Consider the following 72,089-nt stretch of genomic DNA (forward strand, 5'->3'; position numbering starts at 1 on the left):
CAATAATTGAGCAATTTTTTTCTCCATTTGTAAATTTTTATATGAAGGTTTTATAAATTCAATGATGAAATATGCTCCATAGGAAAGATGCCTTCCAACTTTAATTTAGGTTTTACAAAAGTCATGACTTGAGACAGGTATTTCGAAAACAATAATTTGAATATAAAATATTCTACTTATGGAAAAAACTTGAAATTGAAAGATTTACTGAATTGCAATCGTCAAAGTGAAGTTTAATGCTATGTTTTCAGACATTTTAACTTTTGCAGTTGAAAAAAGGAGACTATTCTCTTCCACGGTAAGAAACACAAGTTTTCACATGTCCATAGTTTTGTTTTTCCCTTCTAATTCGCCAAAAATTGGTCTTGACATTGATCATTTTTTAGATTTCTTAAAATGAGCAAAACCCAAAATAAATCAGCGGGTGTTTTCATAAAAGGTGAAACAATTCTGACAAACTGGGCAGAATTTAATGAGTAGCCGAACCATTCAATTTTACTTGTGATCAGCTAAAATTATGCCTGCCACGTCAGATTGCTTTGTAATTAGCATGGTTGCTCTAGAAGAGGGACCGTACTTTGCCCAATGTGTGTTTTGCTTCTGTTATTATTTAATTCACACCTCTATGTCGGCAATAGTGTTGCTGTTGTGTCCAATTGCTCCAGCAGGGCACGTTACGGAAATGCGAACATCGCGTGTACCGTATACTCAATAAAATGCGATGTTACATTATAGAAATAACGGGCGACACGCTGACCATTAACGTTTATTTGTGGGCAAGGGCGAGAGGAAAGCCAAAAATTAACGGGCGAGGCTTGCCGAGCCCATTAATTTTGCTTTCCTCGAGCCCGCGCCCACAAATAAACGTTAATGGTCAGAGCGGAGTCTGTTATTTCCATTATATTATCAGCGAACACAAGAAAACCGTCAAAATTTCCGAAAATTTCGGGAGCGAACGACAACTGGGCCCCGAAACTGAGCAATACGCGACGCACTGTCACACGCGCTGTAAAAAATTGGCAAATCCGGAGATGTTTTCAGAAAAAAGTATCTCAACTTGACCTACAAGTGCTCCATTTTATTTTGTGATTGATTATGATTTACTTTTGAGCTGTAAAGTTACGATACTTTGAGTTGTTAATCTTATTATTCATATTCACGGGCCTGTAAACAAACCATTACTGTGTATTTGTGGTCAGTCACGTGGTTCAGCTCGACCAATCAAAATGCGACAGACAGGGCATGGTAATATAATGTTTAATACACAGAACGAAAAAGAATTCCCACTTTACAAAAAGTGGAGGTTAATTGAGTTTTTCATGGAATCCATATATTTATTTTCAAACTTTCATAAAAAGTGCTTAAAAATCGTGTTATAAATTAATGTTGTGTCATTTTGCTATGTTTCTTGGAAAAAAGAGAGTCCATCTTGATACAATTACGGTCACATAACATTTTCTAATAAACAATTATGACCTAAAAATTACTGCATATGAACACTGCATAAAAACCCTATAATACTTATTGTATTAACATGGATTATTGCCTGTATTTTAGCTGAAGAGTGCATATACAGATGAATACAGTCAAGAATCCATTTTTGTATTCAGCAAGCCTGTATTCATGTGGATTCATGTGAATTCACGTGTATTATACTATAATACAGGCAACTCATTAATGTGAATTTATCTGAATTATTGGGTTTTCATGCAGTGGAAATTCATTTTTTTTTTCTTAGCACATGTCCACACAACACATACGTGATCAGCAGTATTTGCCATGTCCTGTGGGCCTGGTAATGTATTACCTTGAATGGAAATGATTATTAGACCAGTTTAATATCATATTATATATTAAAAAAAATTAATTTTAGAGTAAGTTGATTCAGAACGTCAACCATTGTCGAAAAATTGCAACATTTCATTAAAGTGAACAGTGTGTTCCAACACGATTGGTTACACTCAGTTCAAAATCTCACCAATCGTTAAGAACACTTCAAAAAGTAAACTTATCTGTTTATAAACACTACAGATTATACTCAGTTCCAAATCTGGACAATAAACAAGGACACTTCACAAGGTGAGCTGGTCTGTTCTAATGTTATTGGCAAAACTCAGTTATAACTGTTTAGTCATTTCATATATGAATCCCCATCCCAAGAGGACAGTATTTGTAAATATAGAATGTTTTCTACAGATACAGATGATAAAGGCATGTGCAAAAATAAAAGTGACAGGCAAAAATAAAATTTAATAACAATTCGTTAACATTTACTGACAAATATAAAGAATTTAACAATTCAATGAGTTCATGAAATGGCGATATGTATTACAGAAATATATTCACAAATGCATTTAATATTGTGTAAAGAGACCATCTGATTTGAAACAAAAGTCAATGTGTATGTTACATAACGGACAAATATTTTCAAACAAAATATAGTTCAAAATTACAGAAAATAATTTGCCTCATGTACTTACTGTATACACTAGACTACGGATTGAATGTTTTCCTGCACTGATGCATTCGGCTGCATTGACAAATACCTCTGGAGGGAACAGGGGGGGGGGGGGGGAGATCACCCCAAAAAATCTCGGATTTTTTCAAATACCCCTTACAAATCACTGTGGGCAAAATGGCCTCTATATTGTTCACACAACATGTGACAATTGTTGCCGCACATATGCTATATGAGCGTAAAGAGAGCCAAATCAAGCTTCCGCGTAATGTTGAAAACTTCGCCGAATTTCCTAACCGCACAGCTAAATATTCAGGAAAGAGATGCAGATTCCATTTCCTCACATGTTCCTCTGTCCATTATGATAATTCGGCAATAATTTCATGAAGGAATTCTTAAAATACCGAAGCGAAAATACTCTATGCAAAAATAGGCGAAAACACGTCCAACAGCAAAAACGATCGTAAACTCGTCATTTCATAAAAATAAGAGGGAAATTGAAAAAAACTAAAACCATAGATTTTTAGTTAACCTTCATGAGATGCTTAATCTCAAATATTGTGAGAAATAACAGCAAAATAAAACTTTAAACCGGCGGGTTTTTTCAGATGTATTTTTCATTTTAAGATGTGCCGAAAAATCTCGATTCCCATAGAAAACAATGGCGTTTATGCGCGTCCGATCGACCGAACACATTGCAAACTTCTCGCCGGTACAAATTTTTCAATTCTGAACCAATGATAATGAAAATTGACACGGTGATCCTTTGACTTATAAGAAAAATCGTATTGTTTTAGATTTTTTAATTTCTTCGTAAAATTTGCTTTATTGCAATTGTATTTATTCTGATCACTGAAATATACTGTTGCCGTCAACAATATGGCGATCTGACGGCGTTTACATGTGCAGAACAAGGGTCTGAAATTGACGCAAATTAATAAGTAAGTGTCTCCTAAATTGTACAGATCAAATACCCGTCAGGTTGTTGTCTTTTATACAAAATTTGGGTAAATATGAACCATGAATATCGCAGTAAATCGGTAAAAATAATACGAAACGGCAGCGAACTGGTGTAGAGTCTCCACTGTGAACATGTAGTGAACGTTATCGATCGATATTCTTTTGTTGCGAATTGTTACAATGTTGTGTTGCATACCCGCGGATCGCATGGCGCCAAACTTGTCCAAAGAGCGCCAAAATATACTGAGACATAAAAGTATCACCAAAACTAAACATATTATCTTCGATTCAATTTGACTGGAAGAAAACAACCGATACGTTGATTTTATGGTACATAAGTCAATATATACGGGCTGTCATGGAAAAATTCATGGCGTAACCTGAAAATACGAGCGACAGGCGAGCAAATTGCGATCGATATTTTATTGAAATTAAATTGATACAATGTTCGCTGTCGTCACTAGCAACCAGCCCAAAGCGTTGTCCGGCGGGGGCACTGTACTGAACAATTTTGGGCCCTTTTGGCCAAAGTGAATCTTAAATTAAAAGCACAATTTGTTAAAGCCCCCCTCCCTTCTGACTCACTATTATTTTGATGTCACTCCCAAGGAATGCAAAATGTGGCCAATGAAATGCTTTGTCAAATATCAAATCATAGAACATGAGGGTTTATCGGGCAAATTATTAACGTTTTTCCCTCAAATAAAGCTATATTTTTACATTTATATGTGTTTGATAATTAATTTAAGTGTACTTTGCTTGAATTGCCAGGCAAAAGTTCATATGTGTACAAGAAATGTAATATGAAACCAGTTCTGAAATTGCAAAACATACGTTGGCAGACTAAAACCCACAAAAACTTGACTAATTGAAAAGTATGAAACTGTTCGCAATTGGTATTGCAGAACAAACTCCTGTATACGGGTACATTATTTTATACTGATGCAAAATACACATCGACATTTAACTACATGCAGGTGTTGGCAAAAGACACCCCTTAGAGTCCTCGTACCAATATTCAAAGCAACTGAACTAGCATATTGTCAGGAGAAATTTGGTTTCTTTGCCCATAATTTCGATCTTACATGTATCAAAATATGTTAAATTGAATCATGTACATTTTGCATGTATCAATTCTAAAACCGAATAGGAGGAAGGAAAAAGAAAACTATGTGACAATGTGCTGCAATCAATGAAGTTGAAAGATTCAAACATTACTTATAGGGTGATTAACATTTTTTAGTATGTGTCGAATCTACCTTAACTATAGTACTGTGATTTTTTTTTTGACATATGATGTAGCTTTTCCATCTAGGGTTTTACTACTTACTCCTCAGCATGGTTTTGAAGTATTTGCAAGTATTCTGGGTCCCATCCATTTTGTTCGCTCTTTTAACTCTACACACAACAAAGTACTGTTCATGTGTCCATGTAATTTTCAGCCTCTATTGTGCTGTTGGTGTACTTTTGATAGCACTACAATCAAAGAGAATAACATGCACATATTAGTTGAGCCATACAAACTAAACGACATACAAATATGTAATGAAAGACAAAACAAACTGTTTGCCGTGTCTAGTGCAGTAACTGTCGTAGCCTGTGACGTCATGACAGAGGTTTGTCACTCTGCAGCTTTCGCAAAAATTTTCAATGAGCTTGACTAATCAAATTTTATAATGCACAAGCTCTCTTAAAAAGAATAGACCTTAATCTACTATTCTCAACAGAGACTATTGCATCGCTGATAACATAAACCTAAGCAAATATTTTATCATAGTGAGCGTAAGCGTCCGGAACTGATGTATCTTTTTTACTAATTGCAATCTGCTCACCATCCTTTGTATTAATTACTCTTAGTCTATTCCCATGAAATTTTATATCTTTAAAACTACGCAGATCAATAAACAGACAGAATCGGTCCTCTAAATAATCGACTTCATCCAAATCAATTTCACACCAAACTTTATCTTCTGCAAAGTACCGTCATGTTTCTGTCCAAAAATGTCTTGGTATCATCTCCTGTGCGTAAATTTTATTTGCAATACCCTTGATTGTTACAGACACAGATTCAACAGATGGATTAAAGACAAGTTAGCCATTTAGTTCTGACTGTTTCTGATCTTCAATGAAGAGTACTAATATACCTCTCTTGCTACAGCATGGTACATTAAGATATTAATTTATAATGGTGTCCGATTCATTGAATTGCATTGTTCTAAAATGTTGTAGATGTTCGTAGAAATTACTCTTACCGTTGTTGTAATATCCATCTGCATCTCTTGCGAGGGTGTCACCCTTAATAGTTTCATAGTCCATCTGAATGTTTGCCAATTTGTAACTGGATATGTCACCGTTTTCACTGACAAATAGTTAAGAGGCAGTTGCTAACATAATTTTCCCATTCGATATGACTACCTTACGCCAATGGATTTGTAACACCATGGCGTGTGATGAAGGGATTGGTCAATTGAATGGCATATTTCATGGTATGTCTGTTAAGATGTAAATTATCGTCAGTGACAGCAGCATCTGCATCGTTCGCACCACTTCTTAATTTTCTCAGATTTTTATTCTAAATTCCTTAAAGTGTCATGTTTCTCCTCTCCTTTTTTATGTTTGTATAAATCACGATAACATTCAATAAAGTGGTAGTTACTTAAATTGAGAAATATCTGCCCCTCAAATTTGAGAATCATGCACTTGATTATATTTTTGCAACATTTTGAACTAATCGATTATTGTCATGATCCGTAATACGAGATCAAGGACCAGATCAAAAGTACCTGGATAAAAACTACTCTGCTTTTTAACTTTAGACATTGTATGTAAAGTGTCTTGCCTGGCTGTACCTGACTTGTATTATGAGTATCTACATGATGGGTCCTTACTGCCTTTGTTCCCTTCGGTTTTTGGCTGCTGAAAGTTGGTAACACTGATCTACCGTATGGTGTTTTGTTTTCGGGTATTGTATATAAAAACTGAGAAGAAAAAAAATTACAGTTTAAAGAAAAATCACATATAAACATAAATATTTCCATCTGACTGAAACATAAAGCGATTACCTGTGTTGTGATTATTCTTGCAAGTGTGAACCTCCTGGTCATCCTCAATATCCTGAAAGACATTTATAAATTCTAGATGCTTAAAGAAGTTAGCCTTTTGACATTCCTTGATGAAAGCTAATATGTTATGATATAGGTTATCATCTATGAGTCTTACACCTGGATTTGCTCGAAGGATATATAGATTACATGCCAAGATTCCAGAGCACTAACGCTGTAGGTTCTAAATCATTTTCATATGAAAGATACCTTACTTGAGGTGTGAACTGACTGTGAATCGGTGATTGCTCTACAAATATCAGGGGTGATGTCATATTCATAAACATTGTGATCTTTTGTTATACTTGATCGGTAGTTTATTTACTCTCTGGGGTGTCATAAGCCATTAATTCAGTAACAAGGAAATTTTCCGCATTCAGGAGATTAGCATACATACATGGTTTGTGCTGGCCGATCCCCTCATGTAACGGGTGGAGTTTAAACCATTAAAATTTGACAAAGAAACCAAAGAGTACTTTAATTTTAGTAAGAAACTTTGCAATACCCTCAATCATTACAGACACAGATTCAATGGATGGATTAAAGAAAAGTTCGCTATTCAGTTCTGACTGATTCTGATTTTTAGTGAAGAGTATCACGATACCTCTCATGCTACGTCGTGGTACATTTATATTTTCATTGATAACCGTGGTTGATTCTTTGAATGGGATTGTTCTAAAATAATGTAAATATTCGTAAAGATAACTTTTACCATTGTTGTAATAACCAGCAGTAGACATCGCGAGGGCAGGATTGGTTATTGTCTCATATTCCATTTGAATGTTTTTTAATTTATAATTGGGTGTAACAACGTGATAACTGACAAGTAATTGGATGCGGGTGCAAGCGTAATTTCCCATTCAATATGACTCCCTAATGCTGATGGATATGCAACCCCATGGCCTGGTATGAGGGGATGAGTCAGACGAATAGCATATTTTGTTTTATATGTGTCAAAAAGTAAAAGATCGTCCATGATATCATCGAAAAAAGATGTTTCAGCAGTAGCAGCATCATCATCATTATATTTGCATCATCGAAATCCTGGAGTTCAATATCTTCTCCTCCTGATGCCACATTGTCTCTCTATATTACTGCAATTATTTTTTATCATCCCTTACATATACAGTAAAAAAAAATGCATGTATCAGTTGTTGAAAGCATTGAACAATTGGCCTACTATATCTAAAGAACTAGCGCTGCATATCATCGCAGTTATAAATTAATGGGCTGAATTGATATTGCTCTTAATGTGACTAAGGGAATTCTCGTAAGTTCAGCTGTCATAGCAGCAATTCCGACAGTTCCAGTTCTTTTAGCTTTAACTCCCATACCAGGTGTTATTATTGATGTAATAAAAGGAAAAACAGGAGTATCAAAAAGGCGAGAGAAATATAAACATTATTACGTTCAATATAAACAATTGCTTACACAAATACAAGAAAAAGGTTCAACAACAGAAAACGCCTCAGAACTTATTCAGGACATATTTCATCAGGCACTAGAAATACAAAAACAAGAAGGATTTAGTCCACCGCTCGAACGTTACATGCGACATTTCGGACTAAATGGATATTGAAGTTAATTCCGTCCTATCGGACATGTTTCTGACAGCCATTCACCCGTGTCTGGGTGACAATCACTGCCGAATTTGTGCAGGTAAATAAGTCGGAACAAGGTATAGCTGTACTCAGTTTTCCAAACCATTGAGCGAATTTTTCAATGTATCAATCGAGAAAGACGAGCATGATGTGCATCCATCTAATTTTTGCAAAAACTGTAAGCGGACTCTTGACAGAGATATGAAGGCGGCGGCAAATAACACAAGGCACTGTGTGAGAGAGGTGGATGTTGAATGGAAAGGCATGGTAGAACATTTTGTCCAACATGCGAACATTTTAGCAAGAGGGGAAAAAAAGTCAGCCTTGCAAAGTATAGGAAGATAGAGACTTTCAGCACCAGTGATGTTCCAGCAGCTGATAAAATGGTAAATACCTCCGAAACAAGATCAGAGGCTAACAGTACAATTTTTGAGCTGATCACCAGAAAAGCAGGGCCGGTGTACAGAACTGCTGTTCCCCTCCACCCAGATAGATTTATTTCTCCTTGTGAAGAGTACATATGCCAGATATGTAAGGAGGTATTGAGTGAGTCAGTACAATTGCTGTGTGAGGGAAACTACTTGTTCTGCTCAGGTTGTTTGAAGGAATGGCTTAGGACATCAAAATCTTGTCCTCTCTGCAGAGTGGAAGTCACAGAAATGTCAGTCACAAAAGTTCCAGTAACCCTAAATAACATCATGGGTGAATTACAATTAACTAAAGGTACCTTTTCAAGTGCAGACTAACCATTTATCTTTATTTTTTAACAGGACAACTGAAACTGATTTCAAGTTTTTACATCCAGTTTTTATAGGAACATTGTTGCTCAACTCATGTTCCCTAATTGACTGGATATAACAGCTATATTTATTTCACAGATGGTTCAAAGAATGGAAAATCAGGCTGCAGAGTGAAGCCAAGGATAGAGAGAAAGCAAAGGGAAGGCAGTACAACTCGGTAGCACAGAATATACCATTTCATTTTGCAGTCAAGGGCCCTGATGGAAAACACTGTTTCAGAGATTAGGCTACTCCTTGTGTTGCTATTGATGATTGTTGCTGCTGTCCTAGATATAATCAACCATCTTGAAACAAGATCAAATACTGGTAAAATTTGGTGGGGATAAAGGGGGATGAACCATGAAGTCAGTATTTCAGGTGTGTAACGTGGCTCACCCCAACTCAGTGGATAACATTGTTGTGTGGAACATTTTCTGTGCTGGTGACTCTGAAACAAACACAAGATTAGCCTACAGAATCAATGGAGACCAGGTTAATGCACTAGATGGTTATGTGTGGAAGTAAGTTGACATAATTTCATTTCTGTTTGCAGATATGATGTACCCATGCAATGATGTTTACTACAAGCGTGTCTCTTAAGAATTGTTTGCATTTCTTTGAGTTGTCCTATAGGTTTCATGTAATAGGGCTTTGACCTTTTAGTCACCATAGATGAACTTTGGTTGATGGTGTGTCATATTGGCTACAAAGAACACTGAATGAAATACTGTTTCTTTATTTTTTATTTACAAATGCATTCATATTTTCACCTGTATTCTTCTTATCATGTTTATAGGGGCAAACAAATAGTGCTCAGTCTAGCTGGAGACTATGCCTATCTCACCATGATGTATGGTTTGTCAGGTGCATCTGGTAAGACATATGCATAATTACATTTCAAAACTTACCTAAGACACTGATTTCTTAACACAGTAATGTAACAAACATTACATTTCAGGAAATGACACAATTCACTAAAGCACCTTTACTTTTGTAGGAAAGTATTTCTGTTTATGGTGTTTGACCACCAAGAGTACAGCTTTATTGCCACCTGAAGAACAAGATGTACAACCAAGGACCTTAGACCAAATCAAGAAAGATCACAGTGACTATGTACAAGCTGGCAGCAAGAAATCTACAGCGTCACTGTACCATAATTGTATAGCCAAGCCATACTTTGACATCCCTTTAGAGAGGGTTAGAACACTTTCCATAATCTCTTGAAATTTGATATTTTTGATTTACTGATACTTATACCTAATTTGTCACTAATTCTCATGCTTTCAAACTTGATTTAAAAAATGTTTTCCCAAAAGGTAGCAGTTTGAGGGCTGCATCTCAGCCTGGGAATCTTTCATAGATTCTTTCAAATGATGGAAGCAGCATGCAGTGAGCTTGATGTGAAACTGTTTTGTCACCAACAGCAAGCAGGTGAAATAGATGAGCCTTTAATAAAGCCAGCTCACTTTGACACATACATTAAAATTCTCCAGGTAACTAATTGTTTCTATGAGTAGTTAATATGTCCTTACTTCTCTCCATAGGTAGCAATGCATCCCTCCTTAATATTACCTGTATACATGAGTTTGTGGGCACATTTGTCTCCTTTCACAGAAGCCAATAGACTCACACATTCACACAATGATATGTTTATTACATGGTTTGATATCCACATCTAGTAACTTTAACAAATAGTCCATATGATATAATGTTTTCTGGCCCACTACATTCCTTGGTATTACCCATTCAAACCAATGCACTAATTCTGCATTAACATCAAGACATGTAATAAATGGCATTCAGTGATTTTTTTCCATTTCCAGTAAACTATGTACACACTTTCCAAGTAGTTTTGTTTCTCTTTGATATCAATCATACTGGTGTCTTCTAAAGATTAATGTGAAATTAAACTATTTAACTTGATGATGTGTGGATGGATGGATGGGTGGATGGATGAATGTATGGATGGATGAGTGGGTGGATGGATGGATGGATGGATGGATACTTTTTGAAATTCCACTCTAAATACTGTTGGATTCTCAAAAGCTTGAAGCAGGGGCAGAAAGTATTGAAGAGAAAGCCAAAGTAAAAGAACAAGAGATACAGAGTGTATGCTCTGTTAGTGTTAACGACTTAGATGATTCAGATGATGATGATGTTCCTCTTTCCATGTTGCACTCTGATGATGTTCCTCTTTCCATGCTGCACTCTTTGGAGAAGTACACACAACAGCTACTGGAGCTTGCAGATTCCAAGGTTTCATAGCTATTTCTTAAATCATCAGTCTTTCTCAATATGTTTGCTTACATAAGTAATTAATAGAAACATTCCTTCACAGGCCATTTCAAAATACAGTGAAAACAGTCTAAAGTGTGGTGAACAGCAACAAGACAACATGTTTTATTTGTATTTGATTCTGGGAACTATTTTTAACAGTGTTTCAGGACTTTTGTTCAGAATACTTCAGCTAAGACCAATTTCACTGTATAAAATTTAATAATCTATCATATTTGTATCAAATACAGAAAGCAGAGGCTGTAAACCTGAGGAAGAATTTACCATAGAAGTTGGATACACTGTCAGAGAACTACACAAGACATTGAATAAAATTGAAGATTTTATAAAGCATGAAATGCCTGATATACAATCAGAATTATATGAAGGAGGACTTCGTGAGATATAACAGGTGTCTGGCCATTCTTCCTTAAATTACCAACTTTCAAAGATAGCCATGATTGAGATCGGCAGGTGGTCATTGATTGTGATGTGCACTTTGACCGCTGAGGATGTCAAAAAACATGGCTTAATAAACATAGAAACTAAAAGGCGTGGTCCTCCTGTCATTCAATGGTATCAGTTCAAGTTCCTTGACTGTTCCGGAATCATGTAAATTCAAGGTAAATACCAAGACCCACTCGGCAGTGGTATTACGTAAGCGGCATCTCCCTTGTCTTATATCTGTGCTCGTCACCATTACTCGTTGCCCATGAGTCAGTTGAGATTGGAAATTAAATCCACGTGTGAGGTAAATAAGTAACTACGAGACAAGTTGTAAGTTTCTCTGCTACTTTTAATCTACCGTTTGTTCGTTAAGAAAGTACATAACATGTTTGTAAAACGGGAAAGAGTCCAACCCCTCACCTCTTGGTATAGCGGGGCGGATACAATTGAAAAACTACGTATAATATTGTCCATGTACTTGAAACCGTTTGGGTTGCTTTTCCCAGATACGTTGATTTCTGTAAGAATAAAATGGTAATCTGTACGGATTAGTGGCATGGCTGCTGGAGTGAGATATAACAGTACAACAGGGCGGGTGGGTGGGACCTGTTATATCTCACTCCGTCCTCCTTCATATAATTCTGATTTTATATCAGGCATTTCATGCCTTTATAAAATCTTCAATTATATTTCAGAAGGACTTCGTGAGATATAACAGGTGTCGTTTAAAGCCCAAGTGCAGCCTTGCCGAATGTACTACTGGTAGTCTCAGTTTGTCTGTAGTAGAATTTGTTGAATGTGGTACTACGTGACCAGTCTGCAGTGTGTAGGATGTCATCCAGGGAAATACCCTGTCGTTTTGCAGCAGATGTTGCGGCTCCTCTTGTCGAATGAGCCTTAAATTTAGATACGTTTATACCTGCTTGTCCCAAAACAAGTTTTACCCATCTAGCCACTGTGCAAGGTTTTACTGCTTTGTGTGGTTTGATGAACGACCGGAGTAGAGGGTCTGGCTTAGATTTATCCTCAGTCGCTCGCCATGACAATGTCCTTTGTACATAAATAGTTATGCATTGTGTTACACATAATTTAGGAGTGTCTGGAAAAGTAGGAAAGAAAACTTCTTTCGGTTTCCCAGAGGCCCTGGTTTTTGTAAGGCCTGGTATTGTAAAAGTTACACCCTGTGGTGAAACTCTGCAGAATCTATTATCTATACTGGCTAGTTCTGATGAGCGTTTTGCCGCCGTGAGTGCCATGAGAATAGTTAATTTCAGAGTCAGCTTCTTTATTGAGAGTGACTGGTTGTCTGCTTGTGATATCAGATGGTTTGTCACCTTGGAAACATTCCAGGTGACTGTATAGCGGGGCTGAGGCGGGCAGTTTGTAAATATCCCTTTAAACAGTTGACAAATTAAGGGGTGTTGCCCACAGGAGTGTTTTCAATTTTCGCGTGGGCTGATGATATCGCTGATCGATATAGGTTCAGCGTACTGTATTCTTTGCCCGCTTCATATTGCTCTGTAATGAAACTCAAAATCTCGTTTATAGTTGTGTGAAAGGGATCAAGCGCTCAGCTATCACACCAGCTACTCCATTTCCGCCATGCACTGTCATATTGTTTATTTGTTGACTGTCTGACAGATCCAAGTAAGAGGTCGGTAGTGTCTTTTGAAATGCCTTTGTCAGCGAGGGATTTCCTGACACTTTCCATGCGGCTAAGTGCATCGTTTGGTTGGAGATTAACGGATGCTCGTCCCTTGAGGGTTGAGGAGGAGCCCCAGCCGTATTCTGATTGCTAACGGTTTGTCTATTAGGAGAGTCAGAAGTGTTGGGTACCAGGGTTGCGCCTGCCATATTGGCGCTATCAGTATGATTGTTGCTCCCTCCGTTCATATTTTCCGGAGGCATTTCCCTATGAGTGCGAAAGGGGGGAATGCGTAGCAAACTTTTCCTTTCCAGGGATGTACTAGTGCGTTTATCCCCAGCGCACCCGGATCCGTTTCCAACTGTAATAATGTTGCAGTTGGTGGTTTAGTCGATTTGCAAACAGGTCTACTGATATTGGACCCAGTTTAGAGTTTATCTGGCGGAATACTTGTTTGTCTAATTGCCAGTTGCTCGAGTCGAGGTCGACCCGGGACTGTCTGTCTGCCTCCACATTCAGTTTCCCTGGGATGTGGTCGGCAGAGAGTGTTATTCTTTTCGTTAGGCACCATTCCCACAGATCTTTTGCTAGGGTTACTAATGTGTGGGATCGTGTGCCCCCCATTTTGTTTATATATGATATTGCCGTCGTATTGTCCATTCTCAGTAGAATATGACAATGCTCGACTGACTTGGTGAATGACTTCACTGCCAGCACAGAAGCTAACAGTTCTAGGGTATTGATATGGAGCGACGTTTCTGTTTTGCTCCATGTACCTCCTGTTTCTGTTCCATTGTGTATGGCCCCCCACCCTTTGCGGGAGGCATCTGTCATTATAGTTAAATATGGCACCGGCGGCAATATTGTCCGGCCGTTGCATCTTTTCAAGTGGGTTACCCACCACATTAAGTCGTTTTTCGCATCTGTGTTGAGTGAGCACATTTTTGTGTAATTCGATGAACACCGCAATGTTTTGTCCCTCAAGTTCTGAAGGCCCCGATAATGTAGCGGTGCTTAGAAGACAGCCGGCATTGCCGCCGTCATCGTACCATTGACACGAGCAAGGTGTCGGACAGGAAAACTCCGTCATTTGATGAGAGCCCTGCAGTTTTTTATTAGACTCTTCTGTTTGTGTGATGGAAGAGAAATCATTATTGTGATTGAGTCGATTAAGAAACCAATAAACTCTATCTGTTGACTTGGTACTTCGTTGATGATAAACCCCAGATTTGTCAATATGTGTCTTACATAATGTATGTCTAATTGTAGACCTTTGCTTTCCCGATTGACAACAAGGATGTCATCCAGATATATAATAAGACGGATCCCTTGTTTGCGTAGGAGTGATATTATGGGTTTCATTATTTTTGTTGACACCCTTGGCGCTGAAGCAAGGCCGAAAGGAAGGCATGCAAACTCCATCATAGTTTCTTTCCAATTAAAACGGAGGTATTTCTGGTGTTTTTCCCATATGATAACTGTAAAATAGGCGTCTTTCAGATCTATTTTCGCCATGTAGCCCCCCGGTTGAAGGAGGTCCTTGATCATGTGCAACTCCTCCATTTTGAAATGGCGGTACTGTATAAATTGATTCAGTGGTCGTAAATTTATAACCGGTCGAGTTCCCCCGTCCTTCTTGGGGACAGTAAAAATGGTGCTGATGAAGCCATCGCGCAGTGAACCAGTTGCTACATGGATGGCTTGTTTGGTGAGCATCGCGTTCACCTCGTCGTTCCCCAGGGAAAGGTCCTCTGGTGGAAAGGGGATCGACCCGGTATTTTGTTCTGAGTTGGGGGAAGAGTGAATTCTAGTTTGTAGGCCTGGACTGCTTCAAGCACCCAGGGGTCCTGAGTGACAATTTCCCAATTTCAGGCGTAAAATTTGAGGCGTCCGCCAAGGGGATATTTTGAGCAGTGACAGGAAAAAAATGTGGGGTCAAAAATTGGTTCGTAAAACATGGAGGCGTACTTACTGTTTCTGTTGTGTCGCCATCTGTGTTCATCCGTCCCTTTTGGGGTTGTCGGATCGGTACTTCCCTTCCCCGGCCTCTCTGTTGTTTCCGAGAGGGGGCAGATGATCGAAAAAAATGATCACTTTGGGGTGCGTTGCTCGCCCTGTTGAAGTCGTTCAGCCTGGCCGGTCCCGGCTTGACTTGTTGTCGGTGACTACGTTTGGTGTCCGACTGTTGACGGTGGCGGGCATCCTGTGCCGCCCTGTGGACTTGCCTTGCCGCCTCATTCCTTTCCGTCAATTTCTTGCCGAAATCCTCGCTGAAGAGTTGATTTCCGGACGACGGAGGGCAGATAGCAAGATCTTTGAACTCAAAGAGTAAGTTCGAGGCTAACAAGAGTGTCTTGCGCCGTTCATGGTGAAAGAGTGCTGCAGCATGTCCACACAACCTGGATCTCCGTATTTGCGTGGTTCACTGCACTGGGATTGGTGTCCAGTTGTTTCAGTAATAAAAACAAGGGGCCCATCGAATCTACGAACGTGTTGTAGAATGGGGCAAAGGCGTCGATTGCCCGCATGGCAGTGTCGCCGGCTTGCTTGTCGTGTTTGTTCGTCATTGTCTATATCAAATATTTGTCCATCTCTGCCCATTGCATTGCTGATATGTCCGGCAACAGATTGGCTCTGGAAATCGCCAAGCGATGTTTCCGTTATAGCTGGTGGGGGAACGCTTGTTCGCCAAAGCGTTTTACGTTATCGCTTGCCTTCCAGTGTCGGTATTGAGTATTAAAGTCACTCTCCAGAATCTTGATATTCTTTATTTTCGATTTGGATATCTTGAAAACTGAGTAACCTTCGCATTCCTCGTCATCCAACTGATGTGGTGGGACGAGAAATCCACGTTCAGATGTTGAGGTTACTTCGCCAGGACTCGTCTTTGAGTCACCTGATGTATTAATAATGATAATAATAATAATAATGTTTGGTTCTTATATAGCGCACATATCCACAAGTAGATGTGATCAAGGCGCTTTACAATTATTATTACCCCTGGTCACTGGACCTAATATGATACCACTCAACTCCCTGGGGAGCAGACAACAGCTCACATGTGCAGCCAATAAGCGCAGCAGAGCTAAACGCACACATAACAACCTCTGTCCTACCAGGTACCCATCACTCCTGGGTGGGGAGAAGCAATGAGGAATAAAGTGCCTTGCTCAAGGACACAACACCACAGCCATGCCGGAGCTTGAACTCACCATCCATTGATCGTGAGTCCACTGCTCTAGCCACTGGCCCATGATGCCTCCAGTATTAGTGCTCGATTGGCGAGAAACTTGGGATAACGATTCCAAGAGTTCGTCGGCGTCATCTCTGAACTCAGAAGCGTTTGCTGCGAATACGCTGAGAGTGTCCACCGATGTCGAGTGCAAATTCGGTGGAGAAGCGCCCAAACTGCCCATGGCCTTCGCCTGTATGGGTTGTGGGGATTTCCTCGGCAGGTCTTCGAAAGTACCCGCCATTTGAGGTGAGTGCCCTTGTGCGGCATCAGTCCCTCCAGCCGAGGTTAGAGGGTTAAATCCAGCACTCCATTTCATCCGTTTACCACCGCTCTCGTATGCTGTGAGGTGCGGATTGAGCTGTTCATTCGTATCTCGGTCAGAGTGCGGATGAGCGAATGATGTAGGCGCCAAGCATCGTTTTATTGCGCCCTGATCGACGGTCAGACGTTCTCTGCGTGCCTGAAAACCGTTGTGACGGAGTGATAGTGTAATCAGGCAGTTATTCCCTTCAATACATGTGGAAGCATGGTTGCCGATGAGATCAGAAATTAATGGCACAGGAATAAGGCAACCAGACGCATCTTGGTAATACGGTGAAAGAGACCGTGGATCTTTATAGTTTACACGGCGGAACACCGGCCAGAGAAATTCTGGTATTTCCCAGCAGTTCTGTTTAATTGTGTCCCAAATATTGGCGCGGTCTGCCTCAAAATGTAGTCTAAGGTCGAGGTCGGGGGTTTCCGAATCACTTCGACGTTGTGCCTGAAGGGTGGATAAATCAGCAAGAAATTCGGGAATTTGTGGTTGACTCACCCGTGTGTTCTCCCCCGGAGTTGGTACCAGCCGATAGGGAGAGTGCGGTAAAACCGCATCGGCCGATTGTGCGTGACCAGCGGCCGGCAAAGACGAGTCTCTAGCCTTGTCGTGTCCAAGTGGGATGTCATTGCGCCGTGGACCAACCAAGGCCGATATAATACTTGAGTTTGTTTGATCAGTGTCTGTTGCGATGTCTCATCGTAGTCAAGCTCTTCATTCTCCAAGTCCATTATGCGATATAGCAGTGAAGTACTAGTTTAGTTGAGCTGTAGACGTGACAATTGCAACTTACGAAATGGCCAACGAGTAACGGCGACGAGCACCGATATAAGACAAGGGAGATGCCGCTTACGTAATACCACTGCCGAGTGGGTCTTGGTATTTACCTGAATTTACATGATTCCGGAACAGTCAAGGAACTTGAACTGATACCATTGAATGACAGGAGGACCACGCCTTTTAGTTTCTATGTTTATTAAGCCATGTCTTTTGACATCCTCAGCGGTCAAAGTGCACATCACAATCAATGACCACCTGCCGATCTCAATCATGGCTATCTTTGAAAGTTGGTAATTTAAGGAAGAATGGCCAGACACCTGTTATATCTCACGAAGTCCTTCTGAAATATAATTTATGTTTGCCGACAGCAATATAATGGAAAGTCTTTCGTAGGGAATTATGTTGACAAGTGTTGTCAGGTTCATACAAGTCAGCTTTCAATCAGTTGTTGTTGTTGCTTTTGTTGTTGTTGTTGTTGTTGATGTTAAAACTAAGTAATATTCCTTTTTGTTCATCAGTTTACAGGAAGTGTATTATTCTAATGGTTTGTTGATTATCATTATTCTGATGTCATGTTTGCTGAAGACATTGTCAGTAATTTTTTCACACTAACCTCAGTTACAATTAATTGTCTTTTTTTTTTTACTTAACCAGTATTCACTAAAAGTTACTCAGAATCAAGACTTCAGGGTTTATCAAAACAACATGATGTGCATGCATTTACCCAGCTGTATTGAGTAGCTAAGTATTGATAGTGATACAAAGCAAGCTAAACTATCGGCTTTTCAAACATTATTATTTCTCTAAATCATTTGCATGAGTTTTTTCTGTGAAACCAACAAAAAGAAATGTATGTTTGAGGTGTGTGTAAAGTGTGATGAAATTTACCACAATATGTTTCATAGATGAGAATCATTTCCTCTTTTTAATTTGAGCAAATTTTGTGGTACCTCCATAGCAAGATTAGACTTCTTGAACAGGCTATGCTTATGGTGTGTTTTATTATCAATACTGTACTGTAAAGCATTTGTGTTTCGCTGGGATCAAATTATCTATTTTCGCCAATGGATAAAATTGGCTAAATTAAAACTGTGAAACTATTAAATACAATAGAGCTCATTGTTTCACATCCAAATCAGTGAATGTAACATGCAGTGAATGTGTCCCAAACATCAGAATAGTGAAATGAAGTCCCAGTGAAAATTAATGCTTTTATAGTATTACAGCCTAGCATTCAGTTCTGTAAGTGAAATGCAGGTGAATGTTGTGTTAAAGTTAATATCATGTTTGATTACAGGAAAAGAATATACAGCTGTTATGCAATAGCGTAGTAAAGTGTACAGAGCACATATGTCCTGACTTGAAGAAAGATACAGAAGATGTGAGAGACCTGTATGGGCCTCTGCTGTCATTGTTTGCGAGTTGTCATAACCTATATTCAGTGTCACGGCAACTCACAGATGATGAGATTAAAATCCTGGTGATTATATATTAAAATAATTTATAGGCATGCGTTTTAAAAATAGTCTGCAACAAATTATCCCTTATGAAAGGCAAATTTTAAAATTGTATTTTACAAAAAGTATTTATGTATTTTTTAAAATGCCTGAATATGTTTGTATGGTTATTGACCTATTTTTCTATAGTGTATTTTTATATATTTTCATTAAGTAACATAACAGTAAAGCAGTCAAGACATACCGTGTCAAAAATAGACACTGACACATCATTCACATAATATTTGTTATTTTGTTGAACTAATACTTATTAAGTTTTTATTCAATGTGTTAGGAAGCATGCAGTTCCACTCTTGTTGAGAAAAGTAAGTTATTATATTTCCTCAGGTTTTCCTTTTTTTTGTTGTGCATGTATCAGTTCATAGGTGTACGTTAGACTCACTGGGTATACTATCTTCTCTTTCTTTTTCAGGGATAAAGATCAAAGCAGCAAATGTGTGTCTACAAAATCTTCATCAAGGAAACATATGAGGAAAGGGAATTGAAAAAAATTATACGGAGGGAGGGCCTGTATTTTTCAAAATACACTGCAGGTAAAATTGTAACATTAAAATGATCAATCAAAACTCTGTACATTAATTTTGCAGACCATATGGTAAGATCGCTTTATCGCTTTATTTCAAATATCTAGGTCTCAAGCTATGATAATATTAAGACGATTTTCACAATATTATTTTGAGAATTTATGATCTTTGACCTGCCCCTATCCCCATTTGCAACTAAGCTGTGGCTTCTCCTACATAAGAGTCAAAGACGGCTTGTGTCTGTTGAACTGTGACCAGTATGAAACAACGACATTTGGCCTTCAAATCATCCTGTACCTCACTAATTATATACATCTATAAATTAAAGACCAGGTAAGAGAGGTCGAGGTCTGAAGTTTAGTGGACGGAGATGATTATATTAACTAAGATTTCTGCTAAAATATCAAGCGACCAGGATGATATTCTACCTAGCCGATATGGCTATAGGCCTGATTTTTGCTGGAAGTCCAGCATGTAAGGAAAGTGTACAGCAAAATTATCAGGTAACAAGGATGACCTTTGACCTAAATTTAACTTATTTGCCAGTATATTAGTGCAACAGCCTTCATAATAATTAGGATGATGCGTCACATTATGATAAAGTAAATATTTGTCAAATAAAATATTATTGATGTTGACTATAGCACGCACACGGACAGCATAACAATTGGGGAGAGTCACTTTTCTCAACATCATTTTGAAAAATTCGTCCTCTCTTCCTATAATTATTTTCCAGTCCCTTACCGGCCAGTAAATGTTGAATTCGTAAACACACATATCACAGGTCACCACTTTATGCACATACAAGGCGTGTATTAAATGTGATTTAACAGTGAAGATCAATCAACAAAGTGAATAAGAGTGAAAATGCATCTATTTCTAGCTTAACATTTTAATCATTTATCGTGAACTTTGGCTCGCGACACACGGAGCGCGGTGCGTGGCTCGTAGCACGTGGCAATTGAATTATGCTTACCCCACCGCAGATCCAACCCCACTAGAATCATATATCGACTCCTCACCGGGCGCCGGCCCCTAGTAGAACTTCCAGTAGAATTACTTTTAAAATTAAGTACCTCCTCGAGAACGAGACCAGAACCTAAATTTCAATTGTTCCAAGCATATGGTCGTGGCGATCATTCAATAGTTGTTTCATATCCAATCATCTACCTCTTTTGTGTGTACATATTTAAATTTAGCATAAAATGTACGACTTTGCGGCATACTTCGTTCTTCTTCGGATCCACCAATTTGACTTCAATTTCTGTATAAACATTGTACATATCTTTCTTTCTTTTGCCATGCCTTCTATGTCGATCCTTGCCATGTCCTCGACTCGCTTGACTTTGGAAAATATTATTGTAATATATGTTAAGTCTCCTTGGAATAAAATCAGGTGCATCGGCGCCCGCCTCTTCATAATTCTTTATCAATTTATGTCTAATATAATTGAAATATGATATCTGCTTTATACCAAAGGGATCTTCTAAAACAAATCTATGCCCAAAAGAATATGTTATATCTGAATGATACATTGTAAATAAGTAGTTCTGAGTGTCTAGGTCCCTATTCAAATCAAATTTCAATATATCAGCTAATTTTCTTATGTTATATTCATTGACGACAATAGTCTCACAATCTTTATCATATACTATTCTGAAATTTTCTTTTAAAGAAAATATACTAAGATAAGTTATCAAAATCTACTATAATATCTTTTTCAGCACTTGTTTGTTTATATATCTCTCTTAATCTGTCTAAGTAGACTCCTTCTTCTTCCTTGTCTTGTCCTTGTGTTATGGCGCAGCACAAGAGAGTCTCTCTATGGTGAAAGAAAGATTAATCATAACTAAACGCTTAAATAAGCGCGGTTTAAATGTCAGCAATTTATCTTCCTACCTTTTCTAATATTAGGAGGTATAATAGCAGGATTTTCTCTGGCTGGCAATCTGGTTACTGTTTTTAACCCACTATCGATTTCTTTAGCTATGTCAATGCATGTACCGAAACAGGAAAAAGGAATGGTCTGTTTGAGTGTGTCTAAAGTGTGCTGAAATTTACAACAATATGTTTCATAGATAAGAATCATTTCTCTTTTTAATTTGAGCAAATTTTGTGGTACCTTTATAGCAAGAATAGACTTCTTGAACAGGTTATGCTTATGGTGTGTTTTATTATCAATTACTGTACTGTAAAAGCATTTGTGTTTCGCTGGGATCAAATTATCTATTTTCGCCAATGGATAAAATTGGCTAAATTAAAACTGTGAAACTATTAAATACATTAGAGCTCATTGTTTCACATCCAAATCCGTGAATGTAACATGTAGTGAATGTGTCCCAAACATCAGAATAGTGAAATGAAATCCAAGTGAAAATTAATGCTTTTATAGTATTACAGCCTAGCATTCAGTTCTGTAAGTGAAATGCAGGTGAATGTTGTGTTAAAGTTAATATCATGTTTGATTACAGGAAAAGAATATACAGCTGTTATGCAATAGCGTAGTAGAGTGTACAGAGCACATATGTCCTGACTTGAAGAAAGATACAGAAGATGTGAGAGACCTGTATGGGCCTCTGCTGTCATTGTTTGCGAGTTGTCATAACCTATATTCAGTGTCACGGCAACTCACAGATGATGAGATTAAAATCCTTGGTGATTATATATTAAAATAATTTATAGGCATGCGCTTTAAAAATAGTCTGCAACAAATTATCCCTTATGAAAGGCAAATTTTAAAATTGTATTTTACAAAAAGTATTTATGTATTTTTTAAAATGCCTGAATATGTTTGTATGGTTATTGACCTATTTTTGCTATAGTGTATTTTTATATATTTTCATTAAGTAACATAACAGTAAAGCAGTCAAGACATACCGTGTCAAAAATAGACACTGACACATCATTCACATAATATTTGTTATTTTGTTTGAACTAATACTTATTAAGTTTTTATTCAATGTGTTAGGAAGCATGCAGTTCCACTCTTGTTGAGAAAAGTAAGTTATTATATTTCCTCAGGTTTTCCTTTTTTTTGTTGTGCATGTATCAGTTCATTAGGTGTACGTTAGACTCACTGGGTATACTATCTTCTCTTTCTTTTTCAGGGATAAAGATCAAAGCAGCAAATGTGTGTCTACAAAATCTTCATCAAGGAACATATGCAGAAAGGAATTGAAAAAAATTATACGGAGGGAGGGCCTGTATTTTCAAAATTACACTGCAGGTAAAATTGTAACATTAAAATTGATCAATCAAAACTCTGTACATTAATTTTGCAGACCATATGGTAAGATCGCTTTATTTCAAATATCTAGGTCTCAAGCTATGATAATATTAAGACGATTTTTACAATATTATTTTTGAGAATTTATGATCTTTGACCTGCCCTCTCCCCATTTGCAACTAAGCTGTGGCTTCTCCTACATAAGAGTCAAAGACGGCTGGTGTCTGTTGAACTGTGACCAGTATGAAACAACGACATTTGGCCTTCAAATCATCCTGTACCTCACTAATTATATACATCTATAAATTAAAGACCAGGTAAGAGAGGTCGAGGTCTGAAGTTTAGTGGACGGAGATGATTATATTAACTAAGATTTCTGCTAAAATATCAAGCGACCAGGATGATATTCTACCTAGCCGATATGGCTATAGGCCTGATTTTTGCTGGAAGTCCAGCATGTAAGGAAAGTGTACAGCAAAATTATCAGGTAACAAGGATGACCTTTGACCTAAATTTAACTTATTTGCCAGTATATTAGTGCAACAGCCTTCATAATAATTAGGATGATGCGTCACATTATGATAAAGTAAATATTTGTCAAATAAAATATTATTGATGTTGACTATAGCACGCACACGGACAGCATAACAATTGGGGAGAGTCACTTTTTCAACATCATTTTGAAAAATTCGTCCTCTCTTCCTATAATTATTTTCCAGTCCCTACCGGCCAGTAAATGTTGAATTCGTAAAACACACATATCACAGGTCACCACTTTATGCACATACAAGGCGTGTATTAAATGTGATTTAACAGTGAAGATCAATCAACAAAGTGAATAAGAGTGAAAATGCATCTATTTCTAGCTTAACATTTTAATCATTTATCGTGAACTTTGGCTCGCGACACACGGAGCGCGGTGCGTGGCTCGTAGCACGTGGCAATTGAATTATGCTTACCCCACCGCAGATCCAACCCCACTAGAATCATATATCGACTCCTCACCGGGCGCCGGCCCCTAGTAGAACTTCCAGTAGAATTACTTTTAAAATTAAGTACCTCCTCGAGAACGAGACCAGAACCCTAAATTTCAATTGTTCCAAGCATATGGTCGTGGCGATCATTCAATAGTTGTTTCATATCCAATCATCTACCTCTTTTGTGTGTACATATTTAAATTTAGCATAAAATGTACGACTTTGCGGCATACTTCGTTCTTCTTTTGGATCCACCAATTTGACTTCCATTCCTGTATAAACATTGTACATCTTTCTTTCTTTGGCCATGCCTTCTATGTCGATCCTTGCTATGTCCTCGACTCGCTTGACTTTTGGAAAATATTATTGTAATATATGTTAAGTCTCCTTGGAGTAAAAGCTGGTGCATCGGCGCTCGCCTCTCTCATGTTTATTTATTAATTTATCTCTAAGATAATATTATTGAAATATACAATCTGTTTTTTACCGAAGGGGTATTCTAGAACAAATCTGTGCCCCAAAAAATCTGTTATATCTGAGTGAGACATGGTGTATAAGTAGTTCTGAGTGTCTAGGTCCCTATTTAAATCAAGTTTCAATATATCAGCTAATTTTCTTATCCTATTCTCAATCATAGTCTTTATTATATACTATCCTAAAGATGTTTTAAAAGAAAATATTCTATGATAGGTTATCAAAATCCACTATAATATCTTTTTCGGCATTTGTTCGTTTATATATCTCACCTAATCTGTCTAAGTCGACTCCTTCTTCTTCCTTGTCTTGTCCTTGTGTTATGGCGCAGCACAAGAGAGTCTCTCTATGGTGAAAGAAAGATTAATCATAACTAAACGCTTAAATAAGCGCGGTTTAAATGTCAGCAATTTATCTTCCTACCTTTTCTAATATTAGGAGGTATAATAGCAGGATTTTCTATGGCTGGCAATCTGGTTACTGTTTTTAACCCACTATCGATTTCTTAAGCTATGTCAATGCATGTACCGAAAACACCACTGTGAAATCTCTTAAACCAAATTTAAAACACTTTATCAGTATGTTGCTCCTTCGCTTCTGATACACTTTAGAAGGATTGTAAAATGATACAGGGGCGTTTTTGGAGTGTGCGGCCAGGCTTGCAGCAAAGGTTTTAGCAGTACTTATATCAAAACTTTCACCTAATCTCCTGGATACCATTAGATCGGGAAACTTTTGAAGAGTTTATCGCCAAGATACACCCATTTCATTGCATGTGGCGGGATCTTTGGAACCATATTTAGGATTGATTGGAAAAATGCATTCTAGATTGTCTACATATATAATAGGATCTTCATATTCTCCAAACCTGAATTTGCCGCCTCTATCACCAATTTGAACGTCATTGCTACCACTTTCCAGTATTTTTATTGCATCTGATATAGAAAGGATTGCCATTGTCTTATCGTAATATATCTTTACAAAAAATAATTTCAAAACAAAAAATTCTATGATATAGATATCACAAAAATGTCATTCATATTCATAAATGGACCAACTGGACGTGGTAAAGTTTATGATACAGTAAATTTGGTAACAGCCTTCGATGACTCCTCGTTCGTGCAAGAATTTGATGATAAGTTAATAGAACATTCTCTTAGTTTACAATGTTTGGCTGGCACAGACGCTGTTAACACAAATAAAATTTGTGACTAAAGTATAATTCAACACCTGACTTTTTCTCGATTTAAAGGTGTTCGGACGCAAGAAAAAAGATCGCTTCATCAGCATTTGGCGATTTACACAGTTTCATTATCATATTCAAAGACACATCTTGGGAATATTGCAGGTGAAGTATTCTGACTCGAGCCAGACCATATGAAATAACTGAGTCCGCCTTAAAAGAACTGGAAAAGATACACAAGCAGTACAAAGACACTTTCTCACAAAATTTGTCATGACTATAGACATCCCTGTTTGATAGTTAGTGAGCAATTTACGTCTTCACTTCTCAAGAATATGCTTGATCCAAGGATTGATACAGAAACAGTTGGCCACGTTGATTCTCTATGAGCTTTTCACCACAGCTCAAAGGCGCCCCATTTGTAGCGTCCCAAATATTCGCCACACATACGTGGAGTGCGCGTTCAGAGTGTCAATTTCACCGCTCGTGTCATGTTGAAAATTTCGCCGCATTCCCTTGCTGCACAGCTAAATATTGATAGAAGGGTAATAGGTCCTATTTCCCGTATATGCTGCCCTTACAATTATGATATTTTGAGAAGAATTTCAATTGGGAATTCAAGAGATAACAACCATATGCAAAATTAAGTAAAAACAACAACAGCAAAACGATCTTTAACTCGTCATTTCATAAAAATAAGAGGAAAACTCAAAAACATAAAAACTATAGAGTTTTAGTTTCCCTTCATGATTTGTGTCATACCAACATTTTAAAAAATAACAGCGAAATGAAAATGTTAAACCAACTTTTTTTTCAGATGTATTTTTTATTTTACGATGTGTCTGATCAGCTCGATTTCCCAAAGAAAGAATGATAGTGAAAAGTGGCACTTTGTTTCTTTGATTGACATACACAATTCCTGTGGTTTTAGTTTTTTTGAATTTTCCGACGAAACTTTGTTTAGTTGCGTTTTATTTTTCCGATCGCTGAAATTTTGCTCTTGCTCTCAATAAAATGGCGATCTTAAATAAAATGGCGATCTTACGGCGTTTGCATATGCAGAATCAGGGTCTTATATTGATTCATTTAATCGGTTAGTGTCTCTTAAATTGTACAGACCGAATACCTGTTAGATTGTTGTAATTTCTACCAAATTGTTGTGAATATCAAGTATGAAAATTCCAGTAAACTGCAAAATAACACAAAGCAGAGGTGAACGGGCTTAGACTCTTCACTGTAATCGTAAAGTGAGCGTTATCGATCGATATTCTTTTGTTGTATCGCTCATTCGCATGTAGTTCCCCGTTCACAATGGTGCCAAACTACGCCAAAGTGCGCCAAAATGTGCCAAAACTGAACAAGTGTCTTCGATTTAACATCAGTACAAGAAACCAACGGATACCTTGATGTAAAAGTGTTCAAGTCAATTTACTGGTCATTGTGGAAATGTTTATGATGTGACCTCAACACACGAGTGCCTGGCATGAGGGGCACCCAAGCAGATTTTCAATTGATAATCTATTGAAAATAATTTCATAAAAAGGATCGCCGTTGTCAATAGCGACCAGCTGAAAGCGCTGTTCAATAGAAATTATGCTTTGCAGAATACCGTACACTGAGGCATACTTTTTGGGCTGTAGTGTTTGGAATTGCATGGGGCGGTGGCAGCCATGGATTTTTAATAGATGATGGGTAGAAGGAGGAGGAACTTGAAAAAGCTTATTGTCCACCGGACCAAGAACAACTGGAACAACCTCAAGTCTCACTCAAGAACCTACACAAACTTCTCAATGCTTGTGAAACTATACGTGCTTACAATGCTCCATTTGACTTACAGGCACTTGCGATGTCAAAGGACCAAGACTATGTCTGTGACAGCAGAGTTACTTGTCTATGGCTTATGGTAGTTAACTACATTGTACTTCAACCAGAACTTCTCAAGAAAGCTGAATAAGGGGGGCTCGAAAGAACGGATAAGGGCAACACAAAAGTCGTTTTGAAGATCTTGCAAACTTAATATGTGCCTTCCGGAGAGATGGAGAAAGCTGTGCGTACCTACCACCTCATCCACATACATCATGCAAGGCAATCTGATTAAAACCAGATGTAGAGTTCGGCAGCTTATGCAATATACTCTCATTGTCGCCTCTCACTGACCATCTCCAATAGAAGGTAGCATTCACATCTCGCGCTCTGGCCAGAACAGCCAACGTAGCAGAAGGCGCCTTATAGAGAACAATAGGTATGACTGGCAAGCTTATAAATACTAATTTCTCAAAAAAAGGGAAAAATTAGCTGAAAGTATAACAGATTATTTCTGATACTCTATGAAAGATAATCCTCCATACATCAAATTACTGGAATGAAGGGTTTAATATATCAGTTTAAACATTACTGACAATACTCACCAATTATATGGTACACACAGCTGCTTTTATCATAGTTGATGGAACTGTACAAGCCAGGTATTTATCAGTAACAAGAAAAACTCTCTGACAATTATTTTTACAATTACAAGTGGAGTAAAACTTTAATTTGTAACACTTGTAAGTACAGTAATACTGTTAAAATGAATTTGTGTTCATCAGCCAAAACAGTTTATTATTTGTGGATCTCAGGCCATTTCTATTTCACTTATCTTAAATCTTGATAGAGTTGACATTTTTTTGTTGTGTGATGGATACCTGTATCACTGCAGTTGCACTGGTGGTACCAAGGAATATTTTATTCATCAAAATTTAAACTCTTACATGTTCAATAATTTCAAGAAAAAGCATCTGTTTGTCAAACATATTCCTTGGTATAACATTGCTAAAAAATTATTCTCACAGGTGTATGGATAAGACATATTGTTATGTTTTCCTTTTTTGCAAAGTTCTTGTTCAAATAATTTTTGTCACAAGCTAAAACTGTCAAGATGAATGCACAACAACAGGCAGCAGTTGATTTACCTTAGCAGGCCATAATTTCTGCTTACTGGTCATGCTGGCACTGGCAAGACTCATGTGGTGAGGGAAATGGTAAAGCGCCTGCAAAAAAAACAAAAAGTAGTAGCTGTAACAGGAACAACTGGGCTGAGCAGTCTTCAGTATGCTTGCAAGGCGGCATGACCATACACTCATGGGCAGGCATTGGTATGAGTACACATACCAAGCAACAAGTGGTTTCTCTGATAAAAACAGATGAAAAATATGAAGCTGTCAAAAACAGAATTGAACAGGCAGATGTACTCATAATCGATGAGATTTCAATGCTGAGCAGCAAGACTTTCAGTGACCTTGAGTATATCCTGAGAAATGTTAGTAACAGCAATAACAACAAGATATTTGGAGGTATGCAGGTCATTTCCGTGGGAGATTTTAATCAATTACCACCAGTACCTGATCAGTGGACAGGCGATGCAGGGCACTATGCCTTTCAGAGCAACATATGGCATATCTGCTTCCTCATACCATCATTCTGTCTGAAGTCATTCGACAAAGAGATCCAAATCTTGTAAAGGCCATCAAAGAATGCACAAATGGGCCTCTCTCTGCTGACACCAAAGAATTATTCACAAGATTAGACCGGCAAATTACAACAGATATTCAACCAGTACGTCTCTTTGGACAAAATTATGAAGTCGACCTATACAATGCCATGAATCTCATGGCATTGCAAGGCGAACAAACAGAATACATATCAGAAGAAAGGGGGGGGGACAAAATACTGCTAAACAAGTTTGCAGCACCACACTGTTTGACGTTAAAGAAAGGAGCTAGAGTTATATTGGTTAGAAACATATCAAGCGACTTGGTAAATGGTCTAACTGGAAGTGTACAGGAAATGGGTATCGACCATGTGTCAGTGTTCTTTCCCAATATCGGTAAAACAGTACAGATAAAGCGTATGATGTTTACTAAGTATGATCCAAGTAGTAACACCCTTCTTGCTCAACGACTGCAGATACCCATAAGGCTTGCCTATGGTATGACAGTTCATAAAGCCCAAGGTTTGACTTTGGAAGCTGTTGGAAGTAGATTGTACACATTTAAACCACCCTGGTCAATTGGCCGTGGCAGTCAGCTGGGCAACACATGTTAATGGACTTTGCATGCTAAACTTCAAACCTTCAGTATGTGTTCCAGTCCGAAGATAGTTAAAGACTTTTACTTTGCGAGCAAAGAATTAATTGGTGTACCTTTGGATGCATCATGCTGCAATACAGACTTTGTCGACCAAGCTGGAATAATTGATGATTCATCTGTACAGACACCAGTGACTACTCTGGCTGAGGCTGATAACTTTGATGAGGGAGAGTTGGAATGCATAGATGAGATGATCCATAATTTGGAAGTCAGCAAAACTGTTCCTCCACATCTTCAAGCAGAAGAAGTTTTGAAGTTAATATCCATGCCAAAGCCTGCCACAAAACAGCAAATCCACAGACAGAAAATTATAGATGTTCTAAGAGATGACATCGTAAAGCTGAACAAATTCTTTGGCACACTTTGGGACAAAATTCAGTCTCTTCTTAACCAATCTCTACCAACCTGGGCAGGGAAGTAAAGTGGAGGGAAGTCATAGCCGTGCATTCTACTCCAGCTTCAAAAAATACGTCAGTGGGCCTTTGTTCAAAGCAGCATGCAGTGAGCTGTTTGGAGCATTCCCAACAGAAGACCAACATAATGTTGCTATGGATTTGGCCATTGAAATCCAGTCTCTTGTGCTGAAACACAAGAGAGAGAGTTATGCTGTTGATGATAATAAACAAATGCAAAGGCCCTCTTCACATTGCAGTATATCAGAAGAAGCAAAAGGCAAAGTTCGGTATATTGGCGGAATGTGTATAGCAAAAGTTAAACACAAGTATAAAAAATTGGTGACGACACACGTGTACAAAAGACAAAAGTTGCTTCAGTTTTACCATACACATGTTGAGGCTTTGGAACAACTTGAGGACACATTTTCCTCATTGGTAGAGTCATCAAATTATCCAGACACATTGGTAGCAATACAACAGAAGCAAAACATAAGAGGTAGCCTGACTCATATAACAGATGATGCCTTCAAGTTTTTCATTCACCTTGAAGAGAGAAGAGTGCTAGAGGAGGAACTTGTAAAAGAGGTTGGTATAGATGAGTCCACTCTGCAGAAATTAGAAGATGTTATGCTGGCTGACAGTGGCCTGTTTCAGTCATGGACAAAACTGTTCCAGAAGAGTTCATCTCCCACACTGATGCATGGAAAGGAAAGAGTGAAGACTGCAAGATTATACTAAATGATACATGTATGACAGCTGATCTAATAAATAGGATGTATGGTGTAGTTGTGTAAAAGAACATACATATAACAAATAACCAACTGAGAAAAGATCTGCTAATGAAACTGAAAAGGAAGAAGACTCTGGCACACCTTAAGGCAGTACAAGAACTGAAGACAAAAAGAAAAACAGATTTTCAGATGACATCAATTCAACAAGATACGTCATCCAACAAATGTGCCTCTCATTGTAGACTCAAAGCAATCTTGGTAAATGACAGGACTTTTCTTGTTGATAGCACCCTAAACAAAAATGACTTGACACTTCTCTGCCAGGCCTATGGTGTGAAGTACACAAGCCGGACAACTAAGGAGGAGTTGTCAAATTCACTGGCCACAGTTTTATGTGAGAACAATGACATGCCAAATCCATATGTATTTGATGAAGCCACATCATCACTTTCAACCAGTACCAGCAAAGCAGGTGGACAAAAACGGAAACAACATACCGGTACACAACAAACAGAAACTGTGAATTACAGTTAACAGGAACAGCCATGTCTTCAAAACCAAAGAGGAGAAAACAGGCCAAGAAACTACGGGAAGAAGAGCTCAGTTTTGGTAGCATAACTGCTGGAGATTAAAAGAGCATTACTTGTGTTGGGATAAATGTAATCATTGGTACCACAGAGATTGTTCTGGATGAAGAATAGTTGCCTAACGGGGCTGTTTCTCCTCCAGAAACAGAATGGTTTTGCCCTGAGTGTGAAGATCACCGATTGTAGGTTTTTGGTAAATTTCAAGCGAAGGATGAGTTAGCACTAAGGGAAAGTTTAGTTTTGTCTCATAACTTGCGAGTAATAGATTCTAACCACCATCAAGGACGGGAGAAGATTTCTCACACAAGTTCCCTATGTGATCAGTGTTACCACAGAGTGTGAGAAACCTAATCCCAAGTCTGTCATTCTCACTTGGCTAACAATGTTATATTTGCTGCATGTTGTCATTTGTTTCGACACAGTTTCTGTTGATCATGTGCAATGACATCACACTGTTGGTAATTTTTACACAGTCAAAGACACAGAATTTGTAAAAGTTTGAAATTGACTTTATTTCACACTCTCAATTTCCAGGTATGCAATGAAAATGAAATTTCATACATGCAACCATTTGTATGCGAGATTACAATCTCTATGCAAATATTCGTTCATGAAAACAGTTCATTATTTATTCAAACATATTACAAAGTTCTAACAATCTTCTCAGTTAACAAACTCAATTATAGTCATCTATTGAATGTTGATCAATATGTGAAAACTGCATGAAAAATATTTAACAAAATTCTGCCTTTTGTGTGATGTCATGTGTATTGTTAAATGATGCATGGACACAAAGTGATAGTTAAATATGTATCAACTGCTGTTCTGCTTTTGATATTGTTGGGTTTTCCATTGTTATCCATATTACCACAGTAGGTTTACATACTTTGAAGATTCCACTACTTAATTAATAGTTGCATGGAGGTAGCCATATTTGAGTTTCCAAACTAAAATTAGAGCTGTGTCAGTTGGGTATTGTACTGGTATGTACATCTCTGAGTTAAAGTACATTTACATGAAATAGTTTAATTTTACTATAAAACCATGAAAATGAAAAAAAGTTGCAGCTTATATCAATTTTGAAACCCTGCTTATTTATTGTATTAAGTAAATTTTCATGTTGTGTGGCACTACCAGGTGGATAATGCCTGCAAAATACAGTCAGCATGCTGTTGCAATCCAATTAACAGTAACTCTTTGTTAGTTTGTTTTATAATCAGATAATATTAATGAAGAGGATTTCAGTTAAAATGTAAATAACCCTTATATATTCCACTTAGTAACTGAGTTGAACCTGAATTGCTCATATTAAACTATTAAACTCTAATTTTCTTTGCAGGGTGTATTGGTTTAGAGAGTGACATGGCATATGGGGATGCTGTACTGCCTGTATTTGAATTATTCGATGTGGTGTTTTGACCAAGGATGATACTATTAACAGTATAACAGTACTGAAGGTAAGTAGGGTTTGTGGTAGGCCCATTGAACTTTGCTCTTTGTTGACAAAAATATGTTCTCCACAATGTCAGTATTCAACCTGGCTGGCACAATACTTCCCCATTCTTAGAGAATTTGTTCTTACACAGTTCATTGAACCCATCACCAGAGAGACCAAGTCATCTCTGGTTTCCACACTCATGAGAGACCGCTTTCTTGACTGACTGTCCTGGGTGTCATCATGTAGGATACTGTTGTCCCAGTTAAGGAACCATTGTAGAGCATCTTCATTGTCCTTCAGTCGTATGTCATCCATGCTCATGATTGGCCGTCGGTCGCGGAATGTTTTGATTAACTTGCTGGTATGCTGTAGCAGTTCAACTGTTGCATCGAGATGAGACCCATCATGGAGATCATTCTGATAAGCCTTAGGATAAAGAAAAAGATAGACTATATAAGGATGATTGTACAACTTCACAGACAGACAGAATGCATAATTAAAGGCAAATTTGTTTCCCTTCTTTTTGTAAGTTAATGTAAAACCTTTGACATAATAGCCCCAACAAAGTACATTCCTTGCATCCTCTCAAAATTTGAAAGGCGTATAGAATAAGTGGTTAAAATTCAGCACAAGTTTCATATAAAATTATAATTTATCTCATATGATTTCACAAAACTAAAGTAAAGGTAAGAAGTAATGACCTGATTTGTGTTTTGTAAGGAAAATCTCAATGTACCTGGATGCAGGCAAAAGACAAATAGTTTAATTATTTGGTCAAAGTTCATTGTCATTAAGCTTACACAAGCCTTGCTGTGTTACCAGCAGTTTTATCATGGTAGATTCTTGAAAGACAAATTCTGCTGTAAAGCACCATATGATTGAAACCTGGCAGAAAGAGAGAAAAGTTATCCTGGACTATTCACATCCAGTCAAAAAGTAAAACTGTAATGTACCTTGAAAAGTGTCAGCATGTCTTCATTTAGCACCTCTTCTGCCAATTTATTTCTCATTTTTTGTTGTGTGTCTGGGAATAGATGTGCATCTGTCAATTTATAGTGGATCCTGCAGGTGTTTTTATTTCTGTCCCACTGGTATGCTCCTATCCAGTATTCCCAACATATGTATTTTCCCTTACATTGCAGAAGACGCTTGTCATACTGGCGGGAACCACTCTTCAGAATATTATTTCTGATTTTCTTGAAGAGATGCTAAGTGAGAGAAGAAGAGATGCTAAGTGAGAGAAGAGTATTTTAAACTTGTCCCTAGTATTCATTATGTAGGGTAAGTGCTTTGCCAAGGTGGTTTTCATTGGCGTTTGACAGTATAGGAGACACTTGTATTGAAGTCCTTGAGACCTAAACTGCATAACTATATTTGGAATTATGGCCAGGGTGAAAGTTTATCTGATTCATATTTATTCATTCGCATGTGTGAAACTCGGTTATAATTCACGCATAGATCCAATGTAGGGTATTGCCAAAATTTCATGGATTCTTTAAGGTGTTATCTAAATTTTGCTGAATAATCCTTGTGGAGGCTATGTGAGTCTATAATTGTGTATATGAATGTAAACTTACTGAAGGATCCATTATGAAGGACACTTTCTGGTTGTAACCATATAGACTTGTTTTAGTAAACTGTTCCTTTCTCGGATTAGCACTATTCATGTCATCCATAAAATGCATCTTCAGGAAAGACCGGTTGTTGCTGGAGCCATCCATGCATGCAAACCCAACCTGCAAGTAATCAATATTGTCATCTACATGTATGCAAATTTAGCCAAATTTACATTGGACGGTGGAGAATGAGTACATGTGTTTTCTTTATATTGCTGAGGTAAAAGTGGTTGTTAATCAATCATAATTGCATATGGTGTGTAGTATTTCCTGCTCATATATGTTAAACATTCATATATTTTTACCATGCTAACTTGAACCATGACAGATACTGATTTCAAAATTCAAATTTAAAGGCAATGTACAATATCTCATTCAATTCACACATGTATGTATGGGTAAATTCATTTGTCAAAATATTATAATATCTTGTGGTACACTTTTTATGGCTAAGAATTATAATTTTTATACTATTAAAATTGATAGTTTACCTGCAGTAACTAGCTGAGGTTATTTTTATTTTTTTGGTCATTTGATTTTGTACAAGTATGACATACAGAGTATAATGGCAGCAGCAAAAAAGTTGATCTTCCTTTGCATAGTAAGTGATCATGATTTTCGCTAAACTTGGTATTTAAAACAGAATCTCTGGCTGGATATACGTTGCAAATATAATTACCTTGAATCCCCATTTATGTAGACATGATACAGCTCTCCAGAATATATTGAATAACTCAGAACTATTAGCTTCTGTTGTCGGAAAGTGACAAATGGAAACCTGTACCCATTGTCAGCTAAATAGACCAGTTGCAATACATGTGAAGCCAGCGTTTTCTCTTCCTTTCCTAGAATGAGCATATGAAATTGATGTATTCGTTTACTCAATCAAATGTACAGTTGATTTAGGGAGTGAGGTGACTAAACATAAACAGCATAAGTCCACTTAAGTAAACTACAGTAGTTCACTTTCCGTTCATAAAAAACCTTATACATTCACTCTCTTGTCCCATGTTCACAAATCCAACTAACTGTGTTTTTCCACCACGTTTGTTGATTTGCAGGTCTTCCTGAAAAGTGAAAGAAATCCTCATTTTAACGTCAGTTGTGCAATTATCAGATGCACTGATAAAGTTGAAGAAAGAAATGGTTGTGTGGATTACTGAAGTGATGACATGAGTTGTTAATGCGGTAAGTATTGACATATACATACCTGTATGGACATTTCATCAAACATGATGCCACCTTCCCATCCATCATCTGTCATCCCTCGTTTTTCTGCTTCTTTCCTCATCCAGTGCAGAATTTCATCATTGAAGCCAGGTTTTTGTTCTACGCTGTTCTTGTAGTAGGACAAAAGTCTGCCTGATGGGAGTGCCAGAAACCCACTTTCTCTCAAATCCTTGTATGATTGTGGACACCTTCCCCAAATAGTCAGACACAGTCTTATTATGCTAGAGGAAGATAAAACAGAATATTCGCCCAATATAAGAAGTTATACAATACAGTTGTTGATTGCAAACCTCTATTGCCCCAGCTTTTTAACTTTCAGGTATGTTGTCAGCATTTTTGATTGCAACACTGGGTGAACTAGTATCATAGGCTTTATGAGTTTGTTTAACCCCGATGAAAATTACAAACATACCAGACTGAGTGTAGGCTGCACTGATAATATGAAATTCTGACATTTCAATGAAGAAAGTACAGGCAGAATGCATGCAAACACAAGGAAAAATGATAATGGGGCACTCCCATAATAACTTCAACTTCAATACAGGGTAGTTTTACCTGGGATGCCACCTTCTCTTCCTGGGATTTTTCGCTTTCAATGCTGCCTCTTGTGACTGAAGAAGAATTGCTAGCTTCTTACTGTTTCACCACAAACTTTATACAATTTAGCTTCCACCTCTTCCCATATTTATGCATGTCCTTATCATCTTCATCAGTCAGTTCTATGAAACACTGATTATTTTCTTCATCTTGTTCCTCCTGTAAAGCGTCTTGTGATCTTTTGCGACTGCTTGACATGTCTCTGCATTTTCGACAAATAGATGACAAACTGGAGTAGGACACTGCTCCGGCACAGTACAGGCTTCTATAGCGGTGTTGAGTTTCACTGCTGCCAATTTTACTCCATCGCTCTCGAGTGGCATTCTTTACTTCTGAATCTTCACCAATCGGTTTGTAATCGAAACCCCTACAAGCTCTCATTTTGCCAATGATGTTAAAGTTTTCATGAATAGAACTATCGTTCATGTCTATTTCATTGGACAGGCCCAAATTTGCTCGGTCTATTTCTTTTCCAGAAACGGCCACTCTTATATGCCCATCCAGTTGAAGTGTGACTTCTTTCATCACTTTGTGCCCATTACAAATGTCTCCAGAAAAGTTGACAAATGTTGCTCCATTTGTACTTGAAGTGACCATGCAAATTCTGTTGGCACTGAGTCAGTCATAGTTTTTAAACTCATTTCTGAAGGTATTTGTCCATTACCGCCTGCATCTCTCTTTTTCCAAACCAGTCCTTTGTATACACGAACTGCTTTTCCATTGACTTTTTTGGCTGTAAATTTCACCCCATTAAATACCGTAGGTACTATTCTGCCTATCATGTTTACTGCCACAGTTTTTCCTGTACTTTCCTTATATGCATCTGTTATTTTTTTTCCAGTGAGGAGATCTCCCCAGCCATCGGATACTGCCAAGGATTGTGACAACCTGCAAAGAACCATACAGTTGTGACATATTTCCACTTCATTTATTGTATGAAGCCTTTTTTTATTGGACTTTGCTTGCTGTTGTTTTCACTGATTAAATAAAATATATGATACTAATCTTTTGTTCTCAGTGTAATGTCTGGATACATGGCCATTGTGTGAATGAAACATGTTTAAAAAAATGTGTGCACAGTACAGAACTGGTTTCATTATCAGCAAATTTTATTGTTAGAAATGTCCTGTGTACATGTTTATTCGAAACCATTTGATAGGGCAAAATTTGAAAGTGCAGTGGAGAACAAACTAGAGGCTGAGGCAAAAGTGTCAGAGTGATGTTCCCTTTCTTGCAGAGAAAATTTTAAGGAATTGATTTGTGCAACGGTGCAGTCTGATGCAATCTGAAGGGGTGTTTTCAATTGTTTACTCACAAAACAAAAAAACTAGAACACTCCAAAGGGGAGAGCAAGCAGTAGTTGGGGGGGGGGAGGTGTCTCCCTTTCTTATTGAAAATTTTAGAATTTGATGACTGTAATGGTGCCATCTGAGAAGTGTTAGAATTTCTTCTGCATCAAAAATTGAGTAACGCATCTTTCCCTCCTCATTTTGAGCACACCCCCCCTTCTGGTTCACACCCCCCTTCTGGTTTTGAATTTTTTGAGTGACCCCCCCCCCCCCGCCGGCTCCTCAAGCCCTCAAGGGTGTAAATGATGGCTCGCTTATATGCACAACTACAGAAAAAAAAATACTGTTGCAGTGTTGTCCCTAATTACTTTTAATTTAATTGTCTCTGAATCCCCACACACATCTTGGAAATGAAGTATAATTGAGTGACAACATCTTTTTTTTGATTAATATTAGTATAGTTGTTGTTATTATTGTTTTTATTATTATTATATCATTAATATTGTCAATTTGTTCACAACAAATGGCAAACTTTACCTTTTCACAGTTTTCAGCCGTCAGCAATTTTTCATAATCACAAAAGAATATATCTTCTGTCACTCACTCCTTTCCAACTCCCTCCCAAAAAATGTAACATTTATGCGTAAACTTACCATGATAAAAGACCGGTATCTGTTTGCGTTTGTTCCATCGTCATCTTAAGGCGTTTTAAGTTTTCCCTTTTGAATTTCACGAGCGTTGGGTAATCGACCAATAGTGGTTAATCTCTGTCTGATACCGTTGATGGCGTTAGCAACGGACCAATCAGTGATGCGAATGGGGTCGATTATGATAATGAGTTGCGTTATTACAACGGTGGCCATCAGAAACACCGATGTTGTCAAAACGCGGCTGATTTCTCTAAAGTTTCATTTTATCGTGACTTGAGTGTGATTTTTGGACAGCAGCGATCCTTCCGCATCTAACGAGGTAACTCAATGTAGGATTTGTGTGTATTTTTCGACTAGAACGGGCAGTTTCTTTGCAGGCCGGATAATTCTGTTTCTTACCTTGGTGATTAGGCTACGGAAGAGAACGTCGCCGCGTAGCATAAACTACACTTATACAAACTACCCAGAAAACAGAACGCCTGTGGTCAGTGGGAGAACTTGGCGAGTTATGAGCTCGACCAGCTGGAGAAGTAAGCCAGGCAAACTCGGCCAGTATGGAGAATTGTATATGATGAGACTACAGTGTATGGTACAGGGTAGGCATACATAAGGTTTTGGCCGACAGTAGTTATAAAAGGTAGTTTTTTGTGCCCTATCAAAATTGGAAACGCGGTCGCCGTGTATTCCGCCTATAAGCATAGTCAGCAAGGCTGTGGTGGGAGCTCAGGCCGTAGATACACTGGTAACACACAGCATCTTACGTAGGGCTACTTTTGAGACATACACATATAGTGAGCAGCGCCAGTGATCGACTTTGGCTGCCTAGCTCTACTGTTACTTTGACACTCAGGTATAATTACAGGGCAGCCGAGCGGCCATGAATTTCTATACTGAAATTTGAAAGTGTGTCATATTGTGTAATTGATGCTGCAAATTTGAATAACAATTAGATCGGATGTTTACATTGATAGCATAACGTGCAATCTAATTGGCTGCTTCAGTGTACGGAGATATGAACGCGACCTTCTATGGGAGTTGGTCAGATATAGTGAGAGGAGACAGCGAGAGAATACTGCTTACACATACGAAGATGTTGCCATACTCTACATCTGATTTAATCAGATCACATGAAAGGATGCAATAAGTGAACACTACTTACGACAATACATGATAAATACCATGCCAGGGGGATGGGATAGTAATGCACCTCCTACTTTCTTGAAATTAGGACCTGCTCCGTGGTACTTATTGAATAACTTTGATGAGACTACATATCTACTGTCTTGATGAGACTATCCAGGGTTGGTAACTCTGCTGGTGGACAGAATTGTCCCCCAGGTTATCGTTCACCCAGTTAAAGCGATGAAATTCGTTTCTTCGCTTCACTAAAGTTTGTATGTGCGATGTATGATAGTTAGCATGCGTGCATGAGTACTTCACTAACTCTACAACATGTGGAGCGGTCTCAGTCAGAAAAATGTAACAACTTAGCCGGCTATTGAACCACTCTCTTTTTGGAGTGGAGATTTAGCCGAGCGGTTCTGTCTGTGGCCTCTCCGCAAGGCGACTGATGCCGTATGTAGTGGGTTCGAACCCGATTGAAAACTAGCCATATTTTCTATCCAGGGTTGGTACTCTGCTGGTGGACAGAATTGTCCCAAAGGTTATCGTTCGCCCAGTTAAAGTGATGAAATTCGTTTCTTCGCTTCACTAAAGTGTGTATGTGCGATGTATGATAGTGAGCATGCGTGCATAAGTACTTCACAAATCTACAACGTGTGGAGCGGTCTCAGTCAGAAAAATGTAACAACTTAGCCGGCTATTGAACCACTATTTTTTGGATTGGAGATTTAGCCGAGCGGTTCTGTCTGTGGCCTCTCCGCTAGGCGACTGATGCCGTATGTTGTGGGTTCAAACCCGATTGAAAACTAGCCATATTTTCTATCCAGTGTTGGTAACTCTGCTGGTGGACAGAATTGTCCCCGAGGTTATCGTTCGCCCAGTTAGAGCGATGAAATTTGTTTCTTCGCTTTGCTAAAGTTTGTATGTGCGATGTATGATAGTTAGCATGCGTGTGTGAGTACTTCACGAACTCTACAACATGTGGAGCGGTCTCAGTCAGAAAAATGTAACAACTTAGCCGGCTATTGAACCACTCTTTTTGGGAGTGGAGATTTAGCGAGCGGTTCTGTCTGTGGCCTCTCCGCAAGGCGACTGATGCCGTATGTTGTGGGTTCGAACCCGATTGAAAACTTGCCATATTTTCTATCCACACTGCATGAAAACCCAATAATTCAGATGAATTCACATTTATGAGTTGCCTGTATTATAGTATAATACACATGAATTCACATGAATCCACATGAATACAGGCTTGCTGAATACAAAAAATGGATTCTTGACTGTATTATCTGTATATGCACTCTTAGCTAAAATACAGGCAATAATCCATGTTAATACAGTAAGTATCAAAGGGTTTTTATGCAGTGCCAGGGTTGGTAACTCTGAGTGGTGGACAGAATTGTCCCCGAGGTTATCATTCGCCCAGTTACAGCGATATAATTCGTTTCTTCGCTTCACTAAAGTTTGTATGTGCGATGTATGATAGTTAGCATGCGTGCGTGAGTACTTCACTAACTCTACAACATGTGGAGCGGTCACAGTCAGAAAAATGTAACAACTTAGCTGGCTATTGAACCACTCTTTTTTGGGAGTTGGGATTTAGCCGAGCGGTTCTGTCTGTGGCCTCTCCGCTAGGCGACTGATGCCGTATGTTGCGGGTTCAAACCCGATTGAAAACTAGCCATATTTTCTATCCAGGGTTGGTAACTCTGCTGGTGGACAGAATTGTCCCCGAGGTTATCGTTCGCCAGTTTAAAGCGATGAAATTCGTTTCTTCGCTTCGCTAAAGTTTTTATGTGCGATGTATGATAGTGAGCATGCGTGCGTGAGTACTTCACGAGCTCTACACATGTGGAGCGGTCTCAGTCAGAAAAATGTAACAACTTAGCCGGCTATTGAACCACTCTTTTTGGGAGTGGAGATTTAGCCGAGTGGTTCTGTCTGTGCCTCTCCGCTAGGCGACTGATGCCGTATGTTGTGGGTTCAAACCCGATTGAAAACTAGCCATATTTTCTATCCAGGGTTGGTAACTCTGCTGGTGGACAGAATTGTCCCCGAGGTTATCGTTCGCCCAGTTAAAGTGATGAAATTCGTTTCTTTGCTTCGCTAAAGTTTGTATGTGCGATGTATGATAGATAGCATGCGTGCGTGAGTACTTCATGAACTCTACAACGTGTGGAGCGGTCTCAGTCAGAAAAATGTAACAACTTAGCCGGCTATTGAACCACTCTTTTTTGGGAGTGGAGATTTAGCCGAGCGGTTCTCTCTGTGGCCTCTCTGCAAGGCGACTGATGCCGTATGTTGTGGGTTCGAACCCGATTGAAAACTAGCCATATTTTCTATCCTGGGTTGGTAACTCTGCTGGTGGACAGAATTGTCCCCGAGGTTATCGTTCGCCCAGTTAAAGTGATGAAATTCGTTTCTTCGCTTCGATAAAGTTTGTATGTGCGATGTATGATAGCGAGCATGCGTGCGTGAGTACTTCACGAACTCTACAACATGTGGAGCGGTCTCAGTCAGAAAAATTTAACAACTTAGCCGGCTATTGAACCACTCTATTTGGGAGTGGAGATTTAGCCGAGCGGTTCTGTCTATCGCCTCTCCGCTAGGCGACTGATGCCATATGTTGTGGGTTCAAGCCCGATTGAAAACTAGCCATATTTTGTAAATACTTTTGTAAGTACTTCGTAAGAACTACCATAAGTACCAGGAAGGACTAGTGTAAGTACCAGGAAGGTACGCAAATACTATGCAGTTCTAATAACACTTTCTTCCGGCTCCCAACTATTGACAATTTCTGGATAACCATGCTATTTCTTCAGGTATTGTTTCTTTCCTCAAATTCTTTTTCGTCTTCAGAATTTGTTTGATTCTGTACAGCTCGTCTGCACAGGCAGCTCCGCCAGGGGCGCTCAGCAGTTCATAAATAGAAAGTGCCAAGTATTTTCTCTCCATTCAGATCTTTTATCTTGTAAATGGGTGGCGTTCAAAGTCCAGTTGAATACACCACTTTGGTTACGATAAAGATCTCTCACTGGGGTAAATGCTTGATATACGCTTAGCATATTTTCGTATATTGACGTATATGGAACAAAATACTAATTGCATACGCAACGTATACTTTTGTATATGAAACATTTCAATATGTTGATATGCGTAGGTATTTCTATGCAAATAAAGAGCATAAGTAAAGCAGATCTTTGCACACTAAGTGTACACTGTAGTTTTGCAGTTTGTAGTATACGAACGTGTATCAAAATGTATTTGACACGTGTACAGAGTCAGTATATGTGTATCTATTGTTGTATATCAAGTATTTTGCCCTGTGTGAGTGACATACTAGCGAGCTTAGGTGCTCGAACTGTCCAGTATCCTCTGTCCAGTTTGGTAAATATCCTTTTCTGATAGTGCCCTTGTATTTGTAATTCAGAGCCGTTCTCCCGGCTTGAAATCAGGGGTGGCACCCTAATTCACCACCTCGGGACCATATAATGTATAAAATGCCTGCCGATCATACTCCTCTGTTACGTTGACTGGTTTCATTTTAATACTTCATGTACAGTCTTGTTGTAGTTCTCGAGAAGTTCTGGTTGAATACTGAGCGACTGGCATGTCTGTTTGAACGTGAAGTATTTCCTCATCAGGGGCTACAATGAGCGATTAAATCTTTCCACAACACTAGCTTTTTATCACTATATGTGTGAAACCAGTGAATACCAGACTTCTTGAGCCATTTCTGCATTTTGTGGTTCGTAAAGTCCCGCCCCCATCTGTCTGAAGTCTGTTGGGTTTGTAGTCACGTTTCTTATTTACATCTTTTAGTGCCTCCATAGTATCATCAGCTGTTTTTGACCTTATCGACCTTGCCTACGCAAATTTACTTAGCACATCGACTACTGTCAGCATGTATCCAATTGGGACAGACATCTTCACAAGATAAGTTTCCCACTGGTCATCTATCGCTGATACAAAGACGCGCCATCCCATTCAGAACGCACAAATAGCACCGGAAGTATGATGAACTGGTTTATGTAGATTATATGTTAGCTGAGTTTGCATGAAGTACAATACCTCTTTCTTGGTCACTTTCAGTTCGGTAGGGCGCGCTGCCTCATATAATTTCTGTATGAAGGCTAGAGTTTCATCCACAGCATTGAGTCCGACTGGAAACACAGATACATTATCATCCATAAATATGAATGTTTTATTACACGTTGTATTGTTCATAAATGTCTGACAAAATGAAGAGTACGTATTCAACTTTCCCTAGGTACGGTCCAGTGAGGAGATTCACCACATCCTTTTTTGCGAGAATTTGTTGGTTCAGTCATGGTAGAGTTGTCTTTCAGATCCTCAGATTCAGATACTCATATCCCTTCAGACTCAGATCTCAGATCCTAAAACTTCAGACGCAGATTCGAATTTACAAGCCTTTTACAATGCCCGTATAATTACAATATTTAAAATAATAATTTGAATATGTGTACAAGGCAGGTATGAAAATAAAGAAAATGTGTACATAAACATTTTCGCTCAGCAAGTTTCAACAAACACGGGTCTACAATTACAGATTATCCAACTTGCTTCTTCAGACCCCTAAATTCCTGATCTAGCCCGGGGTCACTGGCTTCCAAGTCCAACATTAATTAGTTACATTTCCTTGCCATTAATATTACTAACGATGGTAAATATGCAATTATCGCAGGATATGGGGCACGATTCATTTATGCAAATGAGATTTTGGGTAGCGAAGGGCAGGGGAGGTAGCGGACCATAATTTCAATGTTTCATCTATTTTATCTACTTAGCAATTGTTTAATAATAATAATAATAATAATAATTTATTTATAAAGCGTCAATATCCACAACAAAGTGATCAAGGACGCTGTGAGAAAATTTACATATCACAAAAAGCAATTAAAACAGTAATAAAAAAAAACTACAATAAAACCATCTAAAACCAAAGTCTAAAAAGCAAATTTAAAAAGGAAAGTTTTAACATTAGTTTTAAAAATTGACAGGCTAGGAGAACGCCGAATATCTAATGGAAGACTGTTCCAGAGTATGGGAGCTGCCACACTAAACGAACGATCTCCATACTTCTTTGTGCGCGATCGCACCGGACAAAGTCTAAACTGGTCAGCTGACCTCAAGTTACGACATGGAACATAGAGTGATATCATATTTGAAAGATAACTGGGAGCAAGCCCGTGATTACACTTAAAAGTCAGGACTAACATCTTAAATACAATGAGCTGTGCCATCGGAACCAATGCAACTGGTACAGAACAGGGGTGATATGAAGAGAGATTTTTGAACGAGTTACAAATCTTGCAGCCATATTTTGGACACGTTGAATCTGAATGATTGAATTATTCGAAAGTCCATACAACAGAGAGTTGCAGAAATGAATGCGAGATGTGATAAAAGCATGGACAAGTTGTTCTGTGGCAGACCTTGATAAATATTTACGATTACGTGTCATGTGTCGTAGATGAAAGGTTGCTGTACGGCAGATCTCTGAAACATGAGGTCTCAGTGTGAGATGAGAGTCAAGGATGACGCCTAGGCTTTGGGCCTGATAGCAAACAGGAAATTTGGCATTTCCAACACAAATTTCTATGATATTTCTATCTGATGGACTAGCCGAGGAGAAAATTACAAATTCTGTTTTATCATCGTTTAAAGTGAGAAAATTTGTAGACATCCAGAGTCTGACATCTGAAATGCAATTTTCAAGATTTGAAATCATTCTAATGGCATTATCCCTGGTGAAAGACATATACAATGTGAATCATCAGCATAAAAACTATAAAGACATCCATGACTAGCGACTAATTTACCGAGCGGAGAGGTATAAACATTGAAAAGAATTGGGACCTAACACTGATCCCTGAGGTACCCCGGTATCAAGTGGATGAAATGATGATTGAGTGGAATTTATAAGAACACACTGACTTCGATTTGAAAGATATGACTCAAACCACTTAAGTGCATAACCAGAAAGACCAAATTGGTCTCTTAAACGATCTAATAGAATAGTGTGGTTGACAGTATCAAATGCAGCAGAAAGGTCAAGTAAGACCAAGAATACATCACACTTATCATCGAGGGCAAGCAAAATATCATTTGTTACCTTTAAAAGAGCTGTTTCAGTACTATGTCCTGGCTTGTAGGCAGATTGCATTGGTTCATCTAATGAATGGCTGACAATATAGGTATTTAATCTGTCAGCAACAATACGTTCAAGAATCTTCGATAAAAACGACAAATTTGAAACAGGCCGAAAATTTTGAGAATTTCCTGATTTAGAGATGGTTTTTTGAGTAGTGGTGTAACAACGGCTAACTTAAATACATCAGGTACAGAACCAGACTGCAAAGAGTCGTTGAAAATCTGAGTAAGATGTGGTAAAAGAGCATTTACAATAACAGGGTTCTTAAAAATCTTTGTGGGATTGGGTCTAAGCAACAGTATGTTGATGGTGAAGAACCGATAATGCTAGATATTTCATCAGCAGTTGTGGGTTTAAAAAGATCGAGTTTAGACTCAACACTCGCTACAGTGGTAGGCTTTGAAAGTTTATAATTTGAAGTATTGGGTATAGAATCAAACTTGTGAACAAGTAACTTCACACGATCAAGAAAAAACTTAGCAAAGCGATTTGCTAGTTCCAGATGATCCTGTCTCATCATGGCCAAGTAATTGTCTAACAATTTGAAACAAGAGTTTCTGGTTGCCTGTACTATTGTCAACGAGATCAGCGTAATGTTTTTTCTTGGCAGCTTCCACAAGGTGCACGACATCAGTCCGATATGATCTGTAAATTTGGCGATGTATCTCTAGTCTTGATTTTCTCCACACTCTCTCTGCTTTCATTCTGCTTTTCCGTGCAGTGACGATAGAATTGTCAATCCAGGGAACTGGCTTTCTGTTTGGGACGAGTCTTACACTTGTAGGAGCGTGGCGATCAAAAGTATCACCAATGCTATGTTAAACAATTGCATTTTGCTGGAAATTCCATGGACTGTTTCAAAGCAGACGGTCGAAGATAAATCTGACGCAAACTGGACAGCAGAAAAGGATTTCATATTTCTTGCAATCACAGATTTCCGGGTATTTTTCGCTTGAAAATGACTATTTAGAGAGAACAGTAACGGGAAATGGTCCGAAATGGCAAAGATTGGTTCAACACGAACATTGGCGATGATATTGTCTTCAGTTTGAGCGAGTATATGATCAATATGTGGCCAGCACGATGTGTAGACCAGTGACCCATTGGCGCATAGAAAATGAATCAAGTATGTCTCGATATTTTTGAGCACTTGGGCAGTTTGCGTCTTCAAAATGAAAGTTAAAGTCACCAGCAATAACAAGTGGTGAGTTATCTGTGAGATGAGAAGACAGAAATGTAGTGAAATCGTTGATAAAATCATCGACGGTGAAACCATTCGTTCGACTTGGCAGTGGACGGTAGACAGTGGCTAAAGTGATTTGGGATGATGGATTCTTTACACAAACCTCCATTATTTCCATTTATGTAAGAGTCTGAAATAGGATGCAGTGACACTGAGAGTGACGACTTGAAAATTGTTGCAATGCTTCCCACACGGCCTTTACGTGGAACACTTATGATGCTCTAACCATGGTGGAAGGGCATCTTTGATGACTGATGAGTCACTGTGATCATCACGCAGCCACTTCTCAGCAAGCAACAAAACATCTAGACGAGAGTCTTGCAGATATTCATTTACAGCCTTGGACTTGTTTGCTAGTGAACGGCAGTTCATGAAGGAGCATTGTAAAGTTTTTTGATGTTGAGGAGTGGATGATGGTTGCAGTGCTGTTGAGCAAAGGTTGATCTGAATGAGGTTATTGATGTCAGCACGACGATGTGATACTATATCTGCAGATGTTGATCTTGCATGTGAAAATAATGATTGTATGGATCTTTGTTTTCTTACTCCAGCTCTTGTGCCCCTACGTGTTGCAGGTTTTGGTCGAAGATTCAAAGACTTGATGGTATTCCAAACAGCAACTGGAAGTCTTGAATTCAATGATGTGTTAATCAGTTGTAGCATTGATCTTGAATATGCCATTGACCACCCTATTTGCATCTGAATACACCGTTAATTTACACAGTACTTGTAACTTTGGCAGAGCAAAAAAGTGCCCAGCAACAACGAGTTTCTTTTGCAGTTTAGTAAGACGATAGCTTTGACTTTAAAAGTAAAGTTTAAAAGTTTAAAAGTAAAGTACTTGCTAAATGTCAAACAATTACACCAAACTAGCAACCTTTAACGTGTCAATTAAGCGCAACACAGCGCGCACTATATTCTGAACTTGGATGGTTACGTCTGCCGTGTGTGCGTAACTAGTGCAAACAACTTCATCGACTGTACAGCCATGGTCCTGGAGGGACGTTGTACAGCACATCTACTGAACACTAACTACGTTCCTGGTTTTCGTTCAAGTTAAAGAAGGATAGTGGTAAGTGCCCACTGCTTTGTATTCCTTTAAACACTGTTCGGCTGTTATGAAGCTAATAACCCTTTCCCTATTTTTGTCGCGGGTAACTTGTGAGCTGCAGCGGCTTCTATCAGTCACTCGACCACTCGCCAAACCTCATCGGGCGATGCAACGATATCATACAAACGAGCCAACTCCTGTTAGGTAGCCGTCATTATTTACGGTCTGGCGGGGATGGGTGGCTTGGAGTAATTTAATCGGAAGCTCCAAAATTTCGAATACCCCTTGCCAACCATGATGAATTTGAGTAACCCCCTCTCTAACTCAGAAATTTTGACTGACCCCCCCCCCACTTAGAAGAGCTAAATACCAATATGTACACGTATTTGTAAAATTTACAAAAATACAGTGATAGTAAAGACCTTTCAAATCCTGATGTACCCTGCTTTTTATTATCGGTTATCTAATGACGGTTGAAAAAGGTGAAACAAACAACTAAATGGAATTCAAAGTAACAACGAAATATAGATATTAAAGCTCACGCTATAACCAGTATCTAACCGCATAGTACTGTTTAATTTGGATGGGTATCATGACTGGGTTTCACTACAATATATGACTAGGCAGAGTTTGAAAGTACAAGGGCAATAACATGTGCGAGGCTGAGGGGGAAGTGTCAGAGGGGATATTTACTATCTTGCGTGGAAATTTTGAGAAATTGATTTGTGCAATGGTGTAGCCTGGTGCAATCTGAAAGCCTCAAAGGTGTTTTTTAATTTGTTTTTAAGTAGTAAAACTGTTAGAATACCCTAAGGGGGAGAGCACTGGAGGGGGTGTCCCCCTCTCGCATCGAAAGTTTTGAGAAATTGATGGGTGCAACCATGGGGCAATTTGAGAGGTGTTTCAATTTATTTTGCTTCAAAAATTGAGTAACCCCCTTCTTCCTCTCCACATTTTGAGCAACCCCCTTGAAGTTTTCAATTTTTTTAGTTACTCCCCCACATGCTTACGACCCCCAGGCCGTAAATAATGACGGCTCCCTAAGGTATACTAGTCCCAGATCGGCCTGAAAGTTCTTTAAAAGGTTCCGTGGTGCATTGCGCACAGTGAACGTTCATGATTCTAATAAACTCAATTAAAGATTTCACCCTGACAAATATTTTCGTGGCCGAATTATGAAATACAACATTCATTTTGAGTTTAATTGATATATGCCAGTCTTGTACAGCAATACGTTGTACAACATAAAATCTCATAATTTGGTTGTTTACTGTACATATACCTACAAAGTGTGACGCGACCAAGGAAATGCTGTATGGGATGACCGGGAATAGGCCTAGATCTCTTGCGTGGATCGCTCCGGATCACTGTTGTTACTACCAAGAGTATAATCAATATTTTGGTCAAGAGCACCAGCCTGAGGGCATGTGTTGTTAACTTTATTACACCGAAAATTTGAAATCATCACAAAATCCAGTATTTGTACTATGCGTATGTGCGCTACCAATGGCGTTCGGACGGCTTGCCGGCAAGAGGGCAATAGCAATTCAAACCACGTTATATCACACTTTTTTTGGAATGTCACGTTGCAGAGTTTCATCCAATCACGAGATCAGTTCTGTAGTTGAGGTGTAATAATATATTATAGCTTTGTCAATACCAGTGAATTTTGTGACCTCAAACCCTCCGATACTTACAGATAATGTATTCAATTATCCATCATTGCTACCAAAATGTTTTTCTACATCTTCAAAGTCAGTGACATCTCAAAAACTATAAAATAATAGCATTAATATATCCCCTTCCTCCCACAATGGACTCATCAAGCAAACTTTGCACTCCATAATGTACTCCGCTCCGCCTCGTTGTGCAAATTTTGCTTTCGTCCATTATAGGCTTGGAGGGGTTACATTATTGCTTAAATAGACATCCGCTATATTGTTTTAAAAAAAATAATAAATAACAATACAAACCATCCATTCACATTTAGCTTATCTTTTCAATGATTTGCCACAAAGTGGTCACTGTAAAGAAAAATTCTGTAAGTTTACGTTGCAGCAGGAAGGACAGTTCAAAACTGGTATCACACTTTTATTCAAAAACAGATCTGAAATGTAATATATGCGTAATAAATTCTATAGGAGTGGGCATGCCGTCGCAATGAATGGAATGTAAATTGCTGTGTCTATTACGGGTTACCATTTGTGATAAGTCTTAAGCGATGTAGGAACTAATGTCGGCTCCCCGCCCGCACCATGTGTTGTAATGGATACCGCTTATGGTCACATTCATGATGGAAAATATGTTGGCCAAATGTGCTCTACCCTTACTCTATCCTAGACAACCTTGGATCCTTAGGGCTACTGTTTTACACAAAATTTGCACGAACAAAATGTCGGCTACACGTCGGCTACCCTCCGCTACCTTGTGTCCTATGGGCTACCGATTCTTTCTTCTCAAAACGATCTTTTATATATTAGTGGAAGTAATGTTTGAAACTTGTCCGCTACCCGTCCGCTACCCTCCGCTACCTGGTGTTCTATGCGCTACCGATTTTGAGCACATTCTGGATGGGAAAAGTGTCCGCTACCCTCCGCTACCTTGTGTTCTATGGGCTACCGATTTTGAGCATATTCTGGATGGAAAAAATGTCCGCTACCCTCCGCTACCTTGTCTTCTATGGGCTACCGATTTGGAGCATATTCTGGATGGGAAAATGTCCGCTACCCTCCGCTACCTTGTCTCCTATGGGCTACCGATTTTGACTCCTCCAAACAATCTTTTTGTGAAAATAATGTCTAAAACTTGTCGGCTGCCCGTCGCTACCCTCCGCTACCTTGCATTCTATGGGCTACCGATTTGGAGCACATTCTCGATAAAAAATATGTCCGCTACCCTCCGCTACCTGGCTTTCTATGGGCTACCGATTTTGAGCATATTCTGGATGAGAAAAAATGTCCGCTACCCTCCGCTACCTGGCTTTCTATGGGCTACCGATTTGGAGCATATTCTGGATGGGAAAATGTCCGCTACCCTCCGCTACATTGTCTCCCATGGGCTGCAGATTTTGAATCCTCCAAACAATCTTTTTGTGAAAATAAGGTCTAAAACTTGTCGGCTACCCGTCCGCTACCCTCCGCTACCTTGTGTTCTATGGGCTACCGATTTTGAGCACATTCTCGATAAGAAATATGTCCGCTACCCTCCGCTACCTGGTGTTCTATGGGCTACCGATTTTGAGCATATTCTGGACGGGAAAAAATGTCCGCTACCCTCCGCTACCTTGTCTCCTATGGGCTACCGATTTTGACTCCTCCAAACAATCTTTTAGTGAAAATAAAGTCTGAAACTTGTCCGCTACCTGTCGCTACCCTCCGCTACCTTGTGTTCTATGGGCTACCGATTTTGAGCATATTCTGGACGGGAAAAAAATGTCCGCTACCCTCCGCTACCTTGTGTCCTATGGGCTACCGATTTTGACTCTTCAAACAAGCTTTTAGTGAAAATAAAGTCTAAATCTTGTCAGCTACTTGTGGCTACCCTCCGTTACCTTGATTTCTATGGGCTACCGATTTTGGAGCATATTCTGGACGGGAAAAAATGTCCGCTACCCTCCGCTACCTTGTGTCCTATGGGCTACCGATTTTGACTCCTCCAAACAATCTTTTTGTGAAAATAAAGTCTAAATCTTGTCCGCTACTTGTCGCTACCCTCCGCTACCTTGACTTCTATGGGCTACCGATTTTGAGCACATTCTGCACATGAAACAATGTCCCCTACCCTCCGCTACCTTGTCTCCTATGGGCTACCGATTTTGACTCCTCCAAACAATCTTTTTGTGAAAATAATGTCTAAAACTTGTCCGCTACCTGTCGCTACCCTCCGCTACCTTGTGTTCTGTGGGCTACCGATTTTGAACATATTCTCGATAAGAATATGTCCGCTACCCTCTGTTACCTGGCTCCTATGGGCTACCGATTTTGAGCACATTCTGGACGGGAAAAAATGTCCGCTACCCTCCGCTACCTTGTCTCCTATGGGCTACCGATTTTGACTCCTCCAAACAATCTTTTAGTGAAAATAAAGTCTAAAACTTGTCCGCTATCTGTCGCTACCCTCCGTTACCTTGAATTCTATGGGCTACCGATTTTGAGCACATTCTGGATGAGAAAAAATGTCCGCTACCCTCCGCTACCTTGTCTCCTATGGGCTACCGATTTTGACTCCTCCAAACAATCTTTTTGTGAAAATAATGTCTAAAACTTGTCGGCTACCCGTCCGCTACCCTCCGCTACCTTGTGTTCTATGGGCTACCGATTTTGAGCATATTCTGGATGGGAAAAATGTCCGCTACCCTCCGCTACCTTGTCTCCTATGGGCTACCGATTTTGACTCCTCCAAACAATCTTTTTGTGAAAATAAAGTCTAAAACTTGTCTGCTACCTGTCGCTACCCTCCGCTACCTTGTGTTCTATGGGCTACCGATTTTGAGCATATTCTGGATGGGGAAAAATGTCCGCTACCCTCCGCTACCTTGTCTCCTATGGGCTACCGATTTTGAGCATATTCTGGATGAGAAAAAATGTCCGCTACCCTCCGCTACCTTGTCTCCTATGGGCTACCGATTTTGACTCCTCAAACAATCTTTTGTGACAATAGAAGTCTGAAACTTGTTGCTACCCGTCGCTACCCTCCGCTACCTGGCTTTCTATGGGCTACCGATTTTGAGCATATTCTGAATGGGAAAAATGTCGGCTACCCTCCGCTACCTTGCATCCTATGGACTACCGATTTTGACTCCTCCAAACATCTTTTTGTGAAAATAATGTCTGAAACTTGTCGCTACCCGTCGGCTACCCTCCGCTACCTTGTCTCCTATGGGCTACCGATTTTGAGCATATTCTGGATGGGAAAAAATGTCCGCTACCTCATAATGCTCACTAAATCTGTAAATGTAATTATATTATTTTAAAAATTTTGGGCAAAGTTGCGATCGTTTAGGAAAAATAAAAAAAAAAACATTAAGATTTTCTTACTTGTACTAATTTGAATCTCCGGTCAACCAAGAGCATCCCTATAATTTATGCGTCGTAACCGACACCAATTTATTTGATTACAAATGCTGCACATTTCATTTTACTGGTTTTATAGACACTTTGAAAGTAGGTGCTCATTTATAAAAAAGTTCCGACTGTCCATAATGTCAAGTGTAAGATAGAGAAAAAAGTCCGGCTTTTCTATTATGTAATACAATCGTTAAAACTTGTACCAGCGTACTAATACATCATTACGGCTTGTTATCTATTTATTTCAAGATTATTTGGTTTCCGCTACCCCCGATACCGATCGATACGTAGCGGAGACCTCGGCGAAAAAAAAAATTGTGCCCCGAATCCTGCATTGTATAAAAATATGAAACAGTCGATAGCCGGCATTTACATGATCGTCGCGGTCTTGATCGTTCGATCCGCTCGTGTCCTTTATCTCTATGTATTGACTATACAGAGGGGTATATTATACCCAGGGGTTTCATTAAGAGCCGGCAGCCGGCGAAATTGACCGGTTACTCTCACGATTTCGCCGGCTACTTTTTCGGAAATTTGAACTCTTTCATAGCTAAAATATTTTTACCTTCTGAAATGATACGGACAAGTTTCACAAGCTGTGTAATCAAACTTTTCAACGGCTTTTATGTGAAACAAAATTTAGAAGACGAGCGACTACTACGATCGCCTTGTACTACGATGCAGCACAGTCTTGCGTATACTGCCTCAATAAAAATCGGAATTGCAACGGACGATTCTATTGGCTACCTGAATTGCTGATTCCTATGTGGTGACCTTTATATACGCCAATGAAAACGTGCATACTACACCTGTCGGCCGTCGTTAGCTCAACTCAAAATGGTCGATGAACAAATGAAGACGGAAGCGATCGCAAGGTCAAGCTTCGCTGTACGATCCTCGGTTTTGAAGTGGACCAAGAAACAAGAGAAGGATAATTACGTGGATTTAAACTGTTTTCGAAGGCAATGACCTGATTTTTTCTCACGAAAAAAACTTCCCGATTACAGTTCGAATTTTAGTAAGCCGACGTGCGATGCACTGCGGTAGGCGTAAACGTAAAGGTATATAACCAGCTGGACGTATGATATGTACTGCTTTTTGGTCTATCGACGCCAATAAGAATGTCGCCAGGAGTCATTAAAATACGACAGACCTCTAATTCAGTTTAAAAGCGATCGTCAGGTTAAATGCAATTGTGAGCTTCTGAACGTACATATTTTCATATCCTATTATCAAGGTTCTTACTTTGCATACTCGATATAGTCAAATAACCTTGAGGGTCTTTGATTCTATTTGCGAAATATGGTAATGTTTGTTAATTTTTATCATCATTGTTATATAAATTATCCTTTTTGCCTCCCCGGTGGTACTATAAAAGTTCATCATTTACAGATTTCCATACAAAACATAAGGGTTCTTAATTTTATGCATAACATTATACATTAATGAAAAGTTTCTCATTTACTGTGCTTAAAATATGAATGTTTCATCCAGAGTGGCATCAACAAGGGGGATTTTCCCCCTTTACCAGAAAATTGGGGGGGGGGGGCATTTAACCACTTCATGTGTTCTACTTGTACCTCTAAGTGCTACTGCCACATGGGGGGTGGGGGAGTGGTCCCCCTTGAAAAATAAATTGGGGGTGCCACCATTTCAACAGAGGGAGAATCCCCTATCCCCCTGCCTAGATGTAACACTGTATAATTTAATATCATCTAGATATCAAATTTATATCATTAATAATAGTGAATTATTATAGTTTACCTCCTAAAAGCATTGAGGCTCTAAAAACTTCAGTTTTCTTTGTTCAAAATATCGTCAACATTACCAAATTTTATCCTTTTTTATTTTACTTATCATATTTAGGCCTCATCTCTAAGGAAATGGCTTTTATGATATGAGCTCAAATTGCCCAGAACACTCCTGACAATTCTCCTGAAAATACTAGAAATTCAAGTGACTGTGAGCTGTAAAAAGTGGATTTAAGCTCATTTTTCAGGGTTTCTGGCCTTCGGCCTGGAGGGGCTATTCCGGGAGGGGGAGCACCATCTCCCGGACCCTCACCCGACGATGACCGCTTTGTGGTCATGGTAGCTGCAAGCCGCCTACTTTTCAATTCTGGCCCCATACTTCAAACTTAATGAAACCCCTGTGTATATATATATATATATATATATATATATATATATATATATATATATATATATATATATATATATATATATATATATATATATATATATCGGCACTGACCGCAGTGTGCACTGACCCCCAGCGCTTGAACATTGACTTGACTGATTGCCTACACATGTGCTCACATAACAAGTGGAATTATTTTGCACCTTGTCTTCGACTGATGACTTTCTGATTCTGAGATTGAAGTTTTCAAATTTAAGACTCAAGATAGAAATAAAATAATTTCTAAAGCCTTTAAAATATAAATTATATTTTAGTTATCAGTATATTGCATCAAGCTTTAAGCAGCTCTGCACTGGCAGTATTGCCCACTAGGGTACTACGAATATTCGTTCTGCACTGCCAGTATCGCCCACTAGGATACTATGACTATTTGTTTGGGCGCAAGCCTGTGTTAGTCCCGAGTATCCCTTCAGAGGGCTAAAACTATTGTATTGCCCCTCAAATCCATCATCTCAGAAGACATAATAGATTTGCCTATCTTTGTTGGACAGCACAGATTTTTTCTTCCCAAAAATGGTATGTGTGAAATAAACATTATGTGAGGAGAGGAAAATTTGTGCCTATTGTATGCAGCAGCAGCCAGCCAAACAGGGCCGTGATTAGTGTAACATCTATAACCATAACCAAGACCTGAGTTTTAAGACTTACTACTGCGATATCGAAAGTCAGACTTCCTGGGAATTATATTTCCAAATTCAGTCCAGAGAAGTTTATATTTGACGAGATTATACGGATTGTTGCTGGCTTCGAAAATAGTGGCATCGTCCGGAAGTGCTACCTACATTTCATGAAGGATCCGACGTACTGTAAAGTATACATGAAAACGACAGAAATATTGTATTTGTGGCAGAATTTACTGTCCAGGAGATGGGCAAATGAAATACCACAACCAGTGGTACTGCACCATACTGCGAAATTAAGTTGTTGGTCCCAAAATTTCAAATGCGGGACCACCCAACCATAAATGACTTTCTCCAGTTGTTCGATGAGTGATTACATTATCCAACGGACAGAAGGTAAACTTTTCTTTCAAAGTTACATATATTTCTAAGTCCATGAGAATAGGTTTTATATCATATGGTTTACGAGAGATATCAGCATGTTGTACCTATGGTATGTGTTTCTTATTCAGTCGAAATGCAATCAGGAATGCACTCTGTCCTATACTCATGATTTCAATATGTGTCTCTATATACAGAAAGATTTTAATTGAGAATGTTCATATTCATCGTCTACTACCGTATTTCTCTTAAAGAATCATTCAGATAGGGCTTCTCCTTCCCCTCACATTCCCGACGGTGTTGATACTGTATTTCGGATACAGGTTTGAACGTATATTAATTTTTTTACTAATATAAGATAATATATCGTTTATGTTTTAAAATATAATTATTTTTTACTAAGAATAGATAACATATTGCAAACAATAGATTGGCAGCAGTGGGTAATGCAGTAACAGCAACAGTGGTACCGACCGCAGCGGCAGATGGCCGCTCCATAATAGAGACGAATTGTGAAAAATTACTCTGTATCATTGCAAATGGTCAAAGCAAGTTGATTTTTGGCAAGGAGATTTCAGTTGGAGACGAGGAAAAGTGGAACGGTGATTCGATCACACGAGCCATTAAAGTCTATTAAGCAAAATAAGGTTCCCTTATAAGTGTACCGTCACTTAAGGTTTCATTGTCCTAGGAGCCTGCGCAATAACTGAGGTAGTTCCAATTGCCTCTGATCTTAAAAAGATTTTATTCTAAACAGTGAAATAAAGCAGATATCATGACGCATTGCTTATACATACGGGACCAATAATCACTCTAGTTTCCACCAGTTTAATAATGGATAATCATGTAGATTTCAAAAAAAAAACATTGGGTTTAGTATAAACCCAAGATAAATGGATTCAACTTGCTAGCAACACAAGTCCACTGAGACCAAGCAAATGGCTCCGCCGGCTCCACCTCCACAAGCACCTCCTGATGGCTATGCAACGGTGAAACATTGAGAATATTACCCTCCTGACGAAGCATCAAGGGAGAGAGACTGCGGGAAGAGTTTAGCGAATGGAACAGACAGAACAAGAAGTTGAAGAAGGGTCAAGCAATAGTGCAGCGCGAACGAATAGGAGTGAATAATGACAGTATGACTGAGTCCAACTGTATCAGCCCGCCGAGTATGCCAGTTATTGAAATTAACTATATTTCTGCCTTATCTGTTATCCAAATACGCATTTAACCCATGTATCGTGTTCCCTTTCTTATTGTCATGGTGAAAGCAGTTGCCACTTTTAAGTCCTAGATAACCTTTCTCTTATTTTTTTGCATCCCGGACGGGAAGTATTTGTAAACAGTCTGACATTTTATCCTGTTTGTATGGACTCCTCGAGCCGCTTGTTATGGAATTTCCTGTCACATCAATAGCATCTGAATGAACTATGTATTAAGTGATTGTTTTGAAATCCGCTCGTTTTGGACTCATGGTACTTTTTGTTACATTGTTGTCCTCTGGCCTATCTGAAAACTGACGAGGTCAGTGAAGCTACTTGAGGCATAAAAAAGACTTAAACATTTTATCCAGTGTTAGATAAACGCGACTTGTTGGCAAACTTTTTTCAAAATTGATTTTCTGCTTCATTCCAACCGCTTTGTTAAGGGTATCAATATTGTAGTTACCTGGACGTATTGATTTAATCCTCTTTGGCGGGTTACCTTCCTAACATTTTATAACATTATTCGCCGATGTTAAATTATGCCACAAATTGTTAAGTTCGCATTCTAGAAGTCTTATTTCGGTTAACCGTGTTATGTCAAAGGTAGGATCAAAATTAACAGTAACGGGTCCACCTACTTTGCTTTCAATCCAAATAATTATCTCTATATTGTCTCTTATAACAAGGTATTATTCGATTTTTTACTGTATGTACTGCAATCGTGTCCAGCCCTGTTAGCTTTGGTCCAGGTATAAATTACGGGCTAAATCTTAAGCTCGAAGACCTGTGTGATGTTAAAGTTAAAAATAATACTAAGATTGCAGGAAACTGTAAGAGAGATTATGTCCCTTGATAGAAAGGCCAAGAACACAGTTTTTCTTGGCTGCTGCTGCTATGCAGGAACATAAACATTCTGTAGAGGTCTCTGGTCTGGAAGATGTAGATACAAGTAAAACCACCACAAAGGCTAATCTCGAGATGAAGCTGTAAACCAAGTAGTATGATGTGCTGATAGTACGGATGATCTTCGTAGTAGGGTGTCCTTCTCCCTTTGCTCTGACATGGGAAGGTCTAGTCCGAAATTTAGACCATATAATGTGCCACATAACATCTTGGATATATTTGATAGTGTAATTGCAGGTGGGTTTACTGAACGGCTTTGGACCCCCAAATGTGATTTATTTCAACAGCAATAATAATAAATATAAGTTGCTAGATTTTTGTCATTGGCTTATGCCTAATCCGTACAGCCTACTACTTGGTTTACCACTTCATCTCGAGATTAGTCCTCATACCAAAATCATGAAAAGATAATACACTGTGAGGGTGCACAAATTCGGAAAGAATTCTTGTCAATATGACGCTAGTGGAACCCCAGCAAGATTATTTTGGGACACGGCCAACTAGAAACTGTCTCAAAATTTTTGGACATGAGAGAGCTACATTAACTTTACAGACAGCCAATCAACAGATGACAGATAATATGAAATACTTCAGATTGGTACAGTCCTCATTAGATGAATAAAATTAGCTACAGGAGAGGAGTTTGATGATTTGGTCGGAGTTTACGATACCAAACATCTTGTGATCTTATAAATATTGAAAAAGATCTTACTTATGCTAATATTACCTGTTTTGTTGGTGGGAATAGGGTAGAGGATTTCTCTGCAACTTCATTTGTTTGTAAGATGCAAGTGTAAAGACACTAAATTTTAGTGTTATTCATCAAAACGTCTCATTTTGTTTGAAAAATAATCGCAATCATACCAATCCATAATCCAATAACACTAGGTCAAAAATTTGTAAGATAATAGTTGTAAACATAGACACAAAACAGCACAGAACAGACAGTGAATAGACGGTACACAAACAAAGTCAAATTCATGAAGGAAATTTCAGAGGAAATTTCTAACTGTTTTTCTATCTTGTGAGCAAATGCATATGAAAGGCGAGCAGTCGAGCTCAGAGACAAATTTCGTGAAAGTTGCAGGTTGACAAACGTCTGTCATGACATCGCAGGCTACGACAGTTATTGCACAAGACACTGTGAAAAGTCATAGTAGGAAATGTTAATACAGTCTCTAACGAATTCTGGAGATGATAATAAATAAAATTATTATACTTTCAAGTAGTCAGAGTGATGGTGTACCATTCTTCGGTCTTTTGCAACCAGAATTTTTATCTTACATTTAGCCAGAATAGCCACAATGTACAGTCTGCTGTGCTCTTCAGAACGGGTAGCGTGGGAAAATGAGGACCGATGGTCTCTGTTGTAATACTTACACTAGAGAATTATGTTGCAATACCGTGCAGGTCGCTGTGTGTCTACGTGAGTTCATATACAGATCATAGGAATTCAGAATGGAAATCTTAGAGAATTATGAAGTGGTGCAGATGCTGCTGTAATTGACAATAGTTTACCTCTTAACTTATATAACGAAATATGCTATTCAATTGACCAATCCCTTCATCACAGGCCATGGGGTTATCTATCCTTTGGTATAAGGTAGTCATATCAAATAGGAAATCACGCTTGCACCAGTCTCTTAACTTATTGTCAGTGGAAAACGGTGTCCCATCAGGTTACAAACTGGCAAACATTCAGATGGAGTATAAAACTATTAAGCATTACACCCTCGCAAGAGATACAGCCGGATATTAAAACAATGGTACGAGTTTTTTTCTGTGAACATTCAATGAATCGGACATCATTATAAATGAAGATGTTAATGTACCACGCTGTAGCATGATTGGTACAATATTGGTACTCTTCATTAAAGATTTAAACGACCAGAACTAAATAGCCAACTTTTCTTTTATCCATCTGTTGAATCTGTGTCTGTAACGATCGAGGGTATTTCATATAAAATTTACGCACAGAAGATGATACCAAGACATTCTCAGAAAGAAACACAACAGTGTTTTGCGGAAGACAAAGATGGTCTGAAATCGATATTGATGAAGTTGATTATTTAAAGAACAGATTCTGTATGTTTATCGATCCGCGTAGTTTTAAAGATATTGAATTTCGTGGAAATGGATTAAGAGTAATTAATACAAAGGATGGTGTGCAACTTGAAATTAGGAAAAAAGATACATCAGTGAAGGTGCCAGTGCATACGCTCATGATGATAAAATATTTTCCTACATTTATGTTATCAGCGATGCACTGGTCTCTGTTGAGAACAGTAGATTAAAGTCTATACTATTCTAGAGAGCTTGTGCATTATAAAAAGTTGATCAGTCGAGCTAAGAGAAACTTTTTGCCAAAGCTGCAGATTGAAAAACAGTTATTGCACAAGACACGGTGAACAGTCATAACAGGAAATGTTAATATAGAGTCTAACAAATTCTGAAGACGATAAAAAATAAAATTGTGTATACTTTCATGTAGTCAGAAGGATGGTGTACCATTCTTTGTCTTTTGCAGCAAAAATGTTTATACTTCCAAGTAGCCAGAATAGCCAGAATGCATAGTCAGTACTATACACCAAAACATTGTCAGCTCATTCTGGCTGTCTTCACGTTTGTGACAATTTCCTAGATTTATATCATGACCCCTCTGTGACTTTGCGTCTATTTTGTGTTTTTGGTGAGGGTTCAAAGGGAAAGTAGATCAAGCAGTTTAGTGAAGGTGTAATGAGTTGTTAATCTTAAAGCAAGTGACACTTGCATGTTGTAGTTTTCTCTTACTCTTTCATTAAACACTTAAAAAATGTATTTGCAAAAATACCAGGTACAATCGACCTGCTTATTGCAAGTGTTGAGCATCAAACGTTACATGTTTATGTATGTGTATGTTGGCTGGTACACAACTGTACATATACTATTAAAGTTTGTGTACATTTGTTGGTACACATGTAATTCATTTCTCTCTAATTATTTAATTATAATTAATGGAGAGCTCTTTTGTTAATTTCAAAGTAATTTACAGGATATCAAATTTGTATATTGTGAAATATAATGTTGCGCTTTTGCTGAAAATACAAGCAATTATTCAGAGTGCAGTCAGTTCCACAAACTTGTAGTATGTAGGATCATGTAAGAGTAATGTTAGTTATCAAATGATGATTGCACTGTGATTGCATTTGTTTAAATGGCCAAGTTAAGTTTTGTCATGAAATTGCAAACAGAACACAACTTTTAAAAGAAAAAGGACTAAATTCACATCGACAGTTTGCATCAACATGGCATAATTACATTAGAGGTTTGAGAGACACAAATTTTTGTGCAGTTTGTCTCTTATAAACCATTTAACCTTTTACATGTAAACATGTACTTGAAGCTTTCCCTAACACATGACTAGACTACCTCAATGCTGGCAAAAGTCTGGTGCCACATTTACTGACTCTGACTCTGTGTGCCGGAAAATTTTAGTGAAATCCTAATATATTTTATGTTTAAATACAGGATAATATTGGAAATGGGAGAAGTTGGCTTGAGGGACGCACATGCAAGTATTGTAGAAGCAGAAGTGCAATGTTAAAAGAAAATATACCTTGGTAATTTGAAATATTATACATGTACGTCAGTATAATTACACAATCGGGTATGAAAAGACCTGGAGGGCGATGCTAAATGTAATGGAAATGTAAATGTTTACAGTTCACATGCCTAACATTTACAAAGTGTCCCCATGACATAATACACTTTCAAGTAACAGCCCCAATCGCTCAAGGACTCCCCTTGCTATCAGAAGATTGAGCTTTACTGATGTTTGATTTGAACAATGGAGTAAAATAAGGATGTTTGAAGACAGAGGCACATAGGTTTGAATAAAGATTTGAGACTTTATATACCTTTGTCTGTGCATGGATGGTTCTGTGATTGAGAGGTACCTCTACAACACAATACACGTAACTTTTATACATTCCTAACCGCAACAGTGAACCTAAGCGGTCAAATTCCTGAGATTAACAAGTGTGTCGGTCATATATACACATGGGTAAAATTCAAGATTCGACTGTGGTCAAAATATGTGAATGAGGTGCTTGAGTCGAAAGCTGACTGTTTTTTTTTCTGCAACGGCACACCATTATCCTTGATCTTGCTGATCATTTGCACGACCAATTGTGTAAGCAGGTCTGATAAAAAAGATCCAATGCATCGTTACATCACGCACAGTTCACTGCATAAGCTGTCGCCTTGAAGACAGATCCAATAAATTTTGACATTACGGGAAAGCCCAATTAACTTTGGAGTACCCCACTTCCCTACTTAGTTATCAGAGGATTAATTTCACAGACCTGCCTTTCATATGATGGCACCAGCTGGATAAGATAAACCTAACAATGGAACATAAACACCTCTCGGGATTAAAAGTCTTCTGTTTGTCACCTGAGTTGGTCAGGCAAGGACCTTGGTTTCAGGTACCATGCAAGTTAATGGAGTCTTTCTTAAATGATATGCGAATCTTGATGTCGGTATGATACGCAGCCACTGCAAATGACTAATTTGTTCAACCAGTTTACGTCTGTATGTCGAGATAAGGTTCATATTTTCCTTGAACCTCAGTGAAGGTCAATGGACGGGCAGTCTATTTTGAACAAAGGAAGGGCAGTGGGGAACAGATTCTGTACTGCCTGTAAACTGTTAAGTGTGCTTTTCTCTCTTGAGCTAATTTACTGTATATCAGCTTGTAATCACTACTGTGTTTTCTCCTGTGATATAGTTTTAGCCTTAATCCCCGGTGCGGGGTATAAAAGACCCCAAACTCATCTAAAATTCATAATGGCACTTGAGTGACAACTGGCAACGGTAAGGTAGACTGCTCCAAGAAAATCAGCCTATTTTTCAAACAAAAATGATAGGCATACCATAAGCATGGACTGTTTAATAAACACCTAGGCATATAGGTATTTGCAAACTTTCACAAAGCTTCTTTTAAAATGATAATGGTAACGGGTAAAGTCGCCTCCAGAACAAATCAAATGGCCCCTAGGAAACAGTTTTTTAGTGATTCAAATAATTGTCAACCATTCAGTGATGCGCAGAGATGTAAAAAGTCAAACTTTTGCGTGCATACGGTCCCTTTGTGGAGGGACCGTACTGTACATTTGAGAACAATTAGGTAAACACACCATGCTAATGTAGGATTAGAGTTGCAAGTACATCGACTTGCAAATAGGCTCATAACTTCGAATTCATGATGGTCATAAACTATTTACCAACAAGGGTCTATGATGCAATGATATTGAGAAAGTGAACCCTTTGCGGACGTGACTTAGCAAGTACAATGTATTCTTGCAAAAAAGTGCGTACACTGTATTTCACAAAACTGGAGGAAGAGTCCATAGTTTGCATTGACAATGACATCGAAAACAACTAAACATTCAAGCATGGCGTTAGGCTCCATTATCAATTTAATTACAGTAAGTGGAAGACAGCCACTTTTTCAAACAGCTCCCAAAATCTACGGCCGAAAGTACCGGTACGCTACAGTCGCCTTTGATATAAATGCTAGCCATGAAAACGGCAATATGGTTAGTGTATATGTGCACCTAGTCTGACACATGGAAATGACATGTCGTTTTCGGAGGGCCGGTGAGGTTTGGACATACCGGTTGCCCAGGTAATGTTTGGACATCTTTTATGAGAATTAAACAAAGCTTGTAAAACATCAGAACAGTTGAAACATTATATCTGTCAGTTCAAGGTGATCAAGTGAGCGTCATCACCCGATCTTCTATTTCTGAAGGATAATAGGTCTGAAAGGAAACGTGTGTCCGAGATCGACTCATTGAGTCGGCACTACATTGTAAGATTTCGATTAAAGTTGGCCTTTAATTCATCAATAATGAAGATGAACAAAGTCCGTGGTTGGTTCAAGTCGGAGGTTACCAGCGATTCGAGCAAAAATGCTCTGAAAATGAAAATAACTTGTGATGAGCTGGTGGTGTCACCTTTTGAGCAACCGAGTATCACACAATCACTTACAGATTTTGTGATACATGAGATTCATGGAAATCTCGACCTTCCTCGATGTAATGAACTTATTCTTCTTTTGATTGTAGCGATTGGTCTTGACGTCACGTCGTTCAGCTATTTTGTGTCATGACCGTGTTTCTCAGTTAATGTTTAGATCGCATATTCGTGATTTTAACATATGAAACTGCAAATTGTGGATCTTATTAATAATTTTTGTTTAATACCTTTTTGAAGATTAGTTCCACTGTGGACGCCGCAAATTCAAATATGTACATATGGCGGTCAGTAGCTGTAGGAGGCCAAAACTGGAGTAAATCAACTCAGCAAAAACTTCAGTATATCACTTCGCAAGCAGTTGTTAAATTGATCTTGTTTCCCTATTTCCTTTTATTTTCTTTCGTTTGTTGTGAAGACTGTACCTATTCCGAGCATGATTTGCAAGCAAACAGATTACGCAGATAATTCAAATGATAGCAACCATTACCAACACACTCATTATGCAAAGCCATGCCCCAAACGCCCATCCAAACTTGGCGTTGATCCTGATCCTTGTCGATTTTGTTCTGGGCTTTAAGATCGTTATATTTTTTTTGTAGAGGCCCAAGGTACTCGTCCTAACCTACTCTTATACAGTTACGTCACAAACACCCAGCTTACATACCAAAGCATAAAATACAGACAGCAGGTGAAGCGTCAGCACAGTTGTACTCACCGACTAAGAAAAACTGCTGTATATCTAGTAGGAGCGAGATGTCTCAGCACCATTTTACAAGTGGTTTATCCACAAACTGATGATGTCAAATCGCTGTACACAGAACACAGTGCCATATACACAAGGCGTCTATGTTTTGTGTACAGCGATTTGACTTCATCAGTTTGTGGCTATACCACTCATAAAATTGTGAGGATGTCTCAACCATGCTGTAATGCGATGTTTGACTTATTTTGATACCGCCATGGTTTGACTTAGGTCACCGATCGTTACGGCACAGTCACACGGACGGTATATTTACATGTACATACTTTTCTGTCTGTTCCCTTCAACCTCAATGGAGGTATTAATCCAGGGCGTGGGATTATGGAGCAAAGGTCCGATCTGAACATTGTACTTCTCGCGGGTTATGAGAGCAGCAGCAGCTTTACAAAGGCATGCAATGTAACAATCTGCAATTGCGAAGAGAAGGAATACTCAACAAGCTATAAAGACAACTATGGATGAAACAGTTGAAGGTATACATAATCTATTTTGCACTTAACAAAGGGTTTAACATATTAACGTGCAAGGAGAAACATTTACATGCAGGGGGATGGGTGGGGTGGTTAGGTGCACTCATGGAAGTAGAGGTTCAAGTTTCAAAGTGCTCTGTAGAAAGGCGGTACCTTTAAAATATCTTACTATTAATATTATAGGCAACATATGCCTCACTCTAGCAATTTTGCATTTTATTTTTATGAACAAAGTGTCAGTGACATTAGAAGAATTAGGGACACTGTTGCACGAATATTGTAATGCCATAAAATTGTAGGTTACTTTACTCCTTGTCAAGACTTTGAACAAATTTTACTTGGCATAATGCTTAATATACAAAGTATATACACATATACTGATTCTGTACATGTGTCAAATACATTAAGTATACACGTACGTATACTAATAAAATGCAAACACGACAGTGTAAACTTTGTACGCAAAGATGTGCTTACGTATACTAATGATCTGCATGAAAATTCGCTACATGTAGGGTAGGGTTCCCATGCACCCCATGGATGTAATTTTTAGCCTACATTTTTGTCATCCTTAGGGTCTATATTTAATGAACTTTGATGTTCCAAAAATCAAATAGTGTCCTATGGGGTTCATTTGGCGCCATCTTTGCCGCCATCTTGGCCACCATCTTGGATTTAATCAATGAGGTAGGGGTCACGTATTTACCGCTCGACGGAAACAGAAACAATAAAATACTATAAACGTTACATTTTTAGAAAGCCAAGATCATAGCCTTTTCATTGATATATATTACATTATAGGGATAAACTAATATTCGAACGTCGATTAGACTTTGTATCGGCATTGATAGTACATCGTAAAATTTGCTAAATTTCACACCCAATAATGGAGTTCCCGTTCCTCCAAACAATTTTTAATAAGGTGTTCATATATTTTTTGGAAGAACCTAGAGCAATAAACAAGAAAAACAACATTAAAATTATGTTTCTTGAGATTTTGTGGGTGCATGAGCTTGTTTTCTTACGCAGTATGCCGTACAGCAGGTAAACATATACGTCACCCATTTATAGGGCTACAGGTACACATATGCACAAACAAACAGGGAGAGGCAATCTGCTTGAAACCTTGAAATGGTCCATCTGTGTTTGAACTCACCTAGGACTCGTGATCAGTAACTTTTGTTCAAGTACTAGTATAGTTTTCATTAGTAAGAATCGTTTATTCATTTTTATCATCATAATGGATCCGATGTACACAACATATGTTTGGTCATTTGCACCTGTGCGTGTCCCCTCGTGTTTGGCAGCTGTTTAAATGCTTTCACTTATTGTTCCTTGGACGCTTTGAACGCAGCATCGAAGCAGTTTTGGCATCAACAAATCAATTTGAAATGAAAAAGTGAGAGAATTCTGGCATCAAGGTGATGCCACAAATATTCATAAAACATAATATGTTGTTACAGTGCTTTAATTTAAACCATGGTTTTTGAAAGATCCACATTTTTAGGAGCATTCGTTTACGCTGCTACCATGTGCCACTCATGTTGGATTATAAACGTCCAGGGAGATAGGGTATTATAGGCCCCCTGCCTTCAGTTAAAGTGCAGTGATCTTCATGATTAGGAGGACTAATATTGAGACACCAAACTGGATTTTTGTTGATTCAAGGATTCACGGTTATAACAAGAGAACACTGGACGAAATGCGTGATATACGTTAAGTATATTTACATATATTGACTTATATGGAACACAATATTAATTGCAACGTAACGTATATCTTTGTACAATACAGAACTAATCCAAGACATTAATATATGTAGTGTATCATGAATATAGGTAATGCAGATCATTGCACACCAAGTGTACACTGTAGTTTTTGCATTCTATTGGTATATTTGGAATATTTAACATATTTAAAACCTGTACAGAATCAGTATTTGTGTATATATTGTTGTATACCAAGCATTTTGTCAAGTGAAAACGGAAATTGATCTGATAAATAAGTAGGACAGTCAATACACGCAGAATTCCGAAGTCAACCTTTTGTTATGAAGAATGTGCCATTGAGACAGTTTTGCTCTCTTCCAGCCTAGCAGAATTATGAGACTTTTTATGAATATAACGCCAGGGATCAAACAGCTTACAACGATGGACAAGCGAAGGAAAGACTTGTGATTACTTCAAATGTGTTCGATATGAGACGACCTGTCTTAGTCAGTAACAGGAGTACAATAAAGTCTCCAGTTGACAATATCTTTTAAGTCAGGATCAAAATGAAGGAGACAAAAGAAATTTCTAAAGGCTTTGAAAGAAAATACAACGATCATCTCCATTGTCAGGAGCATTCCCTTACCAAAATTTGATGCACCCGAAATATTCCTCAGTGAGCGTAACCAGGTGGCATGTAGGTGCACGAAACTACACTGAATTGGCCACCTTCTGTGCATTTGGGTGCCTTTTGGGTGTATATTTTAGGTGTTTTCATAGGTATGGTTCAGGTGCACCTAAAAGGCACCCACGGGAAAATGTATAACTGTCGTTTGGGTGCAGCTGAAAATACCTTGAATTGGTAACTTTCAAAGCTATCAAACCAGTACGTTTTGAGAAACACATTTTTCGACAAAAATGGCCAAAATGACTTTAAAATGCAATTTTGGATATTTCTGCACAATTTGAACAAATCTAAAATAGATCTTTGCTAGGAACCTATATACCAAATACCAAAGTTATCTGTGATAGGTAATTTTGAAATAGAACATTTATAAAGTTTTTTACGAAAAACGACAAAATTTCCCTTCGAACTTTCAATATGCAAATTCACCACAATTTTGACAAATGTAACTGAAGTCACCCTAAATAAACTAAATATCAAATTTCAAAGCAATTGGACGAGCGATTGCAGAGAAGAAGATTTTTTTACCAAAATCACTTTTCAAATTACAGAGCAAAAAAGATTCTGATAGCATTGGTATTATTTTTTTTTGTTTTTTGCAGCTTTTTCGCCGGTTTTTTGTCAGGCCACTGAACACCACATCAACATTTGTCAAAAATAGTTATTCTCTACATAACACACAGTTTGGCTTAATCAGCCTCAAAAGGTCACTTGTCAGATGCAGTGAATTACAAAGAAAATCCAGTTTTGGTCACTAAATCCAAACGCAATAATACAGATCAATTCATACTAATGAGCTGCCTGTATTATAGAATATAATACACGTGAATTCACATGAATCCAGATGAATACAGGCTTGCTGTAAACAAGCAATGGATTATTGACTATATTCATCTGTACATGCACTCTTCAGCAATTATCCAGGCAATTATCCATACTAGTACAGTAAGTATTATCGAGGTTTTATGTAGTGCACTCTTCAGCAATTATCCAGGCAATTATCCATACTAGTACAGTAAGTATTATCGAGTTTTTATGTAGTGGGTGTGTTTGGGGTTTGTTAACCCTTTTAGGAATTTTCAGAGTCAAAAGTAGGTGTTTTTGGCGTGTGTTATCATGAAATGATATGGGCTATGAAAATTCCGAGTCCTTTATTGGTGTCTTTCGGGTCGGCTTTTTTTTTATCCTTTGTGCTGAGGTGAAATAGGGGTGGACTCAGCTAAAACAGGTGTGTTCTCGCAGGATTGTGTATACACTCGCAACTACCCACTTTCTGATATGGTGCCTTTGATGTGTGTATAAGGTGTATAAATTGCCATATGGTGTGTTTGTGGTGCCTTTGAAGTACACGCGGGTGCACCCGAAGGCCAAATAATTTAAGGCTTAACATAGAACAAATGGTAGAAAATATCAACATCTAAACATGCGGTACACGTCCCTGGATGACTCATTTTGTTTCGCTAAAACAGCACCGCAACAACAGCAGAGTTACTCGTAACATATGAAAAGTAACCAGGCAATGGCAAACGATTTGGCACTGTGCCTGATTGACCAGTGTTGAATGAGATTCCTGTAGAAAATAATCAATCAATGACCGGACTGCAACGATGAAATGACTAAAGTTTTACTTTCCTTATTACTGATTGTCAAGTTTTTACACTGTCCAACATATTTTTGTAAATTAGTCACAAACACAATTTATGAATACGAACTCTCTGTTGACCAGTACAAGATCTGACATGCATAAGTTAGTAAATGACTTCATGAGAACTTTGAAATCTAAACAATAATCTTGACATTTCTGTATCATATTCTTGACACCTTTGATTTCTTCTAAAAACTCAAATAAATTAGACGACTTAATTTGCATCTTATTTTGAACTCTGACGAATCAGACATTTCAGAAGAAACAGACTCATTTTCACGACCAGAAACTTGGCTGAGAACATCAAGCGAATTTGATGTTTTCACTACATACCAAATAGATTGACTTTGAATTTTTTAGGACTGGGACTCAGAAGCACACAATTCCTGAACAATCTTAATCTCAAGGAAAATCTTAAGACTGACACTGAGTGAATGAAGAGGCGATGACGCAGGGAGATCAAACGAAAACACTGGGGTAAAAAGAACGGAGATTAAGAAGGGAAGCAAGAGTTTGTACCCTCTCTTGATCGGCATCGGCATTGCAACAGAATGGATATTTTATCTTTTTCTTCGATTTAAGTTGATGGACTGTTGTTACTTGGCAGAGGTCTTTGATTTTCAGAACTTTAAGGAATAAATGTGATAATTGTGCCTCATTGTTCTGAACAAAGTGGGTTGACATTGGCGAGTTACTAAAAATGACTGTCAATTTCATGATGACACTGTGGGAAAATTTGAGCTTTAATTGTCTTTTTGTTCTCGTAAAAACAATTTTGAATATATCTCATAGTTGTTGTAGATTTTTATGAAAATCAATATGGCCGCAAAAACATATGACCCATCTTATGCATTTCGCAAACTGGAAAGCGCCTAAAATAAGGATGATGACAAAACGTTTCAGTTCAAATGGTGCATTGATCCTTGGAAATATATTTTTGAATAATATTTTCTTGTTACATAGGTTTTACACAAAAAAAACCAAAAAACCCAAAAAAACAAACAACATAGCCACTAAAGTATGTAACCAGTGCATATGCCTTTGGCAAACTTTGTAGTATTAACACCAGAGGTGACATGAGTAAGAAATCAGTTCAAATAATGTGTTGGCTCAGGAGTTTACAATTTTTGGAAATTAAATTGAATTTGTATGAAAAATTTAATATTGCAGCCAGACCACTTGACTTGTCCTAATGCTTTTCGTAAACTTGATAGCACTCAAGTTTGTGTGGATATGTGAAACATTTGTATCCAAACGGTTCATTGGTTCTAAAGTTTTAGATTTTCAAAAATGAAATTGGTATCTTCTGAAAATTCTAAATGGCCGCCAAAGATACGTGACCGCTCGAGATTTTATTAACAAATTAAAAAAAGAAGTCCGTAAAGATGCTAGCTACACACTCAACTTCAAATTGATCAGACCCGTCACCAGGAGAAGTTACTCAACAGTTTTGTGCAGATCCAATATTGCAGCCAGGTCACGTGACTTATTATAAATTAAAAGCTAGGGCAAACCACTACTTATCGGCCCTGTGCCTAGTTGTTGAAGTGTATATTAAGCTGTTTTTGAAGATCTTGGCAGGGAAAAATTGTTATGCCCCTACCCCCACCCCCTGAATCCAATCAGGGCAAAGCCAATGTAGTCGATGGCCAAGCCCTATAAAAGCTCCAGAAGTCGATTTTTCGTACAAAGGTGTTCCGGATATTGATATTATGTTAACTGACAGTTTACATTATGCGTTTATGGAAATCGCACTTATCAATTTAAAGACCTTGCACAGTAATTATATTTTTGAGCAAAAATCTCGGGTCTTTATAATTTCTCGTAAAAATGAAGAAATGCTGTTACTTTGTTCATTATATATAGTTATTGTATAGTTTACGAAAATATATATACGAAACAATGAAGACAACGTATTTTATCCAAAAAAGTGAAAAAGGCACCTTTTTATCAAAAACGGATTTCAATATTTTTTTTGGAAAAAGCGAGGCGATGCGCTTGTTTGATTACTTTTTGTTCAAACCAATAAAACTTTTTCCTTTTCGTCTCCAATTTTTTTGGTTTCGAATAAAGAGGCCACTGCCAAAATGAATAGTGCAATCTTGAACCACAAACAAAAAGCCGTTTTGTTGAAAGGTGCCCATTTCAATCTCAGGTTCTCGCATTAGCGAATGTGTGAATAGCCCATTAACAATTTGTCATTGTTTTGTTTTCCATTTAATATTTCATCAAGTAAAATTTTTTTATAAGATAAATCTGATAAATGAGTAGGGGCTTTAAAAATGCTAACCGAGGGACATCACTGCTGAATGACTGCTCGCTGATTTGGACTATGTCGACGCTTTCCACAGGTTAAACGAAAAAACGAGTACCACACTCATAAAGTGGCATCCCCTTGGATGTACAAAAAATGCTGTATTTCCTGAAAGCACATGTCTTTATTATATAAGAAACAAGATTGGTGCCATTTACTTGAATGCACTACACTCGATTGGCAACATTTTGTTGTTGTAAACATTATCCTCTCTGTCACATGATTAGGCTTTTTTATGAAAATGGCGGGACACCTAACAAACATGCTTCTTTCGATATTTGACATTGATATACATTTTTGCAGTCTTTATTGGCTAATAGGAACGTGACTATGCATGGATGTTAACGCTAAACATTTGCTCTT

At 38.3% G+C, this 72,089-nt stretch overlaps 1 protein-coding gene and 1 long non-coding RNA gene across 2 annotated transcripts; both read right to left on the minus strand.

Moving 5' to 3' along the window:
* Positions 1-32,862: 32,862 nt before the first annotated feature.
* Positions 32,863-35,156, minus strand: LOC139128505 (uncharacterized). Its single transcript, XM_070694271.1, has 4 exons — positions 35,071-35,156; positions 34,353-34,511; positions 33,729-33,983; positions 32,863-33,201 (listed from the first exon to the last, which is right to left on the minus strand). The coding sequence occupies exons 2-4, from the start codon at positions 34,494-34,496 to the stop codon at positions 32,863-32,865; spliced, it is 738 nt and encodes a 245-aa protein (XP_070550372.1). The 5' UTR covers positions 34,497-34,511; positions 35,071-35,156.
* Positions 35,157-35,356: 200 nt separating this feature from the next.
* On the minus strand, positions 35,357-36,283 carry LOC139128501 (uncharacterized). Its single transcript, XR_011551320.1, has 3 exons — positions 36,177-36,283; positions 35,602-35,842; positions 35,357-35,458 (listed from the first exon to the last, which is right to left on the minus strand). It is a non-coding gene; the product is annotated as an uncharacterized lncRNA (long non-coding RNA).
* Positions 36,284-72,089: the final 35,806 nt, after the last annotated feature.

This window comes from Ptychodera flava, unplaced genomic scaffold (assembly GCF_041260155.1).
Source record: "Ptychodera flava strain L36383 unplaced genomic scaffold, AS_Pfla_20210202 Scaffold_56__1_contigs__length_877210_pilon, whole genome shotgun sequence".
Lineage (NCBI taxonomy): Eukaryota > Metazoa > Hemichordata > Enteropneusta > Ptychoderidae > Ptychodera > Ptychodera flava.

What these genes read in the sequence shown, in the direction of transcription:
- LOC139128505 (XM_070694271.1), bottom strand. Translation starts at nt 34,496, where the DNA reads ATGGATGGCTCCAGCAACAACCGGTCTTTCCTGAAGATGCATTTTATG. An exon ending in CCTTCATAATGGATCCTTCA is followed by an intron (nt 33,984 to 34,352) that starts GTAAGTTTACAT and finishes TCTCTCACTTAG; the next exon opens with CATCTCTTCAAGAAAATCAG. An exon ending in ACATGCTGACACTTTTCAAG is followed by an intron (nt 33,202 to 33,728) that starts GTACATTACAGT and finishes CTTTATCCTAAG; the next exon opens with GCTTATCAGAATGATCTCCA.